General features: G+C 38.3%; 13 protein-coding genes across 13 annotated transcripts; 6 read left to right on the top strand and 7 right to left on the bottom strand.

Annotated features, from left to right (window-relative positions):
* Window positions 1-589: 589 nt before the first annotated feature.
* Window positions 590-1,029, top strand: MONOS_12608 (uncharacterized protein; the record flags this gene model as incomplete). Its single annotated transcript, XM_067865241.1, has 2 exons — window positions 590-796; window positions 1,024-1,029. 2 exons carry the CDS (start codon window positions 590-592, stop codon window positions 1,027-1,029), a joined length of 213 nt encoding a protein of 70 aa, XP_067720561.1.
* A 178-nt stretch (window positions 1,030-1,207) lies between these two features.
* MONOS_12607 (uncharacterized protein) lies at window positions 1,208-1,441 on the bottom strand (the record flags this gene model as incomplete). Its single annotated transcript, XM_067865240.1, has 1 exon — window positions 1,208-1,441. The coding sequence occupies one exon, from the start codon at window positions 1,439-1,441 to the stop codon at window positions 1,208-1,210; it is 234 nt and encodes a 77-aa protein (XP_067720560.1).
* Window positions 1,442-2,203: 762 nt separating this feature from the next.
* On the bottom strand, window positions 2,204-2,522 carry MONOS_12606 (uncharacterized protein; the record flags this gene model as incomplete). The annotated part of the gene is made up of 2 exons (XM_067865239.1): window positions 2,204-2,377; window positions 2,430-2,522. The coding sequence occupies 2 exons, from the start codon at window positions 2,520-2,522 to the stop codon at window positions 2,204-2,206; spliced, it is 267 nt and encodes an 88-aa protein (XP_067720559.1).
* Window positions 2,523-4,619: 2,097 nt separating this feature from the next.
* On the bottom strand, window positions 4,620-6,384 carry MONOS_12605 (uncharacterized protein). Its single transcript, XM_067865238.1, has 3 exons — window positions 6,310-6,384; window positions 5,590-6,174; window positions 4,620-5,538 (listed from the first exon to the last, which is right to left on the bottom strand). The coding sequence occupies exons 1-3, from the start codon at window positions 6,328-6,330 to the stop codon at window positions 4,774-4,776; spliced, it is 1,371 nt and encodes a 456-aa protein (XP_067720558.1). The 5' UTR covers window positions 6,331-6,384; the 3' UTR covers window positions 4,620-4,773.
* Window positions 6,385-8,078: 1,694 nt separating this feature from the next.
* Window positions 8,079-8,468, top strand: MONOS_12604 (uncharacterized protein; the record flags this gene model as incomplete). Its single annotated transcript, XM_067865237.1, has 2 exons — window positions 8,079-8,106; window positions 8,173-8,468. The coding sequence occupies 2 exons, from the start codon at window positions 8,079-8,081 to the stop codon at window positions 8,466-8,468; spliced, it is 324 nt and encodes a 107-aa protein (XP_067720557.1).
* Window positions 8,469-12,346: 3,878 nt separating this feature from the next.
* On the bottom strand, window positions 12,347-13,678 carry MONOS_12603 (putative Malonyl CoA-acyl carrier protein transacylase). The gene is made up of 2 exons (XM_067865236.1): window positions 13,506-13,678; window positions 12,347-13,440 (listed from the first exon to the last, which is right to left on the bottom strand). Exons 1-2 carry the CDS (start codon window positions 13,626-13,628, stop codon window positions 12,499-12,501), a joined length of 1,065 nt encoding a protein of 354 aa, XP_067720556.1. The 5' UTR covers window positions 13,629-13,678; the 3' UTR covers window positions 12,347-12,498.
* Window positions 13,679-13,790: 112 nt separating this feature from the next.
* On the top strand, window positions 13,791-20,994 carry MONOS_12602 (uncharacterized protein; the record flags this gene model as incomplete). Its single annotated transcript, XM_067865235.1, has 2 exons — window positions 13,791-13,936; window positions 14,028-20,994. 2 exons carry the CDS (start codon window positions 13,791-13,793, stop codon window positions 20,947-20,949), a joined length of 7,068 nt encoding a protein of 2,355 aa, XP_067720555.1. The 3' UTR covers window positions 20,950-20,994.
* Window positions 20,995-21,908: 914 nt separating this feature from the next.
* Window positions 21,909-29,729, bottom strand: MONOS_15990 (uncharacterized protein; the record flags this gene model as incomplete). The annotated part of the gene is made up of 1 exon (XM_067868895.1): window positions 21,909-29,729. One exon carries the CDS (start codon window positions 29,727-29,729, stop codon window positions 22,323-22,325), a length of 7,407 nt encoding a protein of 2,468 aa, XP_067720554.1. The 3' UTR covers window positions 21,909-22,322.
* Window positions 29,730-35,024: 5,295 nt separating this feature from the next.
* Window positions 35,025-36,018, top strand: MONOS_15829 (uncharacterized protein; the record flags this gene model as incomplete). The annotated part of the gene is made up of 2 exons (XM_067868729.1): window positions 35,025-35,053; window positions 35,109-36,018. 2 exons carry the CDS (start codon window positions 35,025-35,027, stop codon window positions 36,016-36,018), a joined length of 939 nt encoding a protein of 312 aa, XP_067720553.1.
* A 2,886-nt stretch (window positions 36,019-38,904) lies between these two features.
* Window positions 38,905-46,492, top strand: MONOS_18214 (uncharacterized protein; the record flags this gene model as incomplete). Its single annotated transcript, XM_067871212.1, has 4 exons — window positions 38,905-43,255; window positions 43,315-45,022; window positions 45,143-45,228; window positions 45,267-46,492. 4 exons carry the CDS (start codon window positions 38,905-38,907, stop codon window positions 46,490-46,492), a joined length of 7,371 nt encoding a protein of 2,456 aa, XP_067720552.1.
* Window positions 46,493-46,533: 41 nt separating this feature from the next.
* Window positions 46,534-47,703, top strand: MONOS_18213 (uncharacterized protein; the record flags this gene model as incomplete). Its single annotated transcript, XM_067871211.1, has 1 exon — window positions 46,534-47,703. One exon carries the CDS (start codon window positions 46,534-46,536, stop codon window positions 47,701-47,703), a length of 1,170 nt encoding a protein of 389 aa, XP_067720551.1.
* Window positions 47,704-49,001: 1,298 nt separating this feature from the next.
* Window positions 49,002-50,177, bottom strand: MONOS_18689 (uncharacterized protein). Its single transcript, XM_067871731.1, has 4 exons — window positions 50,138-50,177; window positions 49,908-50,050; window positions 49,545-49,829; window positions 49,002-49,492 (listed from the first exon to the last, which is right to left on the bottom strand). The coding sequence occupies exons 2-4, from the start codon at window positions 50,040-50,042 to the stop codon at window positions 49,139-49,141; spliced, it is 774 nt and encodes a 257-aa protein (XP_067720550.1). The 5' UTR covers window positions 50,043-50,050; window positions 50,138-50,177; the 3' UTR covers window positions 49,002-49,138.
* On the bottom strand, window positions 50,012-66,968 carry MONOS_14765 (uncharacterized protein; the record flags this gene model as incomplete). The annotated part of the gene is made up of 6 exons (XM_067867595.1): window positions 50,012-50,300; window positions 50,354-50,505; window positions 50,787-64,239; window positions 64,580-66,372; window positions 66,492-66,785; window positions 66,864-66,968. 6 exons carry the CDS (start codon window positions 66,966-66,968, stop codon window positions 50,231-50,233), a joined length of 15,867 nt encoding a protein of 5,288 aa, XP_067720549.1. The 3' UTR covers window positions 50,012-50,230.
* Window positions 66,969-68,803: the final 1,835 nt, after the last annotated feature.

The following is a 68,803-nucleotide window of genomic DNA, read 5'->3' as shown; positions in this document are numbered from 1 at the left end:
ATTTTCGCTTTCTGAGCAACATGAAGAAGAAGAGAAAAGACTTTGAAAAGAACTTTGCAAAGAGGAGACAAAAAAGAAACCGTTTGATGATTAATCGTGCATACACTTCAATGCTCATTCAAATCAAAATTCAAACATTAGCATTTCATTTTTTGCACTTGCATTTTGTGTCATCTGGAAGCACTCCTTGATGGAAATGATTTTTCCTGTTATTTCAGAGTGTTTTCAGGTTTCTGTGGATATTTCGATTTCACCTATTCGTTAAAGTTATAAGCTATTGGGATTCTTTTATAATTAGTCGTTTCTTGAGTTGGTTATTCGAGCTAAAGGAAAATTGATGGAGGGGATTAAGCTTTCGTTTTGCCACATTTTTTTGAAGCTCGGAAACATGATAACTGAATGCGTTAGGTGCAGAATCGAGACAACATTGGGCTGCATTGTTGATCGGGCAATGAAAGAGCTTTCATTCCAAAAGGCTTTGAGGTTGAGCGAAGATGAAAGAATTCGAGATGGAGAAGGAAGATTATAGCAATCTCGAAATCAAATTGCAACTGAATTTTTGAGTTCATTTCAACATATTAATTGTTCAATGGTGTTACCGCTTGTTGCGTATTTTTCAGTGAAGACACTTGTTGAGTTTTTAGGAAAATTATCATTTTGGGTTGTTATGTTAACAGTTGTTGATTCTCCAATATCAGCATGGAGTTCGAGGCAAAACTTGAAGCAACACGAACGATATCAAAATGAATCTGCCAAGACAGAACAGACTGCAATTGAAGTGTTTGATCAAGTTAAGGTGTGTTATCCAAATAAAGTCATATTTTGATATTTGATTTTTTTTAAAAAAAATATTAATGAAAAAGAAAGAAAGAAAGAAAGAAATCATAAAAAATATAAAAAATTACTCATTCTTTTTGGACAATAATAATTTCAAGTTTTATATTTCCAATTTTCTTTTTTCTTTTTCTTTTTTTTAAACGTTACCGATCTTTTAACTTTTTTTTGAAAAAAAAATACAAACAGCTGTGAAGAGATTATCAAAGACAGACTGCTTCAATTTGAGAGGCGAGAAGATGAGCTTATTTTTTTTTAAAAAAAAGTGGTATTGCTTCATTTATAAATACATTTTTTTATCTTTTATTTCTTTTTCTGCTTTCTTTCTCTTCTTTTTCTATTCTTTGATTTGTTTTCAAACTTTTATGAACCTTCACTCAAAAACTGTTTCTTCTTGCAGCTTCTCATCAATTCCATCCACAACAACCTTCAGTCGCTTGCGAATGCACTCGCACTCATCGTGCTTGTCTGCCAGAGCTTCTGGAAGCATCTGCCTTTTGAAAGTGTTTGTCTTGTTTCCTTCCATCCGAATCATTGAATCACTCAGGGCATCGCTAAATGTCATTCCGTTGATGTTGAATAGCAGCTGGATGGAGAGAAGAAGCATTAACAGAATGGAGATCTTGATGCATTCAGCAGAGTCTGCTGACAGATGCGAAGGTGAGAAGGAGAAGAATAGGTTGGAGTTATCAGTCCGTTTAAAAAAGGAGTAGAGAATGTGTGTTTTCATCTGATGTCATGGCATGACCGAAGATTGATTCTCTTCCTTCGATGATGTTCTTTGCCAGCCATTTGTTGTCTGGTTGTCTGTTTTTTTTATGTGGCAAGAGGAAATTTTGGAGAACAAGAAAGCCAGCTGAGTCGATAATTACCAAACCATTGGAGATGGGAAAATATTTCAAGGCCAAAAAGTAGTTTGATTTTTTTTTTTGTTTGTTTCATTCATTTTTCTTAAATGTGTGTTTTCAATGAATACAGATTGATCACGAACAGGAATGACACGGAAAGAATCCTGTTTATCCTTATTCAAAAGAACCAGAAGTTTATGAGATTATTCTTGTTTGCCTTGCATTCAACGATGATATTCGTGACTTCTGCCATTTGCTTTGAATGCTGCATAGCCTGACAATGATTGACTTGAACTTGAAAGATAAAGGCGGTTTGTTGGGCTTATTTATTGAGGGTTTGGAAGAAGCTACTCTTTTGTTGGAGCTGATGAACTGGCTGTGCATTAACATTCAGAGCACATTCAGTTTTTTCAATGGCGCAATATGACGTAGAAAATCTGATATCTTCTATTTTTCTTAACCATCTTCTTCCTCTTCCTCCTCTTCCTCCTCTTCCTCCTCTTCTACCTCTTCTACTTCTTTTACCTCTTCTTTCTTTTCTTCTTTTTTATCTTCTTCTTCTTCTTCTTCTTCTTCTTCTTCTTTTTCTTTTTCTTCTTCTTCTTCTTCTTCTTCTTCTTCTTCTTCTTCTTCTTCTTCTTCTTCTTCTTTTTCTTCTTTTTCTTCTTCTTTTTCTTCTTCCTCTTCTTCTTCCTCTTTTCGTTTTTTCATCACCATCAGCTCAATAGCTGCAGGCAACAGAAACACATCCACCATCATCTGCTCAGCTGCCTCCAGCCCCTTTTCCAATTCCTTCTCCACAATATCTCCAACTTCACACACTAAAGCTATTCGCCCCATCTATTCTTCGTCCAGCTTCACCACCACACGCATCGACTGTTGCAGCAGCAATGCAAGTCACACAATCATCATCTACTGCAGCGACTGGTCAAAAAGATCGAAGATCGAAGGAAATGCTGTTCACATCATCCACCTCAAATATCCTCTTCCTTCTTTGACTGCGCTCCCACCGAGGATGCATGAGACGAAAGCGGAGCTGTCAGCGGAACTAAAAGGAACATTGAAAATTCCACAAATCTTATCAAAAAATTCAATCATAGAGTCTGAGGGAACAGAAGCATCAACAGCAACAGCGACATGCACTGTTCATTCACCACAACTGCCTCATGCGCCGCAATTTGCAGCCATCCTCATATCATCCATTTCTGTTAATGATAAGTTTGTTGCAGCTCTGAATGAAGAATGTGAAGAACTGATTGCAGGCGCTGATAACGATGATGATGACTGTTCATCCTCTGCCACCTTCTCCATTCCACATCGTCGTTGCATGAAATGCGATGAAGCAGACGAAGAAGATGGAGACGTTGAGGGAAATTAAAGGTTGCTACATTTAGATGACAACAAGAAGCTTTTTCAGACACATTATCACTTCTGTTGGCAGCTCCACCAGAAAATCAAGCTCAACATCAGCATTTGGATCACAAAGGACAAACACCTGTGAGTTTTTTCAGTGTTCGAGGGAAGGGAATAGATGGATCAGGGTCGCTTTTAGGCAAAGAATTGAAGTGAAAAGAGGAGGAGGAAGAAGAAGGAGGAGAAGAAGAAAAGGATGATTGTGTATGTGATGACGAATTCTTGTGAGGCAGATGAGGGGTTAGCAGAATATTAGAAAATATCTTTTGAAGATATATCTGCGGCAAAGATTGAAGTTGTATCTGAATCAGATTCTGCTGCTTGGGATAATATTTGAAAACAGAAGAAATCAAGAAAAACATTTGATTGTGAGTATTTTGTGGAGGAAAACGAGCTATGTTCATATGAAAAATATTGAAAACCGATTGGAAAAAATGTTTGAAAGGTTTGCAATTTTAATTGATATTTTTGAATTGTTATTTTTTTATTCAGTGAACTTTCATAAAATAATGAGGAATCAGATTAATTCGAAGAAGAAAGAGATGAAATAATTTTGCTACAGCAGAGAAAGTTACACGCTATTTCTGAGAATTCAACTTGAATGGTGAATGATGAACTGGTTTTGTTAGGGCTTTTCATTTTTTGTTTGCAATCCCACTCAAGCCAGCTAAAAGGGGGGAGAAATAAAGGATAAAAGCAACACATTGTTCCATGTTCAGCTGAATCAACAAGGAATATTGTGGAAATTCGTCTTTTGAAGGTTTTCATTGGTCGGTGTTATTTCATCTGATTGCACTCCTATCACAGCTGAAATATTTCAATGGTCAATGATTATTTCAAGCATCTTTCCAAATTCTTCGCAAATGGAACCACGAATTTTGAAGAAGCTTCTTTAACAAAGTGTTCAGCTGGAAATACCACTGAAAACAGTTAATTTGACTCAGTTCCAACATTAGACACGTTGAAAGAGCGAGACTTTTTTATCTTCATCTTCTTCTTCTTCTTCCAGAAAAAACGGTCTATTTTCTCAGTTTCCACAAGCCTGGGAGTTGCAAACGATGATTCAGATGGAATTGGTTCGTTTACCCAACATGAAAAAAGAGCACTTGAACCACAGAACGGAAAAGAGATGCGTGTGATAATGGAGAATATGAAGAGAAAGAAGAGGAGGAAAGAGAGACAGAACGTTAACAGAAGAAGAATTTTGGTTTTTGTGATTAAAAAGTGGCAAAAGAACGACCATTTACCAAAAAAAATCTTTTTTTTTCTTATCATTCATTTTCATTTCAAAAAATACTTTTTTTTTCTTCACAAAGTTTTGGTTTTTTTTTTTTCAATTCTCTGAAATTATATGGAATAAGGAAAAGCAATAGAAGAAGCTGAAGAAACACAAAACCACTCAAAGGAACAGAGAAGAGACTTTTCAAGTTGATGAATGAGAAAGGACTCACTGATTTTTGTTTCATGAAACTTGATTAACAGACAAATCATTTGAAAAAGAGGAAAATGGAAGGCTTTTTAAGTCTCTCTCTTTTTTTTTTTCTTCATTTCATCAAAATGAAGTGAGACAAAAAAATTATTTAAAAAAATATTCAAATGATTATTTACTATTTTGCAACATGATGAAAAAAGAAAAATTGAATAATTGGAGTTACAGAATAAATAACATCATATTTATTCAAACATTCACAAGATAATCAGAAATATTCATCGATAATTTGTGATAATTTCTTTTGTTAAGAAAATCTATAATTTCATGAAAGCATGTGATAACATCTTTGTATCCTTCTTCTTCCATCTCTTCAAAAACCTTCCTTTTCGTTATCTTTCTTTCCTCTTCTTCCATTTCTTCTTTCTTCTTTTCTTCCAATCGATTTGAAATATTCGTAAAGAATTTCAAGCTGTAAAACGCAATTTTGTCATCCAACTTTGGTCGTTGCATCTCCTCCAAAACAGCATCAACTGCTCCTCCTTTCAATAAATCTTCAACTTTCACACTTTTATTTTCTGCTGCCGTTTTAAATGCAAAAACGCATTCTCTGACAATTTCCTCATTATTCCCTTTTGCTGCTCGATACACCTGAACAACTCCTCCAATAAGTCCAGCAAATTCTTCGTTCTTCAATCGACAACAGCTAAAATAAATCGCTAACGTGTGGAGCCATCTCATCAATACAAATTCTTCTTTCGCTTTTTTTCGTTTTTCCTCTTCTTTCTTTTTCTTCCAATCCACACGCTTTGTAAGCTCTTCCAGTTCTCTTCTTGCTTCTCCCACAAATTGCAGCTCATTCACAACGATATCATTCAAGCTTTTGTCGTTGAAAAATCTGTAAATCAAAAACTGCCAAACAGACTGATAGGCAAGTCGTGTCAGATTGTGATGTTCCTGATGATGTTTAATAATTTCTTTGATTTCATTCAAATACAGATCTTTAAGCACGTTCTAATAAAAGATAAGAAAAATATAAATAAATAAATCAATAAATAAACATACGTGTATTGGTTTAATGTTGCTCAAAGCAAGCAAAGCCATTTCCACTTCTTTTTGTGCCTCCTCGTTTTCCTCTTTGTTCAAAGAAACTTTCAGAAGACAAGGCACACACGTTGAAATAAATTTTGTTTGATAACCGAAGTTCAAAGATAAGCAACATTCACAAAGATCTGCTAGAATAATTTCATTCTTTTCTTTTTCTTTCTTTTCTTCTTCAATAATCATCTTTGACAATCTTTCGCCCAGTGAAGATCTTAAAAAGCATGAATTCCATACATTTTTCAGCACATTGTAATATCCAACATGCTTCAACAACAAGATTGCATTTTTCATTAACAATTTCTTTTCTTCAATCATTTTGGATATTTTGTCGAATATTTCTTCAGTGAAAATGGATTCAAATTCTTCCTCGTTCATTTCATCAACTGTATCATTCATTTCAATAATTTTCTTTCTCTGTTCATCTTCATCGCAATCCTTAAGCTCAGAAAACAACTCTGAAATGAAAAAATAAATAAAGAATCCATTCATCTGAAATTCTGTTAACGATGAATATAAGCTGGCATATTTCTTTGAGGTGTCCGTCTTCTACATTTTTTCAAAGTTCATTATGTTCGGAATACAATAAAAATTTATCATTCACATTGAATTCGAATATCATTGGACAGAAGAAATAGATGAAAAATAAAAACTCAAAAGAGTCGTAAAAATATGTGTTTATACCGTTCTTTCTTTTGTTGACATTTTGGCTGAGGATTATGAAAAGAAACAACTCTTTTTCAATTTTTCTTTATCTGTAATGGATTCAATGATCGAAAGAGATAATTTGGACTGGCATAACAATAGGCTGAATGAGAAATTGGTGAGTGAATATTTTCTGTAGGATATGCGATTTTATTTTGTGTGGTGGTACGAAACAGAGAAGATGGGGAATTGATGATGGAATTGGGTGAGATGATTTTTGCGAAAAACATATTTGAATGGAATACAGCAATTTCTGAATAGATAAAAGAAAATGCTTTAATATTTGTATGTTATTATAGTTCTTGTTCATTTTTAAAGATGTTTCCATCAGTGGCCTTTTCAGAGTCAAGAATCTGATAAATTATCTTAATAGCCATTCTTTTGTTTTTCTGAGGAGAACATCAGAAGATAGCTGTATGTCAAAATGCAATCAGCAGATGGGAATTGCATATTTTACGCGTTAGATTGGAGCAGGGGAAGAAAACAATTTCGATTTCAAAGCATTTGGATGAAAGGAAAAAAAAGAAGAATACCAACAATTTGACATCGCTTGGAAAGAAAAAATGAAGAGATTTTTTTCTGAAAAAGAAAGTGGATGAAAACATTGAAAGCAGGATTTTTTTATGTGGGAAAAAAGGATGATGGAGAAAGGAGCACAGGGAAACAATGGAAAAGGAGTCTGGCAGCATCAGTGATTGGACAATCCTCTGCATTTGCAATAGGGAAGGCATGTGTGTTCTTTTGAAAAAATTTATATAATCAATGCAAAACTAATTATTCTTATTTTATAATTTTTTAATCTTTTTTCCATTCCAGCCAACAGCATTTTTTGTGTTGAGCGTTATTTCCGGGGACAAACCATTTCAAGCAGCATTTTTGTGGGCAGTGAATTTTCTTCTCCTTCTCCTTCGATTTCTTCATTGATGAGATTTTTTTAAAACTTGGCTGATGGAAAGAACACCTTCTTTGTGTTTGGGAATTTGTTGTTTGAATCGCCATCAAATTCAATGTTACAACATGGAATGGATCTGCCTTCTTTTGTTGCTGTTGGTTACAATGAAATTCGAATCTATCCAATGTTTCTTCATTTCCTTCAAATGAGCCTTGCTCGCCTTTGTCACTCAGCTGTATTTCAAACAGCTCCATCAAACTCATTTTCTTTCATTTTTCATTTCAACTCTATTTCTTATTTCTTTCTTCAGCTCTGAAACTGCAAAATTTTTATTTGCGAAAGCAGTCATAGCGTTGAACTCTGATCATTCAGCATTTGCTTCTTCTTCATCTTCTTCTTCATTTCTTCTCTTCTCATCATCATCTTCTTCTTCCTCTTCTTCTTCTTTATTATCAAATTGTGTTTCTCATTTCAAATTCTTTTCGACAAACAATCAACAAACAAGAAAGGCATTTCATCTGATATTTCTTCGCTCTTCTTGTTCTTCTATCATTGTCAACAGCTTCATCAGCATCATCAAAGCATAAGACTTTCAAACAGAATTTCTTCTTTTTCTTCTTCTTTCTCTTCAATGCATCTTCATTCATTTTGGCTCAATAACATAGTTTCAAAAGTTAGTTTCCTCGAAATTCTTCCGCAAACGCACAGCTTCCATCACTTTTCCATTCAACTCCTCTTCTGTCAGAGCTTCACCAGCCTTCAAATTTTTCCTCTTCAGACTGTCTGAAGCACGAAAAGCATCTTCTAATCTTTTCTCGCTTTCTTTGCCTGTGTTTATTCTTCCTCAATTGTTCTAATGGCACATTCTGCTTCTCGCTGGCAAAGTTTGCAATTTCTGTTTTAAGTTTTCGACTGATAGTTTGCTTTATGATGTTGATGAATCATTCAAGAAATAATATCACTTTTCAAAAAGTCACAAATATGTTTGGCAGAACAGCAGTCATTTCTTCACTCAGCTTCTTTGCCTTCTTCGTCTGTTTCATCGCTGTTTGTGCAACGCAAAAGAGAAGAGAAGAATGCAGCAGGAGACAAGCAGTTATTCTCATCATCCACCGCTCCTTCGATTGAACCTTCAGATTCCTTGATGGAAAAGGTGTTATGCACGTCTGCAGCAGCGATGGACTACATCAATAGACGGATGTGGATTGTTGTGCCAGAAGAAACTGGGCACATGCAAATCACATGAAGTTGTTACCAAGTGCGCTACAGACGCTGCGGGGATATGTTATGGCGCTGCGGGCGGTGCTGTATGGGGGTGTTGTGTGTGCGTAGGATGTTGTGCTTTAGGTGGTGCTTTCAGTTCCTTTTGTTGGTCAGGCTTCGTCGCTTGCAGCTTCGGTGTGAACAAAGGCTGGGAGCAAGCGGATCTTTGCTGCGGTAGATGAAAATGAGTTCCCATCAATCAACGATCTGCTTAACCAATCGAAGCATCCGTAAAAGATAGAGCGGCTTGTATCGCGATACACGCAGTCGAGGCGTGCGGTGGTGAAGCTGGACGACGAAGTTATGGAACGAGGGGTTGTGGTGTGAGAAGAGAAAGATATTTCGGAGAAGGAACTGAAGGAATCAGAAATGAGGATGGAGGAAGTAGTTCAGTCGTCAGCAGCGATTGAGCTAGCGGTGCTGGAAAAACGAAAAGAGGAGGAGGAAGAAGAAAAAGAAGAATTAACACAATAAATAAACAATTTGGAGTTGATAAGGAAGATAATAATTTTCATATTTCTGTGTTTGAATGATACGATTCTTCGAACTGTGTGATAAAAAGGTATCATATGTCAACGAGATTGTGTATGACGTAGATAAATCCTGATGAAAATTAATTGAATGAATTGGCTGTGCTTCAACATCGAGGAGGAAGAATGATAGAAAAAGTTGGCATTCATTCATCACACTTATACAGTTGATGACAATTCCACTGCAATGCTTCCTTTGATATTTAAGGCACAAAATTCAATGGACCATGCACAAACATAGAATCTGAGCGAAACAACAGCTTTGTTGAAAAACAAACGATGAAAACAAAAACCATCAAATTCTCTTTCATTGGACATTGCGTAAAAGAAAGCAAACTTCGAATGATAATCGCCTTGCTTGATCAAAATGGCTGTCCCTTCGAAGAATGAAATCCAGATGCAGTTGAACTGAATGTTGTTCGACTGCCAACAAATATTCGATAATTGGATGTCTCGTAGTTGGTGTTTCTCCACTCTTTTGGAGCAAAAGCGGATCAGAAATAGAATTTCATCACTTTCCATATCTGCCTGGCGCAGTCAGAGAAACAGAAATACCTTATAAATAAAATTGACATTTTGAGGTTCTCCTTTTTTTCATTCAATTCTTGCCTTTTTTTGTGATAAATATCCTTCCCTCGATATTGCCAGCCACTTTCCTTGCCAAAAAACTGCTCCCCTGCCTTACGCTCTTAAATTCTATATAATTTTGTGCAGATTTTGTCCTTCACTGAATTCCTTCTGATTATCTTCATTCAATAAAATAACAATCGAATTTGTTTTCATCTCTTGCACCAAATAAAAATTATGAAAGTCATGTATCTTCCGTAACTTCATTTATTTCCTTATTGCTGTATAATAATCTGCTCCATTCTCATCGTATTGTTCTCCAAAGCAGAGATTGGCCATTTCAACAATAACTCATTTTCCTGAGAATTGGAAAGGATACAGAAGGAAATATCTTCACAATCAATAGAACAATACAAAATGCATACATAACATCTTTTTGTGTTATTGATGAAATTGTTGTGTTTCACTTGGCCATCCAATTTCAAAAATAATTTCACAAAAATTAAATAATCAATACATCTTTATCTTTGTTTGATGTCACCGTTGGAGTTATTATAAATGATTCAACAGTATTGATTTACTTATTGGTTTCTGATTTATCATTCAGAAAAGCTTTTCCGAATAATATTTTCAAATTATAGAATCCAAAAAACAAACAGAAAATGATAAAGAATTTTGAATAAAATTTCATGTTTTGTGAAAAATACAAAGATTTGATCCAAATATTTTCTGAAATTATATCATAATAAGTCTTGTATTCTCATATAAAATAATACAGAAAATTGTTAAAATTGAGAAAAATAAAAGAAATTATTGAGTGGAGCAAAATTCAAAATGCATAAAATTTTGTCCCATTTATTTTCTTCGTCATGTGTAATTAAAATGACATTTTATTGAAGAAATATGGCTAATAATAATTTATCAAAGTCGTTCAATTCTTATTCAAAATTTAAACTTTAATAATTTAAGTGTTTTGGATGAACAATATGAAACTTTTTTGTTCGAAAATTTGAGAAATTATTAAAATTTTTATTAGAAATAATATGTGAAATTCTTATCGAAAAGTCTCAGTTGATTTATTATTTATTCCATTAAAATTTGACATTTTTTCATCGATAACATAAATCGATCTTATTAAACTTGTTTGCAAAATAATAAAGTGCAACGAATAGTGTCAGAGAATTTTTTGAAAATCAAATATTATAAAAATGAGATTATTTTAGATAAAATTCATTTTTTGAGGGGGGTTTTATAAAAAAAAAAAAAAAAAAAAAAAAAAAGTTTTTTTTCAGCCGAGAAAGAAAATATTCAACGAAAAAATGAAAATGAATCAATAACAAGATAACACAATGTTTGAGATTAAAAAAAGTCATCACTTCAAGACCAAAAAGTTATTTCTTTCAAGTGTTCTTTAATAAACATGCTACGAAAATTTCAAAAACAAAAATTTGGACAGAGAAAATTTGGATTCAAAAATTATAACCCAAACTTCAAAAAACAAAATAACGTGAAAAATAGGATGAAAAAAAATGGGTGATTATTTTTGAAATCATAACTTTATTTCGGAGTGATGATAAATTAGCTGTCCCATGAAACATGCTTTATTTTTTTCAGACAAATGTTATGTTTGTAATTATTGTTCCTTAAGCCAATGTTTGAGATAAATACAAAACGCCATCCTATTTTTGAGAGTGCTTTCACTTTTTTGTGTTCATTATTTTGACTTTCGAAAGAAATTTTCAAATCGAAATGTTCAATTGAAATTATATGATAACAAAAATAATTACTCGTTTGAAATTAAGATGCAATAACTGTCAAATTAGTTGATAATTTAAGTTTCATAAAAAAAGGTCGAACCGTTTTTTTCAAAAATTGATCGAAATAAAATATAAAAAGTCAAAATTCAAATAATTCTTTTTATTTCACTTTAATCATAAATTCATATATATAATTGTTGCTATTACAGTTTGCGCAAAAAATACAGGGCATCACAAAAAATACCGGACAAGATCGATTTCTCAATAACAGCGAGAGGAATAATTCTGACAATTTTCCTCAAAACACATCTCGTCAATACAAACTCAATTGATAAACGAGACTTTCAAAATAGCTTCATTTGTGCTTAGAGAAATTTATTTTTTTAAATCTCGGAGAAATAGAATTTTGAGTTTTCCCCAAATTTCGATTGTTTTTTTTTCTGAGCACAAATGAAGCAATTTTGAAATTCTCGTATGTCTAATGAGTTTGTCTTAATGAGATATATTTCGAGGAAAATTGTCAGAATTATTCCTCTTGCGGTTATTGAGAAATCGATCTTGTCCGGTATTTTTTGCGATGCTTGGGATATTTTGTGCAAACTGTAACGGAACCTGAAATTTTTCAACATCTTCTTTGCTTTCTTTTCATTGTCCACAAATAAATATACAAGAAATCTGTTCCACCTATTGAGTTGAAATGATTTTAAGACAAAGTTCTGAAAGGATTAATAAAAAAAAAAGCTTTTTTTATTAACATATCAAAAAAAATAATGCATTCGAAAGTGTTGAAAGTCAAAACATGTTTTTTGAAGCAGGTTAGCAAAACCAAAAAAAGTGCCATTTAAAAGTTCATCCTGAATGCAAAGTTCTGATTTTTCCAATAAACTTATTAAACCTTAGTCACATAATATCATACCTTCCTCATGCTGTTAAGAATTAAAAATTAGTGGAAAGATTTTTAAAATATTCACTACAGTTAGCTTGTAAAAGATAAAATATGCAATGAGTTCCATTATCAAATACATAACTATTTTTATTGCATAAAAATTTTTTTAAGCAAAACACAATTCATCGTAAATAATTGATTCGTGAGCTTATAATAAGAAAAATCGATCTTTTGATCACAACTAACTTTCAAAAATGAAAAAAAGCGTAGTTATTAACATAAATCAAATGCTTCTTCCATTTCTTCAGCAGGCTTCTTTTTTGTTTCTTTCGGTGATGTTGAAGATGGAGAAGATGAAATAGAACGCAATCCCATTCTCTTTGGAGCAGCATGAAAACGATTTGTAGGGTGTGTTGTATGAGAAGAAGAAGAAGAAGAAGAAGAAGTTGATGATGCTGATGATGATGACAATTCCATTTCCTTTGGCGATCCTCCAATGACTTCAGGGTGAGGTCTTGTGATAAGCTCTCCCTTATCGTCAATTTCGTCAAGTGCGTCTTCCAACTCCCTCTTTAACCATTGCTGAAATCGTTCATTTTCGTAGAAAAAGTGACCAACTCCTTCAATCTTGCTCCTTTGAAAAGTGCTGGTTGTGTGTACTTTCCAAAGTTCAAGTCGATCAAATGGTACCATTCGATCATGCTCTCCAACAAGAACTTTAAGCGGAACTGATAGTGGAGGATCAGATTCAGTATAAGGATCAGGGAGATATGCATCAAGTGCAACAAGATCTGCACGAAGAGGTGGTATTGCTAATTTTTTCAGTTCCTCATCTGTTATAATAGGAGAATCATATCTTTTCAACATTTGCTGTTGAAGTTCATCTTCCGGCAAATGGCAAACAGGAGGATCAATCACTCCAAGTTGAGGTGGATTTCTACCAGAGCAAAAAAGTCGCATGGGCTGAGTCAGTCCACGTCGTCTTAACTGCCTTACCATCTCAAGGGCACAGCATGCTCCAAAACTATGCCCATAAACAATATAAGGCTTGAAAAGTGGAAGAACGAAAAGCGAAGAAATTTCATCCAAAATTGACGATACAATAAGCTTGACGTCTTCCATCGGTTTTTCGTCAAATCGCGAACCACGTCCAGGAAGTGTAATGCCAATGACTTGAACAGATGGAGGAAAACATTTTGCAAATCTCGTATTAAACTAAAGAAAATAAATACAAAAAGCATTAAGATTCAAAAATTTCACTGACAAAATATAAAGCAAACAACAACGGGCGATCCTCCAGCATGCGCAAAACAAAACAAGCGCAATTGAATTTCAGCCCCTTTTGATTCAGGGCGATTTAGAATTGACAACGACTTAAAGCGAGGTAATTGAGTTCCGCTCATGACTTTCAATATAAATATATATTTGAATTAAAAAAATAAAATTGAAGTTGATCAATATTTGATCATTAAAGTAACATCTAAAGATTCTTTTATTAAATATGGTTAGTAAAATAAAAAAAATTAAATAGTTAAATTTATAAGATAATTACAAAAACTTACATTATGGATTCCAGTTCTTTGAACAAAAAAGGTTCTTTAGAAAACAACTGGATTCATTCTGTATGTATTGTTGGATTTGATCTTGAAGTTGGTCATATTATGCAAGAATGTTTTGGAAACGAACTTACAAAGCATGAGCAGCAAGAAATGTTTGAAAATTTTAAATAAAAATTCATTTAAATATGGTATCATTATGCGATTTTCTTTTTTACTTTTTTTTAAATCATTAACATTTTTAAGAGCGTTTTTGTCGTTTCCTGAAACTTCTGCAACTGCTTCTTGCGACAACTATTATTGCTTTAAAATTAAACAGAAAGTTCCATCTTATCCTTTGATGAACACAAAATTTCTTTGGTGCTATGTCAATTTTCATCAATTTCCAAATCCTTCTTTGAAGCGTGGATTCTACCAACGATCATTGGTCATAGTAACTCCTTTGCCATTTCTTAGCATTTTTGAAGATATACTCAGAATTTCAGGTCCGATTTTTCACAATGGACGCGAAAGCGTGTGCAGAGAAATATTTATGGACTCCTGTCTTTGGGAAAAACCTTATCCCTCTCGGCAATACATTTTAAGAATTTGCGGTCGCTCATTTATTGGACAAACTCCTCCTAGACTTAATCCGCATTCAATCTTATTAGATTATCTTTGTTTTTTGGAACTAAAGGATCATGAAAAGGAAAAAAGCGAGATCGATGAACAGTTCAGAAACACATGTTCATTGAAAGCGTATTGGAGAAGCGAGCAACTTAAAGCAGAATGCCCACAAATGGAAAATATAAAATTAATTTTGAAGAAGTGCTTTTCAGAAGCACAAAATGAAACTTTCCTTGATACTTTTATGAATCTCATCGAGAGAAAGCAATCGTCATTTACGAATCCTCAGAACAGAAATACAAGAAAACTTGCGAATATTAAAGATAGCAGCGTCTCAGCGTCTCATGTGCATTCAGTGCCTTCACGCACATCAGCCGAGTCTTGCTTTTCGCCTATCTCTTTCCCTGCTGCTGCCCCACCTCGCAGTTATTCTCCAGTCTCATCTTCTTCCTACGCCTCCATTTCTTCTCCATCTTCGTCGCCTGCACCTTCCAATTACCTGTCCTCCAACGTGTCCAATCAGAAGCTTTCAGCCGAGGCAGGACTTTCTCTCAGCTCTTCCTCCAAGTTCCTCTCTTCCTCTTCTGGCTCGTTCTTCGGCTCTGCAAAAAAGAGCAGAAAACACACGAGCCACTCAGCGACAGATGCTCAGCTGTCCTCTTCTTTCATCTCCATCTCATCCGTCTCGTCCGTCTCCTCTCACATCTCCTCTTCTGCCTCAAAGTCTTCTTCTTCTTCTTCTTCTCAAACAAAACATTCACATTCCACATCTCCGAAAAAGCTCCTTTCCGAAAGCAAGCCGCGTGCCATTGTTGATCACCATCTGATGCAGAAAGCGAAAATACTTGCAGCTTCGTCCATTTCAACATCTTCTCCATCCACTTCATCATCATCCTCATCATCGCCATCTTCTCCTTCTTCCACTTCTGATAAATCCTTTTCTTCTCTCCATCACAACACATCTCCTTCTGACCCATCCTTCCCCTCACATACACCCGCTGTCTCGTTTTCCTCTTTCCATTTCGCCTCTCCTTCGCCCTCTGCTTCTCTGCACAACGCCATTTCCCTCTCTCAGTCGTCTACTGAAGATCCACACTCCCTTCCTCTCGTTTCTGTCGCCCCTTCCATTCAATCCAAAGCGACTGAAAAGCATTTCATTGCCTCTTCCACATCAGAAAATGGCATTTCAACTCATCATTCACATTCTCTCTCTGCTTTTCCTGCTTCTTCTTCTTCTTCTTCTTCGTTATCAGTTTCATTGCTATCATCATCATCATCTTCTTCTTCTTCTTCTTCATATTCATCTTCCTCTTCCTCCTCCTCCTCCTCTTCTTCCTCTTCTTTTCCCTCTTCTTCTGGCGTCTTCTCCTCCCTCATCTCTGCCACAAAGCAGATGTTTGCTTCGTTTAATCCGCGGCGCTTCCATTTTCTTCATCCGCTTCATCTTCAGCCGCCGCGCAGTTTGTGTGTTCTGCCTGTTGCTGGCTGGCCTTTCTCGAGGAAGACAGAGCAGATGAGAGAGAGGAGAGAGAGGAGAGAGAAGAAGGAGAAGGAAGGAGAGAAAGAGAGGAAGGAGAGGAAGGAAGGAGAAAGAGAGGGTGAAGAAAAAGAAGAAGAAGAAGAAGAAGAACGGCAAAGGATAAATGGAGTAGATGGAGCAGATGAAATGCCAAAAGACGAAAACAATGAAGAAAATCAAAACAAAGAAGAAGAAAACGAAGAAGTGAAAGAAGCTATAACCAAAGATTCCATTTGTGTTGAAGGGGAAGAAAGCGACAGAGAAAGCGAATGGGATGAAGATGGGATGATATCGTCACTTTGCAGTCTCCTGGCTGAATTGCACATGTTTGACTCAACTTGCCAGCAGATGAATTTGCCCTGTTTAGAAGAGATACACACAGAAAATGAAGCAAATGAAGAGAATAAAACAAAAGAGGCATTTTTACACAGAAAAACAGAAAAAAAAGAAACTTTGTTAGAAACTTCAAGTGATTCTAACAAAAACACATCTGAATGCCAAATGAACAAAAACGAACAAGAAAAAGAATACAATCAGAACCATGTTGATTTTGTCGAATTGAAACTAACCTCCTCTTCCTCCCCGTCTTCCTCATCTGACGATGCTATTCCTTATCCAAAATCCTTTTCTTATTCTTCTTCTTCTTCAAACCAATCTGCCTTTTCGCCTTCTTCCTGCCATTCCATTTCGATCACTGACGACTCCTCAACAGACACCCCTTCCAATCAGTCGCCTTCTTCTTCCTCTTCTTCCACTCCTCCTCTTCCTCTGATCATCGTCTCTCCTCTGGCTCCTGTTTCTTCATCTTCTTTATTGTCAATATCAACAACAACAACAACAACAACATCTTCTTCTTCTCCCTCATCATCATCTTCATTATCCTCTTCTTCCTCTTCTTCTTCTTCTTCCTCTTCCTCTTCTTCTTCCTCATCCTTTTCCTCTTGTTCATCTTCCTCTCTCAACCCACTTCACTCCCACACCACACCCCATTCCTCTCCTCCACACACACCTGACTCCTTATCTCCTCAAATGCATCAGAAGTTTCTTTCTCTTTCGCCTTCTCCTCTCCAAAAGGATGACACAAACTCGCCTCTTCTGCTTCCTTCTCCAAACATTTCAGCTTCTTCTAATGATATTTCATCTTTCCATTCCACACCTGAAAAGAAAGAGGAAGATGCCAAATTATGTTTGCGTCTTGCTGGAAAAAGCACTTCAAATGAGAGCATTTCAAATTCCGATTCATTTCAATCTCAAAACATGTCAAGTTCTTCAAACTCTTCACATCATCCTCCTTCTTCTCCTTCCTCTCCTTCTCATTCTTCTTCTCCTCTTCCTTCTCTTCTGCAGATGCTGTTCATCGACATCTCCCTCCACGTGAATGTTTCTCTGTTGATTCCTTCTCTTTCTGATCTCATTCCACTTTCTGTCGCAGCTCCTCCTCAGCTTCTCCACTCCTCTCGCAGAACAAGAGCAAAAGATGAAGAAATAAACAGACAAAAAGTGAATTCGGCAAATTCTGCAAATTCGACACAAAATTCGCAAAATGCTCAAAATGTGCAGAAGCCGAAGGATTTAACAACTGCTCCTGTTTCGTCTTCACATTCTGGATATTCAACCACATCAGCTTCACTTCATTCATCTGCAAACACTTCAACAACAACAACAACATCATCATCTTTTTCTCCTGCTCCTTCTCCTTCCTCTTCTCCATCTCCATCTTCCTCTTCCTCTTCCTCCACTTGCTATTCCTCCTCCTCCTCCTCCGTCCTCTCTCTTTCTCTCCTCCTCTCCCCCTTTTTAGATCAGCTCTATCTTCTCTGGGAGCTCCTAATGACAGAAGAGCCAATTCTTGTCTATTCGAAGTCTGTTGAAAGAGTGAAGAACTTCGTGTCTGTTTTGATCAGCCTCACTCTGCCTGTTCCATATGTGAGGGATGTGAGGCTGTATACAAATGCGATACAGATGAGGAAGGAATATGAAGAAGAAGAAGATGATGATGATGAAGTTGGGGAGGAGAAGGAAATAAAAGAAGAAAAAGAAGAAGTTTATAAAGATGAAGCTTTTTCTTCTTTTAAAAACGAATCAGAACAAACAAAGTTAAATGGAAAAGCGAATATTTCTGCTTCAACCAAAAGCAACAAAGGAACATCTGAAGAGCAGAAATTCCTCTCTCCATCAACTTCAGCCAATACATTTGTTGAAAGCAATAAGCACTCCAAAACTATGTCCATTGGAAATAGCGAGAGAAACGCAACACATTCAGAAACTGTCTCAAATGGAAAGAAGACAACGACACAGAGTAATCTGCCAACGGAAGACGCGAAACAGAAAGTTGGCTATCAAGCTATCACTTTCTCTCCATCCACTTCTCCCATCACTACAAACACTCAGAACAAAAAATCGAATTCGAAAACAAAAGACAAAAAAGAGAAAAAGAAACACAAACCAGCACAAAGTTCTTCTTCGTCTTCATCTTCTTCTGCATTTACTGGTATTCAACCGTCTATTCCATCAATATCTTCCTCCTCCTCCTCCTCTTTTCCTTCTCCCAATTATCCTTCTCCCGATCGAAGCTACGTCATCAATTCATCCACCCATCCGCGTGTGATTGGGGTGACCAACCCGCTTTTCCTCACAACTCACTCAGATTGGACCATCATCAAGCTCACTGACACGTCTGAAGACGAGAACGAGGCCTTCTCAGCGCCTGGCATCATCTCCTCTGAACAGCAGACAGCAAAACAGAAAGGGAATGCATCGAATTCGAATCATTCGTATTCGAATTCAGAAGGAAGTCAATCTTCTTTTGCATCAAAGATATCATCTCCTTTATTCACTTCTTCATCTTCTAATCCACCTTCTTCTTCGTCATCTTCATCAACTTCTAATTCTTCCTCGTCTTCGTCCCTTTCTTATCCCATCTTTTCCTCCTCTCCCTCTCGCTGTGCCTCTCCCTCTCTCCAAAACAGAGGCGGAGAAATATACACAAAGCATTCTTCTGTCTTCCTTCCCTCCACCCAACTGGCTGAGCGAGTGAGAGAAAAGGGGGTTGGCTCACACGGCGCAGACAGCCTCATTCGAGATGAGCTGATGGCGATGACGCAGACGACGCTGAGTGTGCTGGATGGGCTGTGGAGGATTAAGTACAGAGGATTCAGTTTGGAAGGGAAGAGGAGGGGAGAGAAAGAGAAAGAACAAGAAAAAGAGGAAAAGAATATTCATTGCCAAGATACTGTCGATGTGGAAGATGAGACGAAAAATGAAGGAGAAGAAAATTGCAGCAAAGAAAAAGATGATTCGTTCGAATGCCATTCAATTCATGGATTGGATGACAACAAAGAGGAAGATTGTGATATTGATGAAAAATACATTGACATTTTCTTACGTTCTCTGAAATTGAAAGAAGCAAAACAGAAAAACGAAAAAGAGACAACTCCACCTTCTTCTTTGACAATGCAAAAGAAAATACTTCGTCGCCATCTTCTTTCGTCTGTTTGTCCGTTCAGCTTTTCGTTCCATCCTTCGTTTCCTCTTTCTTTCCTTCACTTTGTGCGATCTCCACTTTGCCCAAAGGAATCAGTTGCAATTCAAGCTGAAAGAGCAGTCAGTCATGCTCAAACAAAGCAAAATGATCAAATAGATCCGCAAAAACAAGAGCTGAAGGCGAACACTTCTTCTTCTTCTTTTTCAAATCATCGTGATTCTGCCGATCAAATAATTGATTCTTCACTATTCTCCATTTCTCCATTTCTTCCTTTAACATCGACTTTCCCTTCAGAAGTTGTCCAATCTCTTCTTTTCTTTGCTTTCTCTCCCTCTTCGCTCCGCCAACCTCCTCCTTTTTCTCGTTCTCAGCTGTTCATTCCTCCTTTGTCCTGCGACTGTTCCATTCACTCTGGTTTTCCCTCCACATTTGCGTCTTCTTCTTCCTTTGCCTCTGTTCTCCCTTCTTCTCAGCTGCCTGCACCTGTTGCTTCCCATCACCAGTACATCCACCCAATCGTCTCTGCCCTTCCTTGGGTATCCACTGTCATATCCAAAAAGCCATACACAACCAGCTCTTGCCTGCAAGCACAACCTTCTTCAGTTCCTCGCTCTTCTCATTCACTTTCACCCATTCAATCTCCAATACCATTTTTATCTTCTGTTGATTCTTCTTCGTCTTCTTCTTTGCATTCAATGCCATCCTCAAAATCTCAAGTGCAGAATCTTCATTCGTACAACTCTTCTTCTTCATCTCGTGCTTTTGTTCAAACAATTTTACCATCAACTTCCACAGCATTTGTTCCTGCTTCTTCGTTTCGTGGTGCTTCTTTCAATCAAAATGCATCATCATCTCCACCATCTCCATGCACATTTACTTCGTCGGTGGATTCTCCTGCCCTTTCTCCAGAACTGTTGATGAGTTCTCATCCATCGTTTTATTCATACCAGCAGCTTACTCTTCCTCCTGTTGTTGAATCCTTCTTCTCATCGTTCTTTTCTTCTGCCTTGTTTTCATCCTACTTTTGCGGGAAAGTTCTGAATGGAATGAAAGAGGCTGCGCTGCTGAATGAGCAGCTTCTGTGGAGGATGAGCGGAAGAGAAGCAGTTCTTTGTGAATGTGTTCAGCATTTGTCTCATTTCTTGCAACAAAGTTCATTCAACGATGTAATGCAAGCCAATAACAATGAAAATTCAGATAATTTAAAGCGGGGTTTCTTGGAAGATTCGAAGCAAAGAGGAAATGATAACTCAACAGAGAGCTTCTTTTCTTTGAATAAATTAAAGGAAATAATTAGAAAAAGTCATGAAATAGTGAAGGAATGGCTTGAAGAAATAATGAACTGGGAATTGGAAAAGCAATCTTTGAAGGGGGTTGACAATGAAAAAGTTTCATTACGTTCATCAGAGAATAAAACAGCTGACAATTCAATCAAAGAAAAATCAGCATTGCTTGATGTTTGCACAAGCGCTATATGTGGATGGAAAAATGAAGATGATAAAATATTCCATTTGAGACATATCCTACATTGTTTAGATTTTGTTGAAAAGGAAATTTGATTTTTATCCTTTTTTAAAAGTGAAAATGCTTTATGTGAATTTTAAGAATATATTTGTTTTATCTCAAAAAGCTTAAAAATCTGGAAAAATCTGGAAAAAAAAATTGTTTTGTCATATTTTGTCAATAACTCCATATCTTTGAAGAAGCAAAATAAATTATATTTCTTTTTGAACAGAATTCAAATGATTCTAAATTTTAACGAAAATTCTAAGATTTCTGAAATCACATTGCAGAAATCAAAACTTGCTGTGAACTTCAATTTTTGTCATGCTCAAATATTGATTTTTGGAAAGAACATACAACAAAAAGAAGGAAAGAAGTGCTTTATAAGAGGAATGAGATTTTTAGAGAGAAATGTTTTCTATTGCATAGAACGCTCAAAATGTCTTCGCAAGGAGGCATATTCTGCACAACAAAAAGGCTTGACACAAAGGCTAATCTTATTCAGCAATGGCAAAACAATGTTCAAAACTGGTTGCAAGTTGACCATTTTTTCCCCCCATAAAGTTTGTGAAAAAAGTTGAAGCAGATTTTCAATGAAGAGGCCATCATTTGACTTTCATTCGTTTTCAACAATCAGTTGGAGTCATTCATCTTTATATTATCTCTTCCATAAAGGCACAGAATAGCCAAATTAATATTTTGAAAAAATCGTCAAGCTTCGAGGAAAGAAAATCTTTCACATTGTTTTCCAGATGAATTATTTGGTTTCCCTTATTTAATAATTAACGATATTTTAGCACTTAGTATCTTTATATCCAGAAAATCTAGCAGAATAATTATGGAACCAAAAAATCACACAATTTTATTATTATACACTCCTTAATTCAAATCTTCTCCCTTTTTTTATGCTACTATTTAAAGATATACCAGAAAGAAAAATTTTAATGGTAATAATTCAATGCAACTGGAATAAATTCTGTCCCTATAAAAACATTTTAAAAAATATGTTTATCCATTTTATTTTATTGTTATAAATACAGGCTTATTAAATGTTCAATTCGAAAGCAATAGCATTGAAAACATTAAATTAAGAAGAGATCAAATTAAATTTAAAAAATTTTAGCAGGACATTTCATTATTAAATAACGCACAATTATATCACGCATCAACTCCATCCGTAAGGTTGTTGCATTTTTCTTGTCCCTTTCTGAGGTATATTTTTATATCAAACGTGTGTGATTATTCAATTGCTGTAAATATTCCATTTCAAATTTCTCTTTTAATCCTTCTTTGTGTTAGATGTGTGATGAGCGTTAAAGTTGTTTTCGGCTTGTCTTTGCTTCTCTGAGAGATTGTGCTGACTATGACGCAGTAGCTGCATAAGGACACTCATGCGTCTTGCTTTCTTTTTATCTCAGTATTCACACTATCACATTCCACCAGAACAAGCAATAACCTCATCTGTTCTCTTTTCACTTGATTCATACTCATTATCTGATTCGCTGTTAATGTCAATCGCATCAGAAATTGTCAGAATCACTGCTCCAGCAGGGAACCGCTGGATGAATTCACGCTTTATCTCGACAAGCGCTGGCCGGCTTCCACACCCTTCTGAAAAGCAATGCTCCACAATCCCTCTCATGGATGATTCTCTTATGCTTTCCAACTTTGGTCTTTCTCCGTTCACAATCTTCTGTGCTGCCGCCTCTGCCTCAAACTCCCCAAATGGGATCTGAAGTGTCAAGCACTCCCACAGCATCATTCCGATTGAAAACACAACAGACTCCTTTGTTGCTCCCATCTTCTTGTCGATAAACAATTCAGGCGCCTTCCATCGCATGCATTCCTTCCTGTTGTCTTCATCATCCTCAAATGCAGATGATGGAAGAGAGTCATCATTATCATCGCTGTCAGATGTTACAACTATTGATGAAGAGATAGACGACGAATCCGAGTCTGATGAACAGTCTGAGTGCATGGCAATGCAGATGACCATATGCTCAGAGAACAATATAATATGAGGACTGAGATTTGCAAGAGAAGAGAGAGGGTTTTCCATCTCGTCAAATGAGTGGAGTGCAAGATTCGCCACCCAGAACAGGATCTGTGCAGCTGTCGCCTCCCTCTCCTGCAGAGTGCCAATCGCCATCTCCTTCTTCTCATTTCTTCCATGAAGCAGCATGAACAGTGAATCCCTCAGATCCACAATCAGCTTCTCATGAGGAGACGAACAGGCCATTGCATCCACCAGATTCGACATCGATGAGGTTGTTGGGCACAGACTCTCTGATCGAACAAAAGTTGAGTCTGAATCAGTTGTTGAAGTTGTTGAAGTGGATGAAATTGATGGTGATGGTGTTCTCTTTCTTGCTTCCTCCTCATCATCAACCTTCTCCAGCATCCATTGAGGAATATTGTCTGAATCTCTTCCAAGAATATATTCAGTGGAGCCACTCTCACTTAACAAATGCTCAGATGACTCTGAGTGCACCAAGCTTTTCTCGTACACTCTCTTCTTTCTCCGATCTTCATTCTTCCTTTCTGCCTCCCTTTCTGCTCTTCGCCACTCCGCCTCAGGTGACATCTCCATCGTCACCATCTCAATCAGTTTCGGATCCTTCCTCACTGTGTCTTCCACAATCACTTCCAACTCTTGTGTTCTTCTTTTTTGCTTTTTCCATCGGACAACGAATATGACAAGGGCGATGAGAATAATCAAAAGAACAGCAGCCATGATAATTACAATCAACACCCATGAAGATTTTCCTTCTTTTCCTCCTTCAACAAGTATTTCATTTCTGTTTGCCTGTGTTTCTGATTTGTTCTTTAGAATGAATTCCTTTGTTTGAAATGGTGCATCCTTGCTCCCAAACTGGACACATGCTTTCACTTCTGCTTCTTCATCCGCATCAAATATCGTTTTCTTTGCCAGTCGGCCTATCACTTCCTTTTCTGATTCGAATCTGCTTTCATCAAAGCTGAACTTTTCTATCTGCTTTTCGTCGTATATTTGCCTCACAATGATGAACGACAAGTTGCATGGAAGAAGCAACATTCCTTTGAACACAAGCTTCACCTCTGCCCCTTCTTCATTTGCTGTAACACTTTCCAACGCAGGAATGAAAAATGAAGATGCCCTCTCGGAAATAAGACCACCAAAGCGGCAACCTTTGTTTAATACCCAGAGTGAAGTATTATCTTTCAGTCCATCTCCTCCCTTTAGGCTTTCAAAGTTCAGCTCACCATCATCAAAGCAGATAACATTTCTTCGTATTGATGGATATTTTGCTATCTTCGGATTGTTGTTGCTGAAATTGCCTGCTTCAATCATCACAGATCCTCCACTCACACTTATCCCTCCCTTTGATGAATTGCAAATCGTGGTATCTCTCACAACTGCTTCACTCTTCGACAAGTCAACAACTGACCCATTCCATTTGCACAACTCATCAGAAATCACATTCCATTCTGCAACTGAGGCAAGACTCCCCTCAAACATACATGACTCCATCAATATCTTCTCTGCAGATATTATCGCCACTTGGCTCCCCTTTGGCGAATATGATGAGCACTCTTGAAAAGAGCAGTTGCACATCTCAAATCCACTCATTGGCTGACTTGTGCAAACAATGCAAGACCCACAAGTCGATCGGCTGATATTTGTGAATGACGACACCATCAATGACAAAACGAGTGAAGAATGGATGTTTTTTAGTGATATCAGGCTCTCTTCTTCCAACCCAATGTTTGCAGCTGCCAACTTCGAAACGCTCACTTTATCATTCTTTCCACATTCAATCAACGAACTCTTGCATTCCACATCATCCACTCTCACATCTTCAAATGTTGCTTTTTTTGAGTGCAATATCTGAAACACAGGATTCGAGAATTTCAAATGGTCAACACTGCACCGATTTGCCTCAAACAACCCATCTTCAACAACAATCAGAGAAGCATCAAAAAGGATGTGTGAATTTTCTGTTGTTCTGCTCTCTGAATGAAATGAAACAGACTCCAGAATAAGAGATCCACTCAGCTGATGTATCAAGCACGAGCAGATAACATTCTGTGCCCCATCAAAAAAAAACAACACTTTCTCAAATCGAACAGACCCCGAAGTTGTCACAGCTTCTTTATCGCCCAAATTGATCTCACGCACTTTTATCTCTGAATTTCTATTCGATTCCATCGACTTGATTGTCACATTTTGAGCGGAGCACGAACAAGTTAATGTGGTTTCATTCCAGATAAACAGCTGAGAGAAAGCAGATGGGATGATATGGCTTACCCCAACATTCAGTGATGAGCATGCGCCCTTCATCTCCCCACACTGTTTACTGTTGCTGCTGTTTTCCACAATCGAAGACACAAATATGAATTCACTTCTGAATATAAACACCTTCCTCAGAAGATCCTCTTCATCTCCATAATTGTCTGATGTGCATCCCCATATAGCCAGGTCCTTCACAAATGGCTCTCCAAAGTTTATTAAAAACTGCGATTCACTAATCTGTGAATCAAGGTCAGTGCACTTCACAAACACATCTCTCCCCTTCGATGCAACATTCCTTCGGAATGTGATATTCGACAGCACAAATGGCAATGCCTTCTGTGAGACACTCTGTGATTTCAAAAACATTCCTCCGCCTCTCCCAGCATTCGAACAGAAGCACTCTCTCACATTTGTGTGATTCATCTCCAGCTTTCCCCTCTCATTGAGAAGAAAAAACACTCCTCCTCCTTCATTCGAGCTTGCCGAACCACAGCTATCAATCGTTGAGTTCTCAATTATCAATCTCACTTCATTTGGGACATCACAGCAAAGCAATGACGGATAATTAGTTGTGCTGTGATTCACATTCACAAAAGTGCATTGCCCAAATAGAATATTCCACTCTTCTTCTGAATTATCATTCCTGCTTCCAGAAGTCACACTTTCAGTCAAGACCAAAACACTTTTCCCGCTCAAAGAAATATCTTCGAATGTGGCGTTGTTCATTAACACTGCGCAATAAGCTGATATACTCATAACCTCATGCGTCGATGAAAATCCTGATATCTTTGTCTTTTCAATTTCAACAATTCCTTTTGAGGCACTTATCAATACAAATGACAATTCACCTTCGGCATCATCAAGTGAATGAATTGAACAGCTCACAACGCTCGTTTTGATTGCATCGGTGCCTGTCTGGATGAGGATGCTTGCTTCGTTATCAAAGTGGCTGGGGATTAGTATCCCCACTTCATTGAATAGAACAACTCCTTTGCATTCAACAGCAGCATCCTCATCCCCTTCAAGTGTTTGAGCAAATTGGATTTTGTCTGATTCCATATTTGTTCCTTCCACCTTCATCCCGCTCATCTCTATCACACTCCTCACATCACAAACCCCATGAATGGTCATCTGCTCAACTGTTGAACTGTGTATACGATTCATCCCATAATCAACAGATCGGCATGGATAGTCCAACAACCCACACACAACCACATTGTATCCTTCCTCAGCAACATATACGCTCGATCCAATAGATTTCCAGAAATAGATCAGTGGGATTGCACACTCTTTATTTCCTCCGTCATATCCTCTCATTGAGTCTTCTGTCAGCATCTCCAATTTATCATTCACAAATGGCAGGGTTTCGTTTTTGATGCTCTTGATAAGCGATGAAGATGAAACAAATAAGTCTTTCCCATAATTTGCACTATTTGGCTTGCCAGATGAAAAAACGGGTGATGATATCACAAAATTTACCTCTTCATCTCTCAGTATTTTCATTATAATTCCTCCTCCATATCCAACATTTTCCTCTTCGTGTGGTGCTGTACAACAAAAAAAAGTGCATCTACTCACCACAATATTCGTTTTTGCAAATGTTTCACAAAATAGTGCTCCCCCTCCGATCTCTTCTTCCTCTCCAACAACAGAACACCCTTCAAATGTGCAGTCAAACATTTCCACTTTGTAATCTCTATTTTCATCTCCATTGTTCGAAACACTTACACATCCTCCACTTCCCTTCGAACGAGAAATCGATGAAAATGAGCATCCTGTTATCTTCTCAATATTTCCATTATGACATTCAACAACACACCCGCCGCCAAATGCGATTTCTCCAAAATTACCATTCGTCATATTCATCGAAGGCACACTTTCGGAATTTCCTTCAACAATGAAAATGCTTGAACTCCATTTAGCAACTCTCTCTGATGCAAACTCAATCACCTCCACAACCCCTCCAACAGCTTTCACAAACACCGCTGATATAGACTCAGACCCTCCTTCAATTCCACACTCATTCAGTGTGAGCTTCCCTGAATGACACTCAAATACACTTTCATGAGATATCAGTGATTTCCTCAAAGAAAATACAATACCAGTCATTGACGCACTGACTGAGCTTTCAATCAATCCATTTTGTGTTCCCTTTTTCTGATCAGAAACTTCACACTTCATTTCATTCTCTTTGGATGCAATGCTCCATTCATTTGAAGTCATCCCCAATTCCTCCTCAAAGACAAATGGCTCAAGAAGAGCAACATTCTTTTTCTTCCCTTCAAAATGGATTGTGACTGCCTTTGAAATGGATGAACATGGAAACTCTTCAAATCCACACTTCGAAAAATCATGGCTTGATAATCCTCCGACGAAGGCAGATTTAGAAAAGTTATCCCACAAATACACCACCAGCGGTATTGCAAATGCCTCGTTTAGCGTTGATCTCTCAAATCCATTCAATTTTGAAAAATTGTTCAAATCAACCTCAAATCCAATCGATCTCCTGTCAATCACAAGCCAAAGATCATTTACATTGATGAAGATTTCTTTCCCTTCTTGAGCATCACATCCAGAAAATGAAACATCCTTCAAAGTGAATGAGCTTGTCCCATCAGCCAAATGAAGATAAATCCCTCCTCCATATCCACACCCTCCATCTGCTGTTTGCATTGCCTTGCAGTTCTCAAGTTGAAACAAATTACTTTCAACATTTGAAGTTATTTCATTCACTTTGTTAGCATTCGTCATGTTTCCCACAGCGAATGCCGATCCTTCTTCCATCTCAACACACAACCCTCCTCCATTTCCTCCTTTGCTCTCACACCCAGACATCATCCCTCCATCTATTTCCAGAGAGCATTCCTTCCAAAGCGTGCATTCGACTGCTCCTCCATTTTCTCCATCTCCTTTGAATCCACTGATTTTATTGCTTGTGAGCTTCAAAAACTTGGCAGAATTTGTGCAAATCACTCGAATTGATTCGGATGGCAAATCTTTTTGTGAATATGCTTTCACTGAAAGTGTTGAATCTTTAATCGTTAAAGATGCTCCATTAGCCACTCCAAACAAAACACTATTAGCTATCGAACTCATATCCTCAACACTTATGGAGGTGAATGTGCCAGCAGCATTTCTTCCATCAAGATTGACCAGCGGACAGTTCCCAATTATCAAGGATAATACAACAAAAGATGAAACAGACACATCACCTGCTGATACGGACAAAAACACATAAGACAACGCTGATTGGGAATCTTGAAAACTCAGTGAGCAGCTATCAAACGAAAATGATTGTGATGAAGAACTGAAGAATATTTCGTGATTTGGAAGAGTAGATGGAACAGAGAATATGAGTGATCTCAAATTCGCATTTGTATCCACAGTTATCATGCTTCCTTCACTTCCATCAGAATCATCAATCACCTTCCATCCACTGTTTCCATCTTTCCCCCTGATTGTGTGCTTCAATGAGTCAAATGTCAGCTCATTTTTCACTTCGATCATCCCATCGATAACAATCTTCTTTTCCTCTTCTTGCCTCGTCAAACAATGCTTCAATGTCAGGCAGGGAAACTCAGCAAACCCACAAAGAGAGTGATTAAATGCGTCAATATTACTCACAAAGATCTCATCTGGCAAAGAAATCAGATAAGCACAAAGTGGAATTGGAATTGAATCGTCTCCATTATCTAAACCCCGAATTTTGTTTATCGTTTCAAATGAAGCGGTTAATAAAGTGATTTTCCCACTTTTTGCTATTGACTCCAAGTTGATCGAGTCAACAAAAATATCACTTCCCCATTTGGCTCTGTTCCCTTCAAATGCTGATGAAATCTGAAACTCTGCATCTGTATCTTTCACTTTCAGTCCAATCCCTCCTCCTCTGCCTTGTATAGTCGATGCATAACAGTTTCTTATAACGCCTCCATTCATCGTTAATGAACCAACGTTCCCCATTTCAATCATCACACCACCTCCAAAATCAGAATCTACACTCCCACTCTCATCAATCGTGCATCCCTCAACAGTTATCAACTGTGACCCTTCACCCACACTCATCAACGATGATCCGGCTGTTGTTCTCACAATATTGCTGAACACACCGTTATCCAGGTACAATGAAGCAGATGATCCTTGAGAAAGTGATATCACACTTGTGGTGCCGAATGTTCTGCCCCATCTCACATCTAGCATCTTCAACTCTCCCCCGTCCACTTTCACAAGTGAGTTCTGAATGCTCCTCTCTTCTGAATGAGCTGCATCCATCGATATGTTCATTCGCTTCACATCCATCAACCCACTTCCCTCAACCTCAAACAGTCTGCATTGCCTGTTGTTTTCATATGAGGTGTTGTGAACCACTGACAGATCGCTCACACTCAACTCCCCTGTTCCAACACAAAACAGACACAATCCATTTCCCTTAAAATTTGTTTCAATGGATGAGCCAGCTGGTGAAATTCCATTCACAGTGATTGTTTTCTCCCCAACATCAATTCCTTTTCCTTCCACAACTATTCCACTCAACACCTTGATTTCCTCCACAAACCCCACAATCATTTGAGTCAGACAATGGCTGATTGTGAGGCATGCACAGCTTTCATTCAATCCACAGCTATATGTGTCTTTTGCATTTGAATGATTTTGAATTGAGGTAACAAATCTGAAGTTATTGAAATTGTTAGGCAGCCATTCACTTTTGTCAGATTCAATAGACCATGAAGTTGTGACTCTATTATTCATGGACCTTGTAGAAACACATGTTTCGTCAATAAGATTTTTTATTGCATTGAGAAGAATAACATCATGACCAACTGTTTTGGCAAAGTTGTTGTGAAAGAAACAAAAGAACAGTTGCATTTCTTGTGAAATCATATTATCATCAACATACATAGCTCCTCCACCATTTTTTGAAACACTATTCATGAAACAACACGAAATGCAACACTTTTTTAAGAAATTATAAACAATATCGCAGGCACCTCCAGCCGAACTTGTTTCACTGTTTCCGCTGCAGTTGTTAAACAAGCAACCAATAAGGCACGCATCTTGGATTTGACAAGAACAATACCAAACGCTAATACCACCTCCATCATTTCCTGACCAACAATCTTCGAAAAGACAATTCGAAGCAAACGCATTTATCAGAATTTTGTTGAAACAAGACCCTCCTCCACCACCATCACTTTCGAGCATGGCACAGGAGCAATTTTTAAAAATACTGTTATTTGTTGCAACCTCTGACACATTCTTTGCAAAGATTCCTCCTCCATATGTTTTTGTCGCCTTACAATAAAAAAATGAAGAATTATGAACAGAAAGTGTTGTATTCGGACTGTCGTGAACATAAAGTGCACCCCCACATTCAGCTGTTTCATTGATCCATTCACTCAACTCAAAGAATTGGGTCTCTGTTGTACTCAATCTGTTCTTTTTGTTCAGCAAGTTTTCGATTCTCATATTATTTATAAATGACGAATTTGTTGATGAAAATGAAGAAGAATGAACAGTTCCACAAATGATTCCTCCTTCAAGCGCATTTGTTAAATCACATATATGACAATTGTCAAGAACACTTTTCAAGATTCCACATCTCTCTTTTTCATAATTCGTCAAATGATATCGAGTGATATTGAAAAATGAACATTTTGAAATAACTTCAGAATTGCAACATCCAGAATGAAGAATGCTTCCACAATTCAAAATCACATTGTTGCTGAATGTTGATTCAGATAATATCAGTGAGGCTGTTAGTGATGTTGAAAAAAGGCTGCTCATTGGTTGATATTTTGGAGACTGATATGAAACATTGAAGAGATTGAATAAACCAAGACAATGAAAAGGAGAAACTTTCATGTTTTTTGAAGCAGCAATTGTTATTTGTTCAAAATTACACTTTGAACAAGTGTCAATTGATATGATATTCTTCGATACAAATGACTTGAATCTTAATGATAACACTCTGATTGTTGAATTTGTTTCTTTCACATTACATTTGATTTCAGTTAGAAATGCTCCAAAATTTGAAGGATTGCTAACAATCAAAGATTGATTATTTGAGCTTTCGAAATAGTTATGTTCTTTTTCTTTATAATAAGCCCCTGTCTCAAAAATGTTTGCGCAGTTTGTTGTTGGTTTTTCGCAACCATTTTGCAGAAAAAAACTATCTTGTGATTTGATAATTTCATTTGAATTTTTCAAACAACAAAACACTTTTAAGAACAAGATATTCATTATTGTTTGATATCTGAAAATGACATTCTTGTGTTTCATATATTCAAATGCTGTTTTTCTTTATCGTTTGCTGATCAATGTACCAATATAGAAATCAATAACAATACTAATAATTCATTTTCTTATCATAAAAATGAAAATCAGAATTCAATGTTTCATGAGTTTATTTCACTGTTTTCCACATGTTTCAAATGTCCATTAAAAACAAATTGCAAAAATGTAATTCAAACCGTTGAATGTGTGATGAATTAGTTAATACAAAAATAAAAAAAAATTTTTTATGGCAAAATTCAAAAAAAAAATTATTCAGCGAATTTAGAAGCTGATTCACAGCAGCTCGCTCCAAATAAATCTTCACTGTTGGAAATTCATTTTTGCAGTTGTTCTGAACTTTGCAATCAAAATCTGGCAAATAATGCTCCTTATCATTTTATTCATAATTTTCACAATTATAATTTCTTCATGTTTTTTTTGTAAACTTACTCAACAAATTCAGAAAAGGTCAAATTGAAGCAATTTTTGACAATGAATGAAGAAATGTTGTCTTGAATAAACGCATCTCTCATTCCAGAAACTGGTAGAAACTCTTTGAAATAAAGCCACATCCCTTCAACAGTGTTTGTGCATGCTCCTGTTACAGGACCCGCATAATGTCGATCGTGTATAACAATTTTATGAAAATAGCCTTCTTTTGCAAATGTTGCATATGCTCTCCAAGAATCACTCATTACAGTCGTTCCAGGCAATATGCGCTGTTTAAAAATTGGCAACAAAGAGTTTCTTGAACGATCTTTGAGGATCCATAGCATTTTTCCCCCAACTTGCTGACATTCTCTTCTTTCGATTGCCCACAAAATCCATTGTTGCCTCTTGTATTTTCCTCTTCGATATTTTCTTCGATGTAATTAACATTCATCTATTTCTTCAATCTTGACTTCAACTCCAAGTTGAATAGACTTGTTTATTAGGGGCTGTATGCAAGCCTATCTACATGCACCGAACCAAAAACCGACTGAGTGCCTGTGAATATTGAGTTGAAGACTTCCATGTTTGATGGTCATTCCTATCCAAAAAAAGAGAATAATCATCAGCACTTTTCCTATTTTGATGTGCATTTCATTAAAACTGACATTCATGAAATAACGACAGTTTTGCCCTTCATTTTTTGCACATCCAACATTTCTTCCCTGTATTCTCTCTTATTAAATTCGTTGGAATTCTATGTCTCCTGCATATAGGGACTTTTCTTTTCAGTTTGGTTCAAAACATCCATTGCTGAACTTTCATTTCATTTTTAAATGTCTCAAACAACATATGAACTTTTTTTCAGTTCAAAACAAATTTGGATTGAATCGAAAAGAAATGATCATTTTCTTTTGATTCTCTGGAAAAAAAACCATTATTTTTTAATGAAAACACATTTACGCAATTTGATTTTCATTTCAGAAAAAACATGAACACACTTTTATTTGTTAAACACAGTTATCAAAACAAACCAAAAAAATCTTTTCCTCAAAAGGTCATATTTGCCGTTCTTCCTAATAATATTCAAGAATTATTTTCTTGCTCAAATGATTTAAAAGGGACATTTTTTCTCTCCCAGATATTTGATGATAGCAGAAAATGGATTATTCTGCATGAAGGAAAGACACAAAAGTTTTTTTTCGATTTGAATTTAATATTCCTTTATTGTTTTCAAACGGAAGCCCAATTTTTATCTCGAAATAAAACAGTTCTGCTTTATAGAGTTTTTTGAATAAATAACGCTTGTTGAGAAAGACCAAAGCGCTTTGAAGATGAAATGGATTAATTTTCTGACTCAAGTTTCTTTTCAATGCTGATTTGCATCCATGGAAAAAGTTCGCTTACAAAAAGGGGATGCAATGAAAAAAGATGCATTTGACTAAAAAACAGAATAAAAAAGCAAATTGCTTATTGGCAACAATGGATTCACAAACAAAATTAAAGGTTTTTTATTTATTTCTTTTTTTCTTCATTGATTCATCTATTTATCATCTTTTTATGAAAAATATTGAAGAAAATATTTAAAGAATAAAGAGATAAAAAGATTTACAAAAAAGTTATGAAGAATTTGATTCAATGCTGTTGTCCAATAATTTTTCTTTCCGATAGATTGAAGATGAATAATATCTATTTTGCAAAAAAAGAAATAAAAACTCGGAAAGAATGTTTTCCAGGATCTTTCAAAACAATCATAAACAAAGAATCATGAAAGAGGATTGGAAGAAGAAAACATATAAAAAAGAAAGATCGGCAAGTTCCAAGTATATGGACCATCGATAAAAAATTCTTTTCATAAAGAATACGAAAGAAAACGTTATATTAATTAATTTAAAATTAGTTTTATTTGTCGAAAATGCAATGTTAATAACTTTCTATTTCTTCATTTGATTTATCCCATAATTATTTTCAAACAATCATTGTTTTTTATTCTTTCATTTTTTATCAATTGAAAACGTTGCACATTTTTCCATTATTGTCTTTGTTGTGCTCATATCTTGAGAAATACAAAACATTTGCATGCCAACTCTTTTCAATGTTTTATCAACCGAGATTGATACAATTGAGTTTTTTCTTTCAAACAGGTTATTTCGAGCACAAAAGAATGCACGAATTTCGAAAACATCAAAAAATGGTCAAATGTTGAGAATGAACAGATTTTTCACAAATAAAATTTATGATTGAATATGCAAATCAAAATTCAGTTTTTTCGTTTATTTCATCGACGATCTTGATTCCTATTCATTTTCAACAATTAGAATCTTTAGCAAAATATCAATGATAAATTTATTTATTTTTTCGTATCTTTCCCAAAAAAGAAAAAACGAAAAAAGAAAAAATTTGAAGACTAAGAGGATTTTTCAACATTTGTTCTTCAATTGCAATCTTCTTCATTCAGCAGAGTTAACAACGGAGTTTCAAATCCGTGTTCTTCGATATTCAATCTTTTGAACATCTTCGAAGTCGAAGTTGTTGGATGCACGTACCAAACACTCGGATCTGAAGGATTCAAAAATGGAGGAGCTATGACTTTTGAGCTGAAAGTTGCAGATGGACATCTGAAGATGAGGAAAGTGGGAGTGACGGACAGAATCTGCAGTTGTTTTGAAGGATGTGTTAGAGGAATCTATTTGACATGTGCAACAGACAACAATGATACATATTCATTTTCAGAGATAAGTGTTGGAGGAAACAAGGCACACCAGGGAAGAGACATGTTCATTGTGGCGAATGATCTGATGAATGATGTGTATTGTGAATTGTTTGCGTTTGTTCGACTTTCAAAGGAATAGGAGGGTTTTTGGATCTGAGATGTTGTTATTCGATCTATGGGTTTTCTTTTTCTTATTTGGTGTTTTCTGAGAATGAAGCATTTGTTGGAAGAAACATGTTCATATTGAGCTCCGATTTAAATGCCTCTGTTGTCATTGAAAGGTTGATGTTTGATTGGACTGACTGGAGAAACACAACAGCTTTCTTTGGGGAAGATGAAGTGAACTTTACAGAAGGCATTTCTTTGGACATGCTGCTATTCAAATACGTAAGCAATTCTGTTATGATCTCTTTAAATGGAAGGGATGTCATTGGATGTGGATCGAAATGGGTTCCTTGTCTGTCGTTTTGGGAAGGTATGAGGCATTTCAGAGAATGAATTCAGTTCAAAGAAATCAAAATCAACACAAGTGCAGCCATTTCAGACGAGTGTGACCTTTCAAACAGCTCAATAAGCCCAGCTGTTCCTTCTTCTCCTGGTTATCCTTCTTCTTCCTCTTCTGATGAGACTTCCTCTGATGAATGCACAATCAATGTGGGAAAAGCTATTCAATCTCTTTCTGAGCCTTCTGAGGCTGTGCTCACAAACAAGCTTATGCTCACCTTCACATCCATCAACATCTGCCTGACTTCGTCTTTCGAAATATCGCAAAAGGAACTTCTTTTCACCGAGACGGAAACAGTTTCGCTTACCAAATGCTCATTTGCTGTGCAGACAGCAGAAGAAGGCTTTTTGTTTGTGCTTTTCCATGTTTCGTCTGGAACACTTTCGATTGAAGAGTCCAAAATGGCCGAGCTCTCCTTAGCAACATCGGCCATCCGACTTGCTGCGCCGGCTGCACATTTTGTGGCAAGTGCATTTTCTGTTGATGTTCTGAATTTTGCAGATGGATTGTTTATTTCTGTGATCGATGCGGAAGAGAAGCGGAATGAGGAATCAATCTTATCAGGGAATGGCAAAGAAACGAATGCGAGCAAAGAAGCGAGCGAAATCAGACTGGAGAATCTTCAGTGGCTTCTCATCCGCAGCACAAATGCGAAGGCATCGATCATTTCTTATGAGAGCACGTTGTCTGTTGCGCTGGCGATGGATAACTCGACATTCAGCAATTGCTATAGCCAGTTTCTTCTGGAAGGAGTCTATTTTGTATGGATAAAGGAAAGCTCGGACTTTTCGACTTGCTGCTGGGCAAATGAGGGATGCATGCAGGTTAATCTATCAACTTTTGAAGGGTGCGCATGTTCAACGACTGAGGGAAAAGGAGGCGCAATTGCATTGAATTGCTTGTACAATCCAGACAATTCAAATGCTTTTTTATAAGTATTGAAAAGGTCTTCCAATTACTTTTCGCTAAGTCAGGTTTTCTTTTAACAGAGCTAAAGAAGATAAGTATCTTTTCATAATTTGCCGATCAATCTCTGACTTAATCAATGAAACCCTATTTGTAATGGATTTCGAAGAACTGTCATTCGATAAGACTAATGCAATCTATTGCACTGATCAGCTGAACAAAGTTCCTATTGATTTGGTCTTGTTTATTGTGTTTAAAAAGTCAGAGCGGATATTTGTGTCTGTAGAAGAAGGGACAGACAATAAGGAATGTGGTTAAAGATCAGATTCGTGTGCCACACTCAGCAAGTCTGCGCTGCATCTCAACGAAGGATCATCTCAAAAAATGTTTGTAATGGGAAAAGTTATTGTTCAATTGAAACAATCATTCATCGTGTGATGGTTCAGGTTGTTGGAGATACGCAGGCTGCTGTTTTATTTAGCTCGGGAAATCACAAAATCAGATGGAAAATCGAATTATGTTGTATCCTCTTCGCTGGAAAGCCAGTTTTTGAAGATAAACATCGTATTTGGATCGGGGTTTGCTTCATCGCATCACTCTGTATTTGGAGTGAGGAGCGGAAATCTGACGCTCGGCGACTGCGTAATCACATAAGAAGATTCAGAGTAGTTGTTAAACATCATTATTTGTGTTGAGCGTAATTGTTGATGTTTAAATAATGTTTCTTTCTCGGTGATCAACTTGCATGAATCAAGGAAACAGCCATCAGCAGAAGCGTTTTGTGAAAAATGATTTGTTCGGATTTCTTTTGCTTTAACTTCATCTAAATCTCCTTCATCTTTGTATTCTTCGTTGTCTTTATAAATGCAAATAGCAGGTAAATCATTAAATGAGATTTTCTCAAACTCCACTGCAGCATTGACTGGAGTTAACTTCAAAGAGTGGTCTTTATTTGTTGTGTCTGCTGTTTCCTCTCAGTCACAAAATTCATTATCAATGCAAGTCTTTCCTCTTTCATATCGTGCAAAGAAGCAAATGCTTGATCTCTTCAATATTCTGGATTACTGCCATAAATTTTTTTTATTGAATTCAGTTTGAAAATTCTTTTAGAAGATCAAATTGCACACAATAACAGTTCCTTGAAGAAAGCTTTCAAATAATGTTATTCATATCCTAAATATAGGTAAAGAACTTTCAAAATAGAATGAAAACACAAAGATTTTATTTGTTTTGAATAATAACAGTCAAAAATGATGATGTGAAAATTAATAAAAAAGTTTAAAGCAAACAATAATAAAATAAAACAATTTAATTCCTTTTTATGAGATGATAAAGCTCCAATCCTTCATTAATAAATTTAAATAAAAATTGGATAGTTTTGAAAAAATTGTGGGATAAATCAAATGAAGAAATAGAAAGTTATTAACATTGCATTTTCGACAAATAAAACTAATTTTAAATTAATTAATATAACGTTTTCTTTCGTATTCTTTATGAAAAGAATTTTTTATCGATGGTCCATATACTTGGAACTTGCCGAAAGATCTGCTTTGAATTGGGGAAGAAGATTATTGATGATTCAAAAGAAATTTTTTGGTAATTTTGAATGCTTTGAAGATGAAGCTCGAGAAATAAAAGAAATATAAAAAAAAGAGAAGATGCAGTCAAAACCGGATATAATCACATCGGGTTTTGCACAACTTTTTGTGACTTTATCCGATTGTGATTATACACGATGCTGCTTCACACAGAAAAAAATAAAAATTAATTTTAGAAATAATTAATTTTGGGTCAATTTTTTCATTTTTGAAAATTCTTCACAAAAACACTTTTTTCACTTGCTTGAACAATTTTGATCATTAAAACACATTATTTTGACTTATTTGAGTATATTTTTGAAAAAGCGAAAAATTAAAATTTTTGATCAAAAAATCAATTTTTTATTGAAAAATGAACCCACAAAAAAACATAATATGTTTGTATATTTTTATCCTTGTGATTGTCTGAAATGGAAAATGAATGAGAAATAGGCAAAAAAGTAGGTGCTTGGAAATATGTGACAATTAACGATGTTGATAATATTCGATGTGATTTTATCCGGTTTGGACTGTAATTGTGATTGACAAAACAAAACTGCTCAGAAGAAATAATGATGATTCAGAAATTGTGAAGGGACAAAGCGAAAGACAAGGAAGAGAGATGAAAGGAAAAAATTATCTTTAAGATTCTTCAGAATGACGTTTTCGAAACAACATCGGTTTTGAAATGATGTGATTATTGATGTGAATCAAATAAACTTTTCAAACTTTAAACACATCTCTTTATTTATTCAAAGTTTTTTTATCAAAAAAGCACATTTCATTTGAAATTATTATCATTCTTTATTTTTGAATTTTTTTTCTTTAAATACAGCCTGCACATGCAAGAAAAGAATTATCTTCATTGAAATAATAATTATCATGGAAAGGACATTCCATCTTAGAGATTCCATCATTGAAAAAGCATCTAAATTGTTGTCATTCCAAATTAAGATGGGAAAAAATCAAAGTGATAAAGAGAAGCAAAAAAGAAAATTTCGATAATGAAATGCACAAAAATAAATGAAATAATAGTTATTTCAAATGGAAGTTAGAGAGAAAGAATTTGTATTTTTTCAGTGCATTATATTCTTTTTGATAAGCATTCAAAAAATGGTTAAATAAAAAAACCATTATAATCAAATTACCATGATTCTTTATGTTTTGGCTGAGTGTTTGTGTTAGATATTTTGCGGTACAGATAGAAGTGATACACAAAAGAATGGACATTTCGTTTGTCACATTTTTGCTCAGTTGGAAAGTCATATTTTTGCATTGGGAACCGTTGTTCAACTGTTCAGCGGAGTGCACAACTCATCAGCTGAATTAAAGGAAATAATGTTGGAAAAGCAAGGTTATGATGCAGCATTTGATATTCAAGCAAAATCATTCCTGCACCTTGATGACTGTGTGTTTGTGAGAAACAATGAGTGGAATGGTCATTTTTTGAGGAATGGAGGGACATGCTCTCTGATAAACACAACTTTGGGTGTTGGAAATGGTCAGGAATGCGGAATGATATGGAGTGTGGTGGAGATGGAAGGGGGTGATTTGTCTTCGTTGTTTGTGAGAAACAGTGAGTTTGAGGATGTTGAGTTTTGTGGGAGTGGAGGCAGCATTTTGAGAGAGGGGGCAGGAGGTTTTGAATGCGTTCAAAACTGCAAATTTGCGAATATAACAAAGAAATATTGTGAAATAGAGGAAAAACAAACTGGGAAAGAGAGGATGATGAGGATGAGCAAAATGGAGGACTGTAATGTTGAACGATCGATGAATGTGCTTGAGGGAGGGATTGTGAGCGCAACAGAAGGATCTGTCAACTTTTTTTGTAACAATTGCACATTTTTTCAGAATGAAAGAACGGATCTAAAGACGAAAAACACTGAACAAAATGAAACAACACAAAATCAGTCGTATTTGAATGCTGAATGGAATGGGTGCACTGCTCCATGCGGAGGAGCGTTGTATGTGCATGACAATTCGAGTGCAACACTGACAGTTGAAAATTCATCATTTGTGAAGTGCAATGCAACTTCAACGAGAGGAGGAGGAATATACGCTTTTAGCATTGCTGAATGCACTGTGAAGCATTGTTCATTTGTTGAGTGTTTTTATTTTTCTGAAAAAGATTTCGGAGGAGCAGGAGCAGAAATAGAAGGAATGACAGTTCAAGTTTTTGTTGAAAATTGCCTATTCAAAGATGGATGGTCAGAAAATGATGGCGGAGGACTTGGAATTTGGAAATCAAAGACATTCAATACAAAAGATTGTGTTTTGAATTGTTTTTTCTGCAATTGCAGTGGCAATAATGAAGCAAGCACTGATGGAGGAGGATTTTTCAATTGGGATGCAAGTGATAAAGTTGTCTCTCGCAATTGCCTTTTTCAAGGATGCCATTCAGATTGGAGAGGAGGAGCCGTAAGTATGATGACAAAAGGATATAACGAAAATTTAATGTGGTTTTGCTTTTTCCACAATAACACAGCCAAATTTGGTAACGATATTCATGAGGACGATAATTTCACAGATTCCCAAATTGCATTTTGTTACTCAACACAATCTGAAGGGGTTAGGTATGATGCAGGTGGAGATAAAAGCGATTGGCTTCCGAATGATGGAGGGAAATGTAGATTTGTTACCTCAATTCAAAATCATTCAAATGCAAAAGACACATATAGCTGTGGATTGAATGAAAGCTGTGCATGCCTCACAATCAGCCATTGTCTGACTCAAATGATTGTGGGGTTTGTGGAGGAAATCAAGGTGTTGAGTGGAATAGTTGTGGAAGGAAAAGGAATTGATGTTGGGGAGAAAACAATCACTGTGAATGGAATTTCACCAGCTGGCTCATCCATTGAAACAAATTTTAAGGGAAATGGATTGTGTCTGTTTTGTGTTGGAACAGGGGAGTTGAGTGTGAGCGATCTGTCAGTGGTTCACAACACCTCATATGAAAACAACAGGCAATGCAGACTGTTTGAGGTTGAGGGAAGTGGGTTGATGGATGTGAAGCGAATGAACATATCGATGGATGCAGCTCATTCAGAAGAGAGGAGCATTCAGAACTCACTTGTGAAAGTGGACGGGGGAGAGTTGAAGATGCTAGATGTGAGATGGGGCAGAACATTCGGCACCACAAGTGTGATATCACTTTCTCAAGGATCATCTGCTTCATTGTACCTGGATAACGGTGTGTTCAGCAATATTGTGAGAACAACAGCCGGATCATCGTTGATGAGTGTGGGTGAAGGGTCACAGTTGATAACTGTTGAGGGATGCACGATTGATGAGAGTGGGAGTGTAGATTCTGATTTTGGAGGTGGTGTGATGATTGAAATGGGGAACGTTGGTTCATTAACGATGAATGGAGGCGTTATAAGAAACTGTTATGCATCGACTATACAAGGCAGAGGAGGAGGGATTGGACTGAAAGTGAAAGATACAGATGCAGAGTTTCAGATTTCATCAGCATTTGAAGGGAACAGAGCCAAATGGGGAAGTGATATTTTTGTTGACTCGATCAACTTGGAGTCAATAGCAAAAAGTGGGAAAATCACTTTATTAACCGCTTCATTTGAAACGATAAACAAAATTCGGGGTTTAGATAATGGAGACGATTCAATTCCAATTCCACTTTGTGCTTATCTGATTTCTTTGCCAGATGAGATCTTTGTGAGTAATATTGACGCATTTAATCACTCTCTTTGTGGGTTTGCTGAGTTTCCCTGCCTGACATTGAAGCATTGTTTGACGAGGCAAGAAGAGGAAAAGAAGATTGTTATCGATGGGATGATCGAAGTGAAAAATGAGCTGACATTTGACTCATTGAAGCACACAATCAGGGGGAAAGATGGAAACAGTGGATGGAAGGTGATTGATGATTCTGATGGAAGTGAAGGAAGCATGATAACTGTGGATACAAATGCGAATTTGAGATCACTCATATTCTCTGTTCCATCTACTCTTCCAAATCACGAAATATTCTTCAGTTCTTCATCACAATCATTTTCGTTTGATAGCTGCTCACTGAGTTTTCAAGATTCCCAATCAGCGTTGTCTTATGTGTTTTTGTCCGTATCAGCAGGTGATGTGTCTGTTTCATCTTTTGTTGTATTATCCTTGATAATTGGGAACTGTCCGCTGGTCAATCTTGATGGAAGAAATGCTGCTGGCACATTCACCTCCATAAGTGTTGAGGATATGAGTTCGATAGCTAATAGTGTTTTGTTTGGAGTGGCTAATGGAGCATCTTTAACGATTAAAGATTCAACACTTTCAGTGAAAGCATATTCACAAAAAGATTTGCCATCCGAATCAATTCGAGTGATTTGCACAAATTCTGCCAAGTTTTTGAAGCTCACAAGCAATAAAATCAGTGGATTCAAAGGAGATGGAGAAAATGGAGGAGCAGTCGAATGCACGCTTTGGAAGGAATGCTCTCTGGAAATAGATGGAGGGATGATGTCTGGGTGTGAGAGCAAAGGAGGAAATGGAGGAGGGTTGTGTGTTGAGATGGAAGAAGGATCGGCATTCGCTGTGGGAAACATGACGAATGCTAACAAAGTGAATGAAATAACTTCAAATGTTGAAAGTAATTTGTTTCAACTTGAGAACTGCAAGGCAATGCAAACAGCAGATGGAGGGTGTGGATATGGAGGAGGGATTTATCTTCATTTGGCTGATGGGACAAGCTCATTCACTTTGAAGGATGTTTCATTTTCTGGATGTGATGCTCAAGAAGGGAAAGAAATCTTCATCAATGTAAATGATCTTTGGCTTGTGATTGACAGGAGATCGATTGGATTTGAGGTTGATTTGAACAATTTTTCAAAATTGAATGGATTTGAGAGATCAACGCTAAACGAGGCATTTGCAATACCGCTGGTGGTGTATTTGTGGGATAACTTTTCTAAATCTGCCTTCGTCGGAGGATTATCAAGCCATGATTTTTCGAAGTGTGGATTTGAAGAGTTTCCATGTTCATCCATTTCAAAGGCAGTCACAATCCATTTTGAAGGGAAGAAAAAGAATGTTGCTCTTCTTGAGCCATTTGTCTTTGAGGAGGAATTGGGGATGACTTCAAATGAATGGAGCATTGCATCCAAAGAGAATGAAATGAAGTGTGAAGTTTCTGATCAGAAAAAGGGAACACAAAATGGATTGATTGAAAGCTCAGTCAGTGCGTCAATGACTGGTATTGTATTTTCTTTGAGGAAATCACTGATATCTCATGAAAGTGTATTTGAGTGTCATTCAGGGAAGCTCACACTGAATGAGTGTGGAATTGAAGGAGGGTCTGAGTCTATATCAGCGGTGTTTGTGAAAGCTGTTGGAGGGGTTGTGGAGGTGATTGAGTTTGCATCAGAGAGAGTTGCTAAATGGAGTTCAAGCATTTTCATTGTTGAAGGAAATTCCGAAAGTGTGCCTTCGATGAATATGACGAATGGTAATTTTGGAGAAATCGCATTTGGCGGCGGGTGTGTTGTTGAATGTCATAATGGAAATATTGAGAAGATAACAGGATGCTCATTTTCATCGATTTCTCGTTCGAAGGGAAGTGGAGGATGTGTAAGTGTTTCGAACAATGGAGATGAAAATAGAGATTACAAAGTGGAAATGTTTGACTGCACATTTGAAGGGTGTTCTGTTGTTGGAGAGGAAGAAGAGATCGGAGGGGGAGCACTATTTTGTGAAACATTTGCAAAAACGAATATTGTGGTGAGTAGATGCACTTTTTTTGTTGTACAGCACCACACGAAGAGGAAAATGTTGGATATGGAGGAGGAATTATAATGAAAATACTGAGAGATGAAGAGGTAAATTTTGTGATATCATCACCCGTTTTTTCATCTGGCAAGCCAAATAGTGCAAATTATGGGAAAGACTTATTTGTTTCATCTTCATCGCTTATCAAGAGCATCAAAAACGAAACCCTGCCATTTGTGAATGATAAATTGGAGATGCTGACAGAAGACTCAATGAGAGGATATGACGGAGGAAATAAAGAGTGTGCAATCCCACTGATCTATTTCTGGAAATCTATTGGATCGAGCGTATATGTTGCTGAGGAAGGATACAATGTGGTTGTGTGTGGGTTGTTGGACTATCCATGCCGATCTGTTGATTATGGGATGAATCGTATACACAGTTCAACAGTTGAGCAGATGACCATTCATGGGGTTTGTGATGTGAGGAGTGTGATAGAGATGAGCGGGATGAAGGTGGAAGGAACAAATATGGAATCAGACAAAATCCAATTTGCTCAAACACTTGAAGGGGATGAGGATGCTGCTGTTGAATGCAAAGGAGTTGTTCTATTCAATGAAGTGGGGATACTAATCCCCAGCCACTTTGATAACGAAGCAAGCATCCTCATCCAGACAGGCACCGATGCAATCAAAACGAGCGTTGTGAGCTGTTCAATTCATTCACTTGATGATGCCGAAGGTGAATTGTCATTTGTATTGATAAGTGCCTCAAAAGGAATTGTTGAAATTGAAAAGACAAAGATATCAGGATTTTCATCGACGCATGAGGTTATGAGTATATCAGCTTATTGCGCAGTGTTAATGAACAACGCCACATTCGAAGATATTTCTTTGAGCGGGAAAAGTGTTTTGGTCTTGACTGAAAGTGTGACTTCTGGAAGCAGGAATGATAATTCAGAAGAAGAGTGGAATATTCTATTTGGGCAATGCACTTTTGTGAATGTGAATCACAGCACAACTAATTATCCGTCATTGCTTTGCTGTGATGTCCCAAATGAAGTGAGATTGATAATTGAGAACTCAACGATTGATAGCTGTGGTTCGGCAAGCTCGAATGAAGGAGGAGGAGTGTTTTTTCTTCTCAATGAGAGGGGAAAGCTGGAGATGAATCACACAAATGTGAGAGAGTGCTTCTGTTCGAATGCTGGGAGAGGCGGAGGAATGTTTTTGAAATCACAGAGTGTCTCACAGAAGGCATTGCCATTTGTGCTGTCGAATATCACATTCCGAAGGAATGTTGCATCGAAGGGGAGAGATGTGTTTGTGAAGTGCACTGACCTTGATTCACAGATTAGTGAATCGCAGTTTTTAATAAACTTTGGAGAGCCATTTGTGAAGGACCTGGCTATATGGGGATGCACATCAGACAATTATGGAGATGAAGAGGATCTTCTGAGGAAGGTGTTTATATTCAGAAGTGAATTCATATTTGTGTCTTCGATTGTGGAAAACAGCAGCAACAGTAAACAGTGTGGGGAGATGAAGGGCGCATGCTCATCACTGAATGTTGGGGTAAGCCATATCATCCCATCTGCTTTCTCTCAGCTGTTTATCTGGAATGAAACCACATTAACTTGTTCGTGCTCCGCTCAAAATGTGACAATCAAGTCGATGGAATCGAATAGAAATTCAGAGATAAAAGTGCGTGAGATCAATTTGGGCGATAAAGAAGCTGTGACAACTTCGGGGTCTGTTCGATTTGAGAAAGTGTTGTTTTTTTTTTGATGGGGCACAGAATGTTATCTGCTCGTGCTTGATACATCAGCTGAGTGGATCTCTTATTCTGGAGTCTGTTTCATTTCATTCAGAGAGCAGAACAACAGAAAATTCACACATCCTTTTGATGCTTCTCTGATTGTTGTTGAAGATGGGTTGTTTGAGGCAAATCGGTGCAGTGTTGACCATTTGAAATTCTCGAATCCTGTGTTTCAGATATTGCACTCAAAAAAGCAACATTTGAAGATGTGAGAGTGGATGATGTGGAATGCAAGAGTTCGTTGATTGAATGTGGAAAGAATGATAAAGTGAGCGTTTCGAAGTTGGCAGCTGCAAACATTGGGTTGGAAGAAGAGAGCCTGATATCACTAAAAAACATCCATTCTTCACTCGTTTTGTCATTGATGGTGTCGTCATTCACAAATATCAGCCGATCGACTTGTGGGTCTTGCATTGTTTGCACAAGTCAGCCAATGAGTGGATTTGAGATGTGCAACTGCTCTTTTCAAGAGTGCTCATCATATTCGCCAAAGGGGAGCCAAGTGGCGATAATATCTGCAGAGAAGATATTGATGGAGTCATGTATGTTTGAGGGGAGTCTTGCCTCAGTTGCAGAATGGAATGTGATTTCTGATGAGTTGTGCAAATGGAATGGGTCAGTTGTTGACTTGTCGAAGAGTGAAGCAGTTGTGAGAGATACCACGATTTGCAATTCATCAAAGGGAGGGATAAGTGTGAGTGGAGGATCTGTGATGATTGAAGCAGGCAATTTCAGCAACAACAATCCGAAGATAGCAAAATATCCATCAATACGAAGAAATGTTATCTGCTTTGATGATGGTGAGCTGAACTTTGAAAGCCTAAAGGGAGGAGATGGACTGAAAGATAATACTTCACTCTGGGTATTAAACAAAGGTTGCCGCTTTGGTGGTCTTATTTCCGAGAGGGCATCTTCATTTTTCATTCCTGCGTTGGAAAGTGTTACAGCAAATGAAGAAGGGGCAGAGGTGAAGCTTGTGTTCAAAGGAATGTTGCTTCTTCCATGCAACTTGTCGTTCATCATTGTGAGGCAAATATACGACGAAAAGCAGATAGAAAAGTTCAGCTTTGATGAAAGCAGATTCGAATCAGAAAAGGAAGTGATAGGCCGACTGGCAAAGAAAACGATATTTGATGCGGATGAAGAAGCAGAAGTGAAAGCATGTGTCCAGTTTGGGAGCAAGGATGCACCATTTCAAACAAAGGAATTCATTCTAAAGAACAAATCAGAAACACAGGCAAACAGAAATGAAATACTTGTTGAAGGAGGAAAAGAAGGAAAATCTTCATGGGTGTTGATTGTAATTATCATGGCTGCTGTTCTTTTGATTATTCTCATCGCCCTTGTCATATTCGTTGTCCGATGGAAAAAGCAAAAAGAAGAACACAAGAGTTGGAAGTGATTGTGGAAGACACAGTGAGGAAGGATCCGAAACTGATTGAGATGGTGACGATGGAGATGTCACCTGAGGCGGAGTGGCGAAGAGCAGAAAGGGAGGCAGAAAGGAAGAATGAAGATCGGAGAAAGAAGAGAGTGTACGAGAAAAGCTTGGTGCACTCAGAGTCATCTGAGCATTTGTTAAGTGAGAGTGGCTCCACTGAATATATTCTTGGAAGAGATTCAGACAATATTCCTCAATGGATGCTGGAGAAGGTTGATGATGAGGAGGAAGCAAGAAAGAGAACACCATCACCATCAATTTCATCCACTTCAACAACTTCAACAACTGATTCAGACTCAACTTTTGTTCGATCAGAGAGTCTGTGCCCAACAACCTCATCGATGTCGAATCTGGTGGATGCAATGGCCTGTTCGTCTCCTCATGAGAAGCTGATTGTGGATCTGAGGGATTCACTGTTCATGCTGCTTCATGGAAGAAATGAGAAGAAGGAGATGGCGATTGGCACTCTGCAGGAGAGGGAGGCGACAGCTGCACAGATCCTGTTCTGGGTGGCGAATCTTGCACTCCACTCATTTGACGAGATGGAAAACCCTCTCTCTTCTCTTGCAAATCTCAGTCCTCATATTATATTGTTCTCTGAGCATATGGTCATCTGCATTGCCATGCACTCAGACTGTTCATCAGACTCGGATTCGTCGTCTATCTCTTCATCAATAGTTGTAACATCTGACAGCGATGATAATGATGACTCTCTTCCATCATCTGCATTTGAGGATGATGAAGACAACAGGAAGGAATGCATGCGATGGAAGGCGCCTGAATTGTTTATCGACAAGAAGATGGGAGCAACAAAGGAGTCTGTTGTGTTTTCAATCGGAATGATGCTGTGGGAGTGCTTGACACTTCAGATCCCATTTGGGGAGTTTGAGGCAGAGGCGGCAGCACAGAAGATTGTGAACGGAGAAAGACCAAAGTTGGAAAGCATAAGAGAATCATCCATGAGAGGGATTGTGGAGCATTGCTTTTCAGAAGGGTGTGGAAGCCGGCCAGCGCTTGTCGAGATAAAGCGTGAATTCATCCAGCGGTTCCCTGCTGGAGCAGTGATTCTGACAATTTCTGATGCGATTGACATTAACAGCGAATCAGATAATGAGTATGAATCAAGTGAAAAGAGAACAGATGAGGTTATTGCTTGTTCTGGTGGAATGTGATAGTGTGAATACTGAGATAAAAAGAAAGCAAGACGCATGAGTGTCCTTATGCAGCTACTGCGTCATAGTCAGCACAATCTCTCAGAGAAGCAAAGACAAGCCGAAAACAACTTTAACGCTCATCACACATCTAACACAAAGAAGGATTAAAAGAGAAATTTGAAATGGAATATTTACAGCAATTGAATAATCACACACGTTTGATATAAAAATATACCTCAGAAAGGGACAAGAAAAATGCAACAACCTTACGGATGGAGTTGATGCGTGATATAATTGTGCGTTATTTAATAATGAAATGTCCTGCTAAAATTTTTTAAATTTAATTTGATCTCTTCTTAATTTAATGTTTTCAATGCTATTGCTTTCGAATTGAACATTTAATAAGCCTGTATTTATAACAATAAAATAAAATGGATAAACATATTTTTTAAAATGTTTTTATAGGGACAGAATTTATTCCAGTTGCATTGAATTATTACCATTAAAATTTTTCTTTCTGGTATATCTTTAAATAGTAGCATAAAAAAAGGGAGAAGATTTGAATTAAGGAGTGTATAATAATAAAATTGTGTGATTTTTTGGTTCCATAATTATTCTGCTAGATTTTCTGGATATAAAGATACTAAGTGCTAAAATATCGTTAATTATTAAATAAGGGAAACCAAATAATTCATCTGGAAAACAATGTGAAAGATTTTCTTTCCTCGAAGCTTGACGATTTTTTCAAAATATTAATTTGGCTATTCTGTGCCTTTATGGAAGAGATAATATAAAGATGAATGACTCCAACTGATTGTTGAAAACGAATGAAAGTCAAATGATGGCCTCTTCATTGAAAATCTGCTTCAACTTTTTTCACAAACTTTATGGGGGGAAAAAATGGTCAACTTGCAACCAGTTTTGAACATTGTTTTGCCATTGCTGAATAAGATTAGCCTTTGTGTCAAGCCTTTTTGTTGTGCAGAATATGCCTCCTTGCGAAGACATTTTGAGCGTTCTATGCAATAGAAAACATTTCTCTCTAAAAATCTCATTCCTCTTATAAAGCACTTCTTTCCTTCTTTTTGTTTCATTTTCACACAAAGAACATTCTTGTTTAATCTCTGGTAATTGAACAAATCGCATTGATGTATTGAAGCTTGCACATAGAAGATTAGTGAAGTTAAATGGAGTTTGGAAGCAACAGGATTCAAGAGCGTAAAAAACACATTTTCTTGTTAAGAAATTGAAAACAAATATCAAAAGTTTTGTCATTCAACAAATGAAAACACACGTTGGGTTTTGAAAGAAAAATATTTATTTTTGTATTAAATTTTAAATTCACTTATTTTTTAATAGAAAAATATAATTGCAAACAAAAGATTTGAGAATAAAAATTTTAGTGGGTAAAAAATAATAACTCGTAATAAAGAAAATGAAAAAAGAAAACCATTTAACGTAACTTCCATTTGTGAAAAATTGTTGAAAAATCAACATTATTCCAACAAAAAATACCCTTTCCATCTTTCCCAAATAATTCAAAAATTAAGATTGCTATTGAAAAAACACTAAATAATAACAAAACATTTATTGTAATGAGGAGATTGTTGCACCAACTTTTTGGCATTTGCTCGACATTCTTTTTTGCCTTATTTGACTGTATTGTCTTCAAAATTGACAGTTTCGTATCTTCCAATTTTGAAAATTCTTGTGATAAAGAAATTGTCAGATCTTCAAGTTGATGAAACGCCTTCATTGTTTCGATAGAAAATGAAGTATTGTCACATGTTGTCGAACATTCCTTTTTCTGAGCAAAAAACAAAAAATTGAATATATTTGAATTATTTTTGAAGACATACAATTGGTTCACGTTCATGAACAAATTTCCTGGGAAACTCTTCAAAAGCAATATCTTTTTGATTGTGATTTATCAACAAATCTTCTTTTGTATTCCGGTCAAGACTTGCTAATGTTTTCGATCTTTGAATACTTGGAGATTTGCTGTTTTCCAACCTTGTAATTATATGCTGCATTCTTTCGCGGTGTGAAAGAGGAGATGTAAATACGGCGCTAGATGAAAAGCGATCGTGCACATTAAGCATTCGTTCCTTCTTTTTTTGAATAGGTGCATTTTGTTTTGAATTCTGTGAGAATGATTGTTGAATAAAAGAAAAATGAATTAATCAAAAAACAAACGCATGCTTTCAAAAATATGTGCACACATCATTAAAAGATTTTTGATGCTCAGAAAAGACTGAAGGAAATGCATCATCTGCTGTTTTATGCTGTTTTAAACGATGAGAAGAACATATTAATGTTTTGTTATTATTCTTTGAGTCTTTGAGCCTGGATGCCATTTCACTTTCTGTAAACGAAATGGTTTGAAAAAATATAAAATATATCCCCAAATAAAATTAACACAAATAAAAAATATCAATAATTCTGCGCAGACGTTGCAAAATGATTCAAGTATCTGTGAAAGAAAAAACAGTGGTTTCTTGATCTTACAAAAAACCTTTCACACAATCATAAGAAAATCAAAACTTCATTTTCCAACAACAACTGAAACAACATGATGGCCAGGTAATTGAATTATCTGATCGTTAATACCCAACCTACAAAATATTTAAATTATCAATTATGAAATGTCAATAAAATGGTTGCAAACCCAGATACAGATACGGAAATAGAATTTAAGTCAATTGCACTGTAAGAAGGTGTGAATAATGACCTGTGATTAGTGGATTGCGTAACGTTCAACGGGAAGTTTACGAAAATACTGATGGTTGTTTCCGAATAAGGCGATAAAAAGACAGCGCTCTGAAGAATTTCATAAGAAAACAGTTCAACAGATAAATAAATTCATTTAAAAAAAAGTCAATGATAAATTTCATATACAGAAAATTAAAGTTGAAAGCATAAATATGAAAAGAAAATTTGAAAAATTCCGATTCAAATTATATCTCACAAAGTAAACATTTTTTCCCAAGTGAGTTTAAAATATCACCATCAAAAAAAAAAAAAAAAAAAAAAAAAAAAAAAAAAAGTAAAAAAAAAAAAAAAGAGAGAGAGAGAGAAACAGAAACAGCAAATAAACAAGCCTTTGTCTTTCCTGTGCTGATGGAGACGCCAAACGGTGTCTGGTGAGCAATCAGCGAGGCATCAATGTCCATCTGCGAAGGAGAAAGAGATGAAGAAAGAGAATTAGAATTCGAATCAGAATCAGCATCAGATGTCTTATTGAATGAAGTGAGTGAATGAGTAGAACGAGAAAGAAGGCTAAGCGACAAAGCAGAGGGAGAAGCAGAGAGTGGATAAGAAGGCGAATAAGAAGGCGAGTGCAGGTCATTCACAGAGCTGGCATTGAGCGCCATCGAAAGCGGATGATGGCGATTGTGCAGGGTGGAAAGAGGAGAGCGAGTCAAAAGAGAAGGAAGCGCAGAAAGAGAAGCTGAAAGAGAGGCAGAAAGAGAACTCGAAGGAGAACTCGCCAGGCGCTGTGGATATCGTGAGAGGCTGTTAGAAAGATGAGAAGACGGAGCAAAACGAGAGAAAGGAGCAGAAAGTCCGCGCTGGTGGAAGGCAAAGGAAGATTGAGGGCGAGAAGAAGCAGAAGGCAATGGAGTGATTGGGGTTGGAGTAGAAAGAGAAGAAAGTTTTGTTGATTGCTCTTCTTCAGCTGGTGTTTCTGCTGTTTCTGTTGTTGTCTGAGGTATTTCCATTTCTGTCTCAAATGTCTTTTCACTCGCTTGAGATGGCAGATGAGGAGATTGTGACTCATCTTCAGCTTTTTCATTCGGGGCGAATGAAGAAGAGGCAGAAAAAGGCGAATTGAGTGCACTTTCACTGGAAGAAGAGGTCAAAGAAGTCAAAGACGACAAAGAAGACAAAGAAGATGATGAAGAAACCAATCCAGATGAATTGCGATTCATTCGAATGGGAGTTTCCTGTTGTGCTTCAGAAGATAAAGAAGATAAAGAAGAAGAAGAAGAAAGTGAAGAAGAAGTAGAAGAAGAGAAAGAAGACGGCGAAAACGCAACAAACGAACCAGGTTCCATCGAATTCTCACCAAACTTCCCTTTCCAATAGTCATTTTGAGGGCAGACACTGAAAAGCGTGTGGATTGCAGTTGATTCCGCGCCATACTCCTCCAAAAGGACTTCTTCTTCTCTTCTTCTCTCTTCCTCATTCAGAGTGTTGTCAATGAAAAAGCCAGAGCGGTTTGCGCTGAGCGAAAAGAGGAGCATCTGCTCGTGAATGAGAGAGTCTATGTGAAGGATGCTATCTGCTTTGGGAGAATAGACAGGGGTGTATGAAAGAGGGGTGACAGAGGAAGAGGCAGAGGAAAAGGCAGCAGGAACAGATGATGAAGAAGAAGAAGAGGAGGAGGAGGAGGAAGAAGAAGAAGATGATGATGATGAAGTAACTAATGGATTTGGAGTAAAATCGAATGATTGATTAGACGAGGAAGACGTAAGAGGAGGCTGGTAAATGAACGAAGAAGAAGAAGAAGGCGATGCAAAAGACGAAGCAAAAGGCGAAGATGAATCGCTCAACCCACACAAATCATGCGAAACCCTCACTGTTTTTCCTTCGCTCCATCTGAAATCATGCTTTTCTGCCATCTGAACAGCATTTCTGTCTGAAATTCCTTTCTTCTTCGCCCTTTTTGGGTCTTCTCTGCCTTTCGCCATTCCATTCCCTCCAATCTGTGAGGCAGTTATGCTCTGAGCAGAAGAAGATGAGGAAGAGGAAGAAGAAGAAGAAGAAACACGATAAGCACCTCCTTCTCCTCTTTCTCTTCCCTCTTTCTTCATTTCTCCCCTCAGATTCACCGGATACGAAATGTGGTTGGTGAAATTTGACATTCCAGGCATCACAGTGATGATTGGAGTGAATGAGTGAGTGGAAGAAGTCGAATCAGTGAAAGGAGAAGACGAGTTGCACAGGACAAAACAGCGGAGAAGGACAGGGGTGTTGTTGAAGAGAGTCAGTTTAGCCACGAAAGAGAGAGAAGAAGCAGAAGAAGTGATGGAGAATTCGGATGTGTCGGCGGTTGGCTTAACTTTCAAGACTGGCTCTGGGAAGGGAAGGGGTCTGTTGAAGGAAGGAGGGACACGAGAAGAAAACGCAACTGAAGAAGAAGATGATGATGAAGAAGAATGTGATGATGATGAATTTGAAGAGGAAGAGGAAGAAGAAGCAGAAGAACGAGAGAAGAAAGAAGAAAGAACAGGATTAATTGCTTCAGAAGGCAATAATTCTTTGTAATGTTCTGATTCTCCATCGGCTGTTGTGTCAAACAGAGAATCGCTCAAAGCAGATTGGCGTTTCCTCATCTCCTCTGCTTCTTTTGGTGCTTCTTCTTGTTTCTTCTCTTCTTTTTCTCTTCTTTCTCTTTCTTTGTTCAAATCCTTGTTGTTTTGTGAAGTGTTATTGCCATCTTCCTCTTTTCCTTCTCCTTCTCCTTCTTTCTCCTTCTTCTCTTTTCTTTTCTTTGGCATTTCAGTGCTGATGCAGATGACACGAGGATGCGACAAAGAGAGAGAAACAGGTGAAGCTGTTGAGGTTGACCAAATAGAATGATACAACATCGAAGAAGAAGAGGAAGAGGAAGAAGAAGAAGAAGAAGCAGAAAACGTTGAAGAATGTCCAGAAGAAGAGGAAGAGGAAGAGGAAGAAGCAGAGAATCCTGTTGAGACAGAGCCAAACACATTCGAAGTTTGCGAAGAAGAAGATGATGATAATGATGATTGAGAAGTGGAAGCAAAAGCAGTTGAATAAGAAGAGGCAATGAAGACAGGAGTGGGAGGAAGGCGAAGAGAAGGCGAAAGAGGCGACAAAGACGACAAAAGCGAAGGTGCCGGCTGAAATTCCGCAGTTTGAGTGGACGAAATAGGAAGAGTTGAACAGCCAAGAGAAGATTTTTGATATGATTTCTTTGTTGATTGAGATGGAGAAGAAGAAGATGATGACGATGATGAAAATGAAAGAGAATTAGAAGGAAGAGAAGGAGGGAAGAGAGAAGGAGGGTTTGAAGTTAATTGAGTGGAATGTGTGACGACAGCTTGTCGACGAGCATTTTGAATGGAAGAAGAAGAAGAAGAAGAAGAAACAGAAGAAGAAGGAGAATTTTTGAGGAGAGAAAGAGGAAAAGGAACAGAAATGCTGGATGGTTTGGAAGGCAATGAGACAACAGGCGGAAGAGAGGGTATGCGAATATTGCTTGGAGGATCTAAACAAGAAGAAGAGGAAGAAGAAGAAGAAGAAGAATATGATGATGAAACCAGAGGAATAAACGAAGAAGCAAACGATAAATCGAAAAGATGAGTTTGTCCCTGGCAGTTTCTGATGATGCGGAAGGGCAAACGATTGAAAGAAGAAGAAGAAGAAGAAGAAGAAGGTGAATAAGGCGATGTATGAGCTAACATCAGAGGAGAACGAGAAGACAAATCAAGCGAACGAGAAGAAGGAGAAGAAAGTCTTCGTTGAGAGAGAGAAGAAGAAGAAGATCTGGTTGAATGAGAAGAATGATTGGAAGAAGAAGAAGATGAGGAAGAAGAAGAAGAAGATGACGACGACGACGACGATGAATGTGGTTTGGAAGGAGGAGGATATTGAGGAGGTTGAGTCGTTTGATGATGAGAAAGAGAAGAGGAAGAAGAGGAAGCTGATAAAGAGGAAGAGAAGGAAGAAGATGAAGAGGAAGAGGAAGAAGAGGAAGAAGAAAAGAGAGATTGATCAGTTGTTTCAATAGTCACAGCATCCCACATGACAACAAGCTGAGCACGAGACAACGAAGACAAGTGAGATGGAAGCCAGCTGTTGGCAATCAGATGGCGTAGACAAATTGAAGATGAAGAAGAGGAAGAAGAGAAGGAAGAGGAGGAAGAAGAAGATGATGATGATGAAGGAGAAGCTAATAAATCTCCTTTTCTTGTTGGCGAAAGAGGAATGTTTTGTTGTTGTTGTTGTGCAGTTTGATAAGAACGAGTGGCAAAAAGCGGAGAAATGCTGCCAATTCCATCCATTGTGGAGGAATGCGAATGGCGTGGAGATAAACTGTGCTTACGCTTCTGCATTGTTGTTGATGATGATGAATATGAAGAAGAAGAAGAAGAATTGGAAGAGGAAGATGAAGGCGAAGATATTTGGTTGTTTCCCATTCCAAATGCATTCGCATTCGTCGCAGACGCAAACATCTTCAAATCTCTCTTCGCTTTCCTCACATCTCTTTCTGATTTTCTTCTTCGCATTTCCTTCTCGTCTTCTTCAGTCACCCCGCCAAACCAGCCACCTTCGCCATTCAACACGCCAATGGCTTCTTCTCTTCTGTTGGAAGAAAACTGAGAGGAAGAAGAAGAAGAAGAAGAAGATTCTCTTCTTGTTCTTTCTTTGTCTTTCAGCTTTTCCTGGCTGAGGCGGAGCTGCTGGTGGTATTTGTATTCGTTTGAGAAGAAAGTGAAAGAAGGGAAGGAATGAAGAGGGCAGAAGGAGGAAGGAGGGAACAAGGAAGAGGAAGGAAAAGAAGGAGAGGAAGAAGAAGAGGAAGAGGAAGAAGGAGAATGAGAAGAACAAAGAAGATAATCAGAAGTGCAATAGAGTGGAGAGAGCAAGCCAACTGGCTCATCGTCTCCATCAAACAACATATCCAAAGTGTCAAACAGATTGAACTGTTTGGATGAAGGATGAGAGGAAGAATGAGAAGAAGAAGATAATTTTTTGCTCTTCCTTTTCAGCGTATTTGTTTTGTTTTTTTTGCCTTTTCTGTATTTTGAAGATTGTTTCGATTTCATCTTCGACTTTCGGAAAGAAGTTGGCTTTTGCGAAATTTCATCTTTTTCCGTTTTTCTTTTGAGAGCAGGTGAAGATATCAGAACTGTTGGTCTATCTTCATCTTCCTCCTCCTCCTCTTCTTCTTCTTCTTTATTTTCCTTTTCTTCTTCTCTTTCTCCTTCTTTTCTATTTCGTTCTTCTTCATCGCTTTCTCTTTCTCTCTGCTCTTCCAATTCATTCTTCTTCTCTTCTCCTTCTCCTTCTCCTTCTTCCTTTCCCTCTCTCTCTCTCCTTCTTTTCTCCTCCTTCTTTTCTCTTTCTGCCATCTTCTTCAGCCTTTTCGCTGTTTGTTTTGCGGATCGAAGCGAAAGACGGAACAAAAGACGAGTCGAACGCTGCGGCTGAAGCACAAACATGTCACTTGGATGCTCAGTAAATGAAGAACGGAGATCTAATTGGTCAGAAGAAAAAGAGGAAGAAGAAGAATGATTGGAAGAAGGAGAAGAAGCCAAAGAAGAAGAATTAGGTGGATTAGTTTTGATGATCATTTTGTTATTCAAATATCCATCTCTTTTGTTTATTCTTCCTTTTTCCAATTGTCCATTTCTTATTTCTCTTTCTCTTTCTCTTCCATTCAAATTCCCTCTTTCTTCTTCTTCTCCTTCTCCTTCTCCTTCTCCTTCTCCTTCCTCTTCCTTCTTATTCATTCTTCCCTTTTTGTTGTGAATGCAATTTCTGAATCTGTTGTCGAATGCCTCGTTCATTGAATCTACATCCACATCATCTTCTCCAACAGAAGAAGAGGAAGAAATCGGAAGAAGGCCATAAATTGGAGAGAGAAGAGAAACCTGTCGAATTCTGATGAGTGTGGCGGTGGTGGTTGGAATAACAGGGGAAGAAGAAGAGGAAGAGGAGGAGGAAAATGATGAAGATGATGAAGAAGGCGGCGGAGGAGGAGGAGATGTTGAAATAGAAGAAGAAGAAGAAAGCGAAAGAGACGATCGATTTCGTGCAGTAAGAGGAGCGCCCTGTTGATAGAGCAGCGAAGGCCTCTGAGGAACATTCACTCCTCTTCCGCTGGCAAACTCCGCATTACCAACACTCCCTCTCTTCTCTCTCCCTCTCTTCTCCTCTCTGCTTCTGCTTCTTCCTTCTCTTCCATCTCCTCTTTTTGTGCTTTCCTTCCAAATCTGCCTGAAAAGTGTCTCGTTCTTCAGCGTGAGCGACAGGATGAGGTCAGAGGGGTGGGCAGCTGAGCGGGTGAGGGTGGCAGCAGCTGAGACAGATGGGATAACAGCAAACGAATGGACAGTGCGGGACACACGAAAGGGCACAGCATCCAACGTGCCTGAGGAGAGGAAGGTGCGGAGAGGGCGGTAGAAGGTGGAGGCGGATGAGGAGGAAGAGGAAGAGGAAGAAGAAGAAGAGAAAGGATTTGAACTGAAAGGAGAAGAAGAAGAAGAGGAGGAGGAGGAAGGCGAGAGAGGAGCAGTGGGTGATGTTGGCAGGCTGTTTTTCTGGTCTTTTGTGGGGATGTCGATGTAGCTGACAGCAAAGTGAATGACTCTTCGAAAAGCAGAATGAGAAGAAGAGGAAGAAGAGGAAGAAGAAGAAGAAGAAGAAGATGAAGGAGGAGGAGCAGATGAAGAGATGGCAGTTGAATATGAACAGATTCCCATCTGCTGCATCGTCTCTACATCTTTCGAAAGCTGCGCAGAAAGCGAAGAAGACGCTGTTTGTGTCAATTCAACCGACGAAGAAGGAAGCGAAAAGAGTTGTTTGTCGCTTGAAGAAGAGGAAGAAGAGGAAGAGGAAGAGGAAGAAAGAGAAGAAGAAGAAGAAGAAGAAGAGAAAGTGCCACGGAAGATGAGAGGAACAATTACAGACTCACCAGGGTAGATGACAGCATCGCGGAAGAAAGAGGAGAAAGAGAAAGGTTCGTTTGGAGGAAGAGCAATGAAAGGCGAAGGAGAAGAAGGAGAAGAAAGAGGAAGAGGAGCAGATGGAGTGGTGCCTGTGACGGGAGTGGTGGAGAAGGAGAGAGAAGGAGAAGAAGAGGAAGAGGAAGAAGAAAGAACAGAAGAGGAAGGGGATAAGCCAGATAAAGTGGAGGAAGGAGAAGAAGAAGAGGAAGAGGAAGAGAGGGAGGATGAGAAGGAAGAAAGAGGAGAAGGAAGAAGAGAAGAAATAAGTGAGTTGCGATTGGAAGAAGAGGAAGAAGCAGAAGAAGCAGAAGCAGAAGAAGAAGACATTGCAGCAGCAGTGGAAGAGAAAGAAGGGCGAAGAGAAGATGCAGAAGACGAAGAAAGCGATGTGGAAAGGAGAGAAAGAGGATTCTGGTGAGAGAGAGAAGAATGATGCAACGGAGAAGAAGATAAGTTGCCTATGCCTCCATTTCCATTTGGAAGAGAAGAAGAAGAAGACGATGACGATGATGATGAACCAATGAAATCATTAGCAGATGAAGCAGAAGCAGCAGAAAGCGAAGAATTAGCGCTGTTTGAAAGAGAGCGAGAGAGAGAAGCGACGGCAGAGGCAGCGTTTGAGAAGGAGATGAGGGTGATGTCAGAATCCTTCACATTCAGAACGAAAGGTGAAGACATCGAAAGAAGGGAAGAGGACACTTGGCTTAAGGAAGAGGTTGAGCTGGGGAGATGGGGGTTAATAGAGGAATATGAAGAAGAAGAAGATGATGAAGATGTTAATGGAGAAGGATGTGATTGCACAGCACGTTTTCCTGTCGAAGTCGAGAAAGACGATGAAAGCTGTTTTGAATACAAAAACTGCCTCTCTTTTTCTCTTCCTCTCTCGTTTTGGAGATTGTCTTTGAAGAGGAAGAAAGAAGGTGCACAGAATCCCTGAACAGCCCACCACTCAGCCCATAAAGAGCGAACAAGAGGATGAAGATAAGAGAGAGGAAGGAGAGGACGCATGGAGATGGGGAGAGAAGAAGAGGAGGAGGAGGAAGAAGAAGAGAAAGATGAAGAAGAGGGGGAGGAAGGAGAAGAAGGAGAAAGAGTGCTATTTTGAGTATCAGAAGAGGAGGAAGGAACAAGAATCGAAAGAGGAGTTGATAAACGAGAAGAGAAAGTTGAATAAGAAGAAAGCGAAGAAGAAGGAGAAGGAGAAAAAGAAGACGAAAGCGAAGAAGAAGGCGCAAAACGAGCAAGTGACGAAACATCGCCACTCCAAATGGCACTCGAAATATCCGCCTGATTCGAAGCAGCGTTCGCTCCAAACGGCATTTTCGGGTCTAAAACAGCTGCTCCACCTCTGCTGACCACAATTCCATTGAAAAGCCTTCTTCCTCTGTCATTCGTGTTCTTCTGTAAATTCTCATCTTTTGAGGCATTTTTCTCGTCGCTTCTTTCTTCTTCATCGCAACTGAAACCGTATTTGAAGCCAGTGAAAAGAGAAGTCAGAGGAAGAAGAGAAGAGCAATAGTTTGAGAGGAAGGCAGAGGTGTTTTGAGAGAAAGAAGAAGAGGAGGAAGAAGAAGAAGAGGAAGAAGAAGAAAACAATGGAGATGAAGAAGGAGATAATGAAGAAGAAGAAGGGGATAAAGGAGAAGAACTGACAATTGGCGAATGAGTAACATTGCCAAAATAAGAAGAATAATCTGAAGACCAAGAAATAGAGAAGACAGGGAGAAGAGAAGAGAAGAGAATGGAATGGAGTGCAGAAGCTGACAGATTTGAAGAAGAAGCAGTCAAAAACGACTGCCGAAGAGGAATGCGAGGCGGAGAATAAGCTCTGCTTCTGATGGGAAACGAGGAAGGAATGGAAGAAGAAGAAGATGTTGCAGTTGCCAAAGATGAATTTTTGTCTCTTCTTCGCGAAATCAAAGGATTTCTTATTGAATCGCCTGAATCAAACAGCTCTTGTTCTTCATCCATCTCTCCGCTGTTTCTGTCCTCTTCTTCTTCTCCTTCCTCTTCTTCTTCTCCATTGGCTTCTCTCACTTTACCTGAACTTCCTCGCCTCTTCTTCTCATTTTCTTCTCTCTCTCCTTGTCCCAACAATTGTGGTACTTGTGATTCATTATCTGCTTCATCTTTGCCTCTTTTCTGTTCATCCCCTTTGGAATTATCAATAACAGCATCTGGGTTTCTTCTCCTCTCCTTCTCTTCCTCCCTTTCATTCTCTTCTCTTCCTCTTCCTCTTCTTCCTTCTCTTTCTCTTTCTCTTTCTCTTTCTCCCTCATTCACCCCATCTCCCATCCCAACTCCAACTCCAACTCCAACTCCTCCTCTCCTCAGCCCAAACACATCCACCACCACTGCCTCTCTCCCGTCGTGCACCAGATGCACCTGCCCTGCTGCCACTGGGCCTCTGTTTGTTATCCTCAGCACCGCGCTCTGCCACTGCTCTCCACACAGCAGCACACTCGGCGCATTCTCCACAGACAGCGACAGAAGAGGCAGAGGAGAAATAACACGAAACATGTTCATTCTGTTGGGGGCGTGCAGCTGGTTCTGGATGGAGGCGCGGTTGTGGTGGAGTCGGGAGCCAGACAGAGAAAGAGGATGGAAGCAAGGGATGGTGTAGTTGGAGAACAAAGCAGACGAATGGGATTTGGATGGGGTGGATGTTGTTCGTGCAAGAGGAGAGGAGAGAAGAAACTGAGAAGAAGATGAGGAGGAGGAAGAAGAAGAAGAAGAAGGTGAAGAAGGAAGAGGAAGCTGAGGAGAACAAGAGGAAGACAGCGGAGAAACTGATTTCCCCGTCCCTTCTCCTTCAGTTGAAGTGCTCCCCCGTCTTGTTGTATCGAACTTCTCCTTCATTCGCTCTCTTTCTTGTGTCTTTTCATTCAAAAGTGACATAAACGACTTCGGATTGGCTGGGTTGTGCATCGACCAAGATACTCCTGTGATGGCGAGGAAACCAGCAGCAAGCGGAGTGACTGTGAAGAGAAGAGAGACAGTTGTGAAGGGCTGGAGGAGGAAGTTGTGAACGTCGCAGTCGACAAAACGATAGGACGAGGAGGAGGAAGAATAAGAAGAGGTTGTATTTGATGGAGAAGAAGCAGACGATGAAGAAGAAGATGATGATGATGATGATGAAATGGAACGAGAAGCAACAGACACAACTTTAGGTGCAACAGAAGCAGAAGTACTTGATAATGATGGTGATGATGATGCACTATTATCTCTATCCACAAGTGGATCAACTGTGCTGAAGGAGAACGTGAGTGTGACATTCGACAGCGGAAGAGCAGCGCATGTGGGGTTACTAACATCAACAAAGACAAACAAGTCTTCGCCTTCCACAACATCCCTTCGCACTTCCTCGGGCTTCGCTTTGGCCTCCACCGACATCTGCTGCTTAATCCCTTCGATGACCATGCGCTTCTGCTCGTCTTCGCTCGGACGCTGCGAAGAGAGAGAGAGTTGGGACTGTTGGGATGAAGAAGAAGAGGAAGATGAAGAGGAGGAGGAAGAAGGAGAAGAGACAGAAGGTCTTCGAATGATCAGATCTCCAGCTGTTCCAAAGGAAGAGGAAGAAGAAGCTGAAGAAGCAGATGATGATGATGATGATGAAGGAGAAATGGCAGAGTGATGAGAGAAAGGCGACTGGATGAGCGACGCCGTCAGTGGAGAAGTCGACAAAACAGGTGTGGGCACAGCAGAAGGGCCAGTCTGCTTGTTGAGAGAAGTCAGCTGTTGTGAAGAAGAAGAAGAGGAAGAGGAAGAAGAGGAAGCAGATGACGAATAAGGTGACAGATCAGACTGTCGCGTTATCCATTCTTCCACTTCTGCTGATTGTGATCCAAATGACAAGGCAGAAGGAGCATACGAGGCGATTCTGTCGTTTTCTGTCTGTGACAGCGCTTTCAAAGAGAAGCGACGTAACACTTGGTCGACGCTCTTCCACTCAGCCAGGAAGGAAAGGGTGGATGCAGCAGCAGAAAGAGAAGAAGAAGAAGAAGAGGCAGAGGAAGAAGAATGAGAAGGTTGATCTTCTCCAAGCAGCTGTCTAATAGGCGATGATGATGAAATATACACAGCAGGAAATGAAGAAGGATAAGCACATTTCTTCCTCCTCTTCAATCTCCTCCTCTTAGTTCCTCTGTCTTCTCCCATTCCAACTGGGCTGTCTTGCCCATATTCCTCCAAAAGCTCTCTGATTTCTGAGCTGTCGCTGCAACTTCCGCTTCCCTCGCTGTCTTCGTCGATCTCTTCAATCGTCGCTCCTCTTTTGCTAATCCCTCGCCCATCCACAATCACATTCCACTCATCATAAAAGTCATCTTTGCCTCCTCCTCTTCTCTCTTCTCCATTCATCCCCATCCCCAACCTTCCTTCTCCTTCTCCTTCTCCTCCAAATTCTCCTCTTCCTCCTCTTCCTCTTCCTCTTCCTTTCTCTCTTCCTCCTCTTCTCTTATGCACCAATGATCCAAATCTCAGCTGATTCGTCAACTTCATCAGTCGCAGCATGTGTGGCGTGACAACACGGAATGACGAGTCAACCACAACTGGAAACGGAAGAGACACCCTCACTCGAAATGGAAGAGGAGTGTGGATGATGTTTGGCTGTGCTGATTGTTGCTGCTGTTCAGTCTGCTCGTGGCGAGTGCTGATGTCTTGTGAAAGAGAAGAGAAGCTGTCGATTGACTGCGAACGAGTAGAATATTCATCAGAACCAAAGCGGAAATAATCTGTTTCCCCTGTCGCTTCAGCCAGTCTGGCTTTTTCTCTCTCTTTCTCTCTTTCTCTTTCTCTCTCTTTCTCCTTCTCCTTCTCTTCCTTCTCTGCATACGAAGCCAGCAGATCGCACTGATAGCTGACGTGGAAGAAGTCTGAGAGGGTTTTTTCAAACAGCCTTTTTGAAGAGCACAAAACAGAAGGCGAAAGGCAAAGCAGAGAAAGAAAAGAGACTTCAGCCAGACGATAGCGCTTGAGAGAGAAGAGGAGTTTGGAGAGAGAAAGACGAAGAGGGAATTCAAGTGCATCCCAAACATTTGAAGATGATGAGGAAGAAGAAGATGACGATGATGCTAATGATGATGAAGAATGTTGTCTCGAAGCGAAAGGAAAGAGAAACGAAAGCGAATTGAAGAGAAGTGCAGGAAGAGGAGAAGTCAGCGAAGATGAGGAAGAAGAAGGCAAAAAGAAAGGAACCGCAATTGTTACAGGTGGAGTCAAGGCATTCAGAAATGGCTGAGGAGAAGGTGAGACAAACGAATAAGACGGAGAGAAAGCAGGAGAAGCAGAAGGAGTGGAGAAGAACATGGAGGCAGAGGGAGAAAACGAGGGAGAAGAAGAGGGAGAAGGTGAAGGGGTGGGCGAGGCAGCCTTCAGCGCAGCGAGAGAAGAGGCGGTTGTGGTCGAGAGGAGGTTCTGAGCAGACGGCGTGAGTGCTTCGTCGAAGGAGGTTTCAATGACACTTCGGTGGGGAGAAGAGGAGGAAAGGGCAGAGCGGATGAGGAAGATGGAATAGAGCGAATGGAGTGGCAGCTCTTTCTGGGCGAAGTGGGAGGCGAGGGCGAAGGTGACAGCACAGAAACGCCGGCGGTTGTTGAGGTGGACGGACAGCTGCTGGAGGCAGATGAGTGTGGCGAGAGAGACAAGAGAAGAAGAATAAGATGAGGAGGAGAAGGAGGAAGAGGAGGAGGAAGAAGAAGAAGAAGTTGGAGAAGAACGAGAAATGGGTGAAGTTTGCTGTGATTTCAAAGGCGACGGCTGGCCGACTGGAATATTGGCTCTGTTTGTGTTTGGAGAACTTAGTGGGTTTGAGGTGAGGGCAGGAGGCATTCGAGGAGAGGCAGAAGAGGCAGAAGAAGCAGAAGCCAGTGCAGATGCGCGCATAGGGCCATAATACGAAGCAGTTGGAGAAGAAGAATAGAAAGGAGAAGAAGAAGAGGAAGAAGAAAGAAGAGGGGAAGAAGAAGGAGAGGAAGAAGAAGGAAGAGGCTGAAGAGGCGGGGTGAGGATGGGGTTGAAGACGGTGAGTGTGTCTGTGATGTTTGTGTGTGGCGTGTTCAGCAAATACGATGAAAGCGGAAGAAGCGGCGAAGACTGCAGCATAACTGGCTTCTGTGCTGCCATCGCCGTAGAAGCAGAAGCCGCAGAAGAAGCAGAAATCGCATTCATCTGCCCGTAACCAAACCCAAAATCACCAAAACTTCCTTGTTTCGCCACTTTTCCTGTGTTCAGCGCATACAAATGCGCATCTAGTCTCACTGCATCTGCAAGCACCCCACGAAACTTCGTCCGGCTCTGCGACTGCACCTCCCGAGCGACAAAGAGAGAGAAATAGAAGACGATCATCCGAAGAGAGAGGCGGCTGCAGTAGAAAAGCGAGTTTTGCGGGCTTCCGGTGTAGGCAGCGTCTGAAGTGAGGCCGGCATTGCTGGTGGGCTGCGGGCCATAGGAGTAGTCTGCTTTGATTTCGAATGTGGAATCAGAAGAAGAGGAAGAAGAGGAAGAGGAAGGAGGAGGCGGGGGAAGAGACAGAAACACCCCCTGCGATGCATTCCCTTGTGCTGCAATGATTTCGCTGTTGACTTTTTCGAGCTCTCTTGCAAAGAAGGCGACCCCGTTCTGGATCCTCACGATGGCCTTTGGCAGCTTCTTCTCTCTGTCCTTCAGCGAAGTGTTGGCGAAGTGGCAGAGGGCGATGCAGATGTTGGTGAATGCGGAGTGGAGCAGCAGATTCGCTTCAAAGAACTCCTTCTGCAGCCCGCGGTAGAGCGGAAGGGCTGCTGAAGGAAGGTTGAGAAGGAGACAGAGATCGGCCTGCCGCAGACGAGAGATCTCTTCGCTGGTTGGCGCAATGCTGATGAAGGGTTGGGGGGGGGGGGGATAAAACAGAAAGAGGATGAATGAAAGAGAGAAAGGGAGAGAAAGAAAGAATGAATGAATGAATGAGAGAAAGAGAGAGAGAGAAAGAAAGAAAGAAAGAAAGAAAGAAAGAAAGAGAGAGAGAGAGAGAGAGAGAGAGAGGAAAAGAGAGAGAGAGGAATGAGAAAGATAGAAATGAAAATTAATCAGAAATGACAAATGTTTATAGCAATCATAATAGTATCGTATTGATGAATGAATCATAAAATGTTCAGAACAAATAAAAGCAAAAAAAATGAAATCCAAAAATATTTTTTTCAGATTAAAAATCAAACTTTCTTGTTCCTTCTGGATACTTCTTCATCTTCTTTTTGGAGGAAAAAATTCCAAACACTCCTTTGCTCGTCAGCCCAGTTTTGAGGCGGGTGATTTCAGAGGACAAATAAGGCAGCACAAAACAAGACAGAAACTGCATCACAAAGCGGTGGGTGCTGTTGACATCGGCTTCAGAGAGAAGAATGGCTGGTTTGGAGGAGGAGGAGGAAGAAGAGGAAGAGGAAGAGGAAGAAGAATTTGATGAAGAATCAAAGGCAGACGGAATATTTGGTGAAGATTCAGCAGATGGCTGTGGAGAATAAACCAGAGAAACAGAAGGAAGCGGTTCAGAAAGAGGATAAGAAGACTTGAAAGAGGAAGAAGAAGAAAAGGAGCCTTTGAATGAAGGAGAAAGTGTGTTGGATGACTGAACATCTGATGAAAATGAAGAAGAAGAAGAAGAAGAATCAGACTGGAAATACGAAGAAGAAGAAGAAGAAGATGATGATGATGATGATGATGATGATGATGATGATGATGATGATGAAGGCATTCCTTCAGATTCAGAGGAAGTTGTGGAGAAATATGGATTGTTGAAGATGGAAGCGACGTGAGGACGAGGATGCGCCTGGAGTTGTGTCTGTGACTGCATCGAAGGATTGCTTTGGGACTGAAACTGGGTGAAGGAGCCTGTGGAAGCAGAGGAAGAGAGAGAAGAAGAGGAAGAAGAGGAAGAGGAAGAGGAAGAAGGCAAAGAAGGTGCTTTGCGCTGAGGAGGAGGCGGAGGAGGAGGAGGAGGAGGAACAAAAGTGGAGCGAGTGAGCGGATTCAGTGTGAGCTGAGGTGGGGCCATCGATCCTCTTGCAGCAGGCTCCGCAAACGATGTTGAAGAAGTCGAAGAAGACAAGAAAGAAGAAGAGGATGAAGAAGCAGTTGGCTGTTCAATGCAGATGTCGATGCAGTTGTGGATGGGCAGCGAGGCGACGTTTGAATGGAGAGGCGCAGAAAGAAGGTTGGACGAGTGGCGTGTGGCGCGGAAGGAGCCAAAGCGCTGGGCGAGCAGCTGCGTCTGCCTGGCATATCGATTGGAGGAAGGGTTGGGAGGCATTCGAGGCGGATTGGAAGAAGAAGAAGAAGAAGAAGAAAGAGAAGAAGGAGATGATGAAGAAGTTGTTGTTGTTGTTGTTTTGTTGATTGGAGATTGCCTCAATGGTTTGATTTGAGGGATAAGCTCACTGTTTCCGAATGCAGATATCGAAGTGTTTGAAGAAAAAGGCGAGGAAGAAGAAGAAATTGAAGAAGAAGAAGGCAAAGGCGGAGTCGAAAACTGCTGGTCGAAGAATGAGATGTCGTCACTCGATGTTGTGTCGAACATCTGCTGAGTGTTTCCCTGCTGTGCTCTGCCTGCAGACGGATCTCTGCTGCCAAACAAAGAAGCGTTTGTCTGGTCTGCAACAAAAGTGGCTGAAGACACAGCTTGCAGAGCACTCGGGCGAGGAAGAGCGGTTGCTGCTGTAGTTGGCTTCGGTGCGGGTGGTTGGCTGGTGGGCTTGGGGGCTGAATAAGCAACAGCATTGCGGGAATTGATGGTGAGGGCATAAACAGGGCGGCTGAACAAGGAATCTGCTTCAGCCAATAGATAGTCGAGATTCGGCGCATCTTGGTATTCCCCTGAGCCAGGAGCAGATGAGGCGAAATCTGACGATTCGGCACTTGATTGCGGAGCGCAGGCGCTTGCATCGTGTACTATAAGTAACAGAACAGGCGCGTCTTGATGTGAAGTGCATCCCTGAATGGATATTGGACGAAGATTCTGATATTTGAATTGAAAATAATTCATTTTTGGTTAATAAATAATTAAAATTGGAGCATATGAAAGAATCAACAAGAAAAATTCTTATGCAAATTGTGTGGGTAGAAAAACAGGCAAACGTTCAACTCGTCCAACAGTTGGCGAAAAGCTGATGGAACATCATCTTCTCTTGAGCTAACTGCAATTATTGCACCAACATGGTGATACAAAGTTGAATAGTTCGTCATCATTGCAGCACGCAAAACAAGCTTCATTGAATCGTCAAACCAAGGAGAATGAATATGTTTATGAGAAGGAAAAAGTGGTATATTTCCGTTTGTAAGATCAGTCTCGTATGTTCCTGAAAAAATGACCGGAAGTGAAGGAGAGTGCATTTCCATGCGCTTGTGAATCGCGTTTTCAAATGATTCATCCTGTAGAAAATTGAAAATTATTGTACAAATATTGAAAACTCATTAAAGAAATGTTAAATGGAACTTAAAAATTCAAACTGACTCAAGATGTTTCAAATCAGAATATGTGACATATTGAACGCGAAATTCTGAAACTTTATATTGTTCATCTTTAATCTTTATATCCACTTTGACGTTAACCATGTTTCAAAATAGTTTAAAAATAAACCGTTTGAAAGAGATAAGAAAAAGAATGTTTTACAAAAAAAAAAAAAAAAATATTAGGCAAAAGAGTGCAAACATGTTGTATTCAAAACGCGAAATGGATCCAATAGTTGCTTAAAAGTCAAATTAGTCCTTGCACAAATTTTGTTAACTTTCGGAGAAGTCAATAAAAATATCTGGGGAACTGGAATATATGAAAATATTCCAGTTTCTGCCCAAAAATCATCCCCAACAAATGACATAAGTATCCCTTGGAACAATAATTGACTTTCAGAAAATGAAGTATTTTAAAATGGGATGAATGATCAAAGGAAAAAAAGTGAAATGATCATGTTGTTCGCATTTATGAATGCAATACTGTTAATTTTTCCTTTCAACTCACACTGGGAGAAGTGAAGAAAATTGTCTATCTTTTATTTTTAACATTAGAATTCAAAATCACTCATGATAATTAATTAAATGTTACAAAAAAAACTGAGTTATAAATGAATAACATATATATCACTTTCTGAAAGTGATTTCAATATTTTTAACAAACTTATGAGTAAATTACTTTTTTTTTTTTTTTTTTTTTTTTTTTTTTTTTTATGTTTTAATCAGTTACACCAAAAATAATTCTAATTGTCAAATTATTTTTGAAAACTTCCTTTTGTTAAATTTCCAAGTACAATAAAAATTTCATATTTTCATCAATTTTCTGTTCCCACTCACGTAACTTTACTTCAATAGATATCAAAACCTTCACAATGTTGTTATTTCCAAATTAGTGAAGTTTGATAAGTTGGGAACAGAAATTTGATGAGAATATGAAATTTTTATTGAATTTGAAAATTAAACAAAAGGATGTTTTCAAAAAAAAATCAGCCAATTCGAAAAAAAATAAATTCAATTTCGGAATTAATAACTCAACTTCGGAATAAATGCTTTTATTTTTGAAATTAATAATTCAAATTCGAAGAAAAAAAATTTAATTACGAAAATAATTTCTGACAGTATTTTTTCTTTTTCATGATGATGGATTTAAGTTATTATATGGGTGATTGCTTTAGAAATCATAATTTTTTTCGGAGTGTTGATTCTGCAAATGTTCTATTTCTTTATTGAGGAATTATTCAATCAAAAGAAAAAAGAATAATAATTGTTGAAAATTAGATGTTTAAGATTATATTCATGAAAGAATATTTTTGTTGTGAATTAAAACTTTTCTGTGTTCATTTACACAAATTCAAAAGAAAAATTTAGAATCGAAAATATTCTTGCAAAAGAATATGATTTCAAAAATAATCACCCATTTGTTACAATTCATTTTACAGCAATCAATCATTCATGAATAAGCATTGAATTAAAAAGACAATTTTTACGATTTTTTGAAGATTGTTTTAATATCTCATGGAAATGATTTTGTTGTCGAACATGAAAAATTTCATTCACCCTTCAAAAATTGTTTGACCCTATATTGAATACTGTTGAATCATTTCTGTTGGAAAAAAAAGTGCTTTGTTTTATAAACTCAAAATTTTTTCTTTTGAAAATGAAAAGAAATTTTCCTTTATTTCATTAATTTGTCGATATCATTCATTTTTCGTTTATTGAAAAATAAAATAAAATTATGCAAATAATTGCTTGTTTCTTTTTTTGAAAAATCATCAAATATAAGAATTTTATTGAAAAAGGAGTATGATTACAAATTTAAAAGTGTGCATGAATCACACAATGTGTATTATTCACATAAATGATCAAAATATTTTCAGTTTCGAATTTGAAATATTCATTTTCGAAATCGAATTATTTTTTTTTGTTCATGAATTGTGTTA

The sequence above is a fragment of the Monocercomonoides exilis genome (genome assembly GCF_001643675.1).
Source record: "Monocercomonoides exilis strain PA203 chromosome Unknown scaffold53-602328, whole genome shotgun sequence".
Taxonomy (NCBI): Eukaryota; Preaxostyla; order Oxymonadida; family Polymastigidae; genus Monocercomonoides; species Monocercomonoides exilis.
The sequence above is the reverse complement of the archived record's forward strand: the minus strand, read 5'-3'. Positions and strand labels throughout refer to the sequence as shown.

Excerpts from the sequence above, each read along its gene's own strand:
- MONOS_12605 (XM_067865238.1), bottom strand. The coding sequence starts at position 6,330 with ATGTCAACAAAAGAAAGAACG. Across the intron at positions 6,175-6,309 it reads TGTCAACAAAAGAAAGAACG|AAGACGGACACCTCAAAGAA; the intron begins GTATAAACACAT and ends GAAAAAATGTAG. Across the intron at positions 5,539-5,589 it reads GCAACATTAAACCAATACAC|AACGTGCTTAAAGATCTGTA; the intron begins GTATGTTTATTT and ends ATCTTTTATTAG.
- MONOS_12603 (XM_067865236.1), bottom strand. The coding sequence starts at position 13,628 with ATGAGCGGAACTCAATTACCTCGCTTTAAGTCGTTGTCAATTCTAAAT. Across the intron at positions 13,441-13,505 it reads CTGGAGGATCGCCCGTTGTT|TTTAATACGAGATTTGCAAA; the intron begins GTTTGCTTTATA and ends TATTTTCTTTAG.
- MONOS_18689 (XM_067871731.1), bottom strand. The coding sequence starts at position 50,042 with ATGGCATCCAGGCTCAAAGACTCAAAGAATAATAACAAAACATTAATA. Across the intron at positions 49,830-49,907 it reads ATCAAAAATCTTTTAATGAT|AATTCAAAACAAAATGCACC; the intron begins GTGTGCACATAT and ends TCATTCTCACAG. Across the intron at positions 49,493-49,544 it reads TTCATGAACGTGAACCAATT|AAAAAGGAATGTTCGACAAC; the intron begins GTATGTCTTCAA and ends TTTTTTGCTCAG.